We start from the raw sequence: 71,610 nt of genomic DNA, 5'->3' as shown, positions 1-71,610 counted from the left end.
ATTCCGGTAATATGTGGCTGGAAAATTGAACCGGAAGACCAAAAGTGATACTAGTGAAAAAGGCAATAGTCACGGACCTAAAATGCTTCAGCTATGATAGTCAAGGGACCAAAAGTGATATTCACTCTTAATTTACATGGGCGAAATTGTAATTTTGTATGAATTTAAAATTGTATTAATTTTTAATGCATATCTTTTGCTTGATTATAGGAGTTTTAATTATGGTAGAATTACAATGTGTTTAATAGGATTTTGACGTTGCACGAATGTACAAAAATGGCCATGTAAGTGCACAACACAAAGAACAATAACGAAACACATGTCCGAAAGATGATAAAATGCACAAATAAATGCATGTCATCCTAGGTAGAATACACACAAACGGCCATGTGAGTACGCACAACCGCAAACAGCATATATGTGTACAACACAAGTGCACAAATAGGTAATATTGTGCATTCATCTGAAGCATACCTAAGCGCACAGAATAGAGCATAAAAGTGCACATAGTGCACTATCGTCAACGCAATATAATGACATATGAAACAAATCAAAGTCAACCATTGAAATAATTACTGAGAAAAAATTGCCCAAAATAAATAAATAAATATATAATAGAAAGCATAATAATTGAAATAAGTGAATCTTAGATTTTCCAAATGTAGATACATTTTCCATACACACAAAGGATTAATTTACCCCTAAATGATAATCATTTCCTTTTCTGAATGATAATTACATGAGATTAATGATGATCATTAATCTTTTGCTTTATATGCCTTAGATCTGTTCTCATGTGGGACGGTGTTCTCATATGAGCATGTCCCTATATGGCTATATATAATCCGGCTCATATAAGAACCACTTCCTAGGTGAGAACCTGTGAACAAATCCAAACCACAAATCTACAAAATTTGATGTATATAAAATCAAGTAAAAAAGGAACATGATCATTTTCATAAATATTACGAAATTTTATAATTAGTAATATTTACAAAAACAACCTCATCATTTTTTTCATTATTTTCTTTATTTTCAACCGTCAAATTTATATATATATATATATATATATATATATATATATATATATATATATATATATATATATATAGAGAGAGAGAGAGAGGGGTGGGGGTGGGGGTGGGGGTGGGGGGAAGGGTTCATATGAGAACCAACCCCCCATGAGTGCATGAGAACCAATCTCATCCATTAAAAAATAGATCTATAATTGGGGATTAAAAACATGTGTGTGCATATTAAACATGTGCTGTGTGCAACATAGGGACATGTTTAATATGCACACAAGCATTTTTAATCCCCTAATTAATCAAATTAATAGATTTATTTTTTAATGGATGAGATTGGTTCTCATGGAGTCCCGGAGAGGTTGATTCTCATATGATCTCATATATATATATATATATATATATATATATATATATATATATATATATATATATATATATATATATATATATATATAGGGATGCACTCAGGTGCGAATAAGTGCTCAGGAGGGAAATGCGAACGAATCAGCGCGCGACACGTGTCCAGATCTAATAACTTAAAAAAAACGCGGTGGCATTTTCGTAAATAATTGAACATCGAAGTGCAAGTAAAATCACTTACAAGTGCACCTACTTTCACCTATAAGTGCATGTAATTTTGCCTTGTTAGCATTCACTTTCTGCAAACATTCATGCACCTGGGTGTGCTTATAACTATATGTGCAACTATTTATAACTATAGGTGCAACTACTTATAACTATAGGTGCACCTACTTTCACCTATAAGTGCATGTAATTTTGCCTTGTTAGCATTCACTTTCCGCAAACATTCATGCACCTGGGTGTGCTTATAACTATATGTGCAACTATTTATAACTGTAGGTGCAACTACTTATAACTATAGGTGCACCTACTTTCACCTATAAGTGCATGTAATTTTGCCTTGTTAACATTCATTGATCTGAGTTCAGCGGGTAGTAATACCCCTGAAAACCACTCGCAAACATTCATACACCAAGGTGCAACTACTTAGAACTATAGGTGCAACTACTTAGAACTATAGGTGCAACTAAGTATTGATGCTCAGTGTAAATTTTTACTTGCACCTATAATACATTTTACATGCACTTGTAATACATTTTACTTGCACTTCGATGTTCAATTATTTACGAAAATGCCACCGCGTTTTTTTAAAAAATCAGTGTTTCTCATCCATTAGATCTGGACACGTGGACGAACAGAATTCATTCCTATTTCGCGCCTGGGCGAAGCATTCGCACCTGAGTGCGATTCTATATATATATATATATATATATATATATATATATATATATATATATATATATATAATGTGTTGTGTGCAACATAGGACCATGCTTAATATGCATACACGCGTTTTTAATCTCTAATTAATCTCATTCATAGATCTATTTTTAATGGATGAGATTGATTCTCATTGACTCATGGGGGGTTGATTCTCATATGATCTCAAATATAAATATATATATATATATATATATATATATATATATATATATATATATATATATATATATATATTTGTGTGTGTGTGTGTGTATGTGTGTGAGGGTGATAATATTATTATTATAATTAATTAAACCAAGTCAAATAATGCTGATGGGTGTGTGGTGTGTCATGTATCTTAACGTCGATCACGAATGTTAATTAACGTGAAGAGTGGCCTAGATTATAGCAGTACATGGAGCATTAGTTTCCTAATTACTAGCTTTCCTTCAGTATAAATAGATTATGTTATCAAGCATTTTAATTGTCAAGTAAATGCAATAAACATTATCATTTCTTATTCCTCTCTTTCTCTCTCAACTATATATATATATATATATATATATATATATATATATATATATACACACACACACACAATATTGTTGAAAAAATAGCTTTAAATGACATAAAATGACATGTTAAGTGGCTATTTTGTGGTACAATTCTCAGTGGGGTCCACTATCGAATTGAGTCGGGTCAAAGTGGATTCGGGTTCTTCGTAGTGAGACGAAGAGATTGATATATTGTACGCTCAAAACGGATAATGGGTGAATGAGATATTGATTCTCAAAGTATACCCATTTGAGTTGGAAAATGAAGGGAAAAAGTGAGCTTTTGTCCCACATTGGTTTGGGAAGAGGATTTGCCCCACTATTTATACAAGAGCTCTTTTTAAACTTATTGAATTGTATAGTATAGAGGTTCTCTCTCACGCCTAAGGAGGCTCTTTAGCATAATTATGTTCATCCCGTTGCTCTAGTTTGCCGGATTCTTTGTTTGGGAACAACATAGAAAATAATATTGGCTTGGTAAGTAGATTTTAACATAGAAAGTAATATTTTTCCAGCCTCACAACTCTCTGCTTCTACTCTCTTATTAGCATAATTATGTTCATCCCGTTGCTCTAGTTCGCCGGATTCTTTGTTTGGGTGCTCAAACACTGAATCATAGCACGTTTTATCCTGGCAATAGGGATACGCGGGTCGAGGTCGGTGTACTCGACCTCGGCCGCCGAGCTCGGACTCGAGACCACAAGGTCATCCAGGGGATCCACGGGGTCCTCGGGGAGGACGGTGAGTTCGTTCGTAGGGGAAGGAAATTCGCCACCAGAGTTCAAATAAACCATATCACTCTCGTCGATAGAATCCAAGACACTAAGATCAAAGCTAATAGACATGTGAAGGAGACAAATGAGGAGGGGAGACCGTGGAAAGGGGCCCCTCGTCCGAAAAAAAAAAAAAAAACAACAACAACAAAAACAACAAACAAACAAAAATCATGCAACCCGGGCGCTAGAAAGAAGGAGAAGAAGGAGAAGAAGAAGAAACAACTAACCCGGACTCGGGATGTAACTTGGAGACTCGAAGGAAAGCTTGTGACTCTAGTAGGAGCTTGAGAGACTTTTGGTGGTGATTTGAGGGGGTGCGGCCGAAAATGAGGGAGATAGGGGGTTAAATAGAAGGGAGATGGGGAAAAAGAGGGGGAAGGGGAAGAGTTGACCAAATTCGAAATTTGAAAAGGAGTATGGGAAGAGGAAAAGGTGATGGTGATGGGAGAAAGATTTGATGGGAGTTGATGGGTGGAGTTTTCAAGGATTTATAGGGAAAGAATTGCATTTTAATAGGGATTCTACCATATCCGAAGAGGATTTCGCGAGGGGAGAATTTTATTCGCGATAAAATTCTACTTGGAGGAGGTCAGCTAATTACCAACTCGGGACAACCGCGTAGAGGTCGGCTCGAAATGTGTTTACTCTGTATCGTTGTCGACTCATCACAACGAAGAGAGTGGGGAACTCGTGATGGATATATTAGGTCCGGAACGAACCGACCCGGAGAGACGGACCCAAGGCACCGCGACCCGAGTCGCCTCGGCCCAAGCTCCTTGGGTCGTGGTCAAGTCGGCCCAAGTAGCTCGGCTATGGGCCGAGCTCAGCACCGTGGACCTCGGCTAGGCCAAGTGGGTCCATGGGGAACTCGACTAGGCCGAGCTCGGGACAAAACCAACTCGGCCGTGCCGAGTGGCTTTGCTTTGGACCCGGTCCCGGAGGGGACGCGGTCAAAGCGGCCCGATCCAACCACCCCCGGTTTTGGGGGTGCGGTTGGGGGTTTAGTTTGTATAAAAACCCCCCACCTTGTCCTGACAAGATCACTTCATTCCTTACACACTACTTTACAACTATTATCTCCTAACCAAGCCTTATAATAGCTTATTAGCGATATTTAATACGATATACAGTCCCCGCGGCTTACGGTCCCTGCGACCTTACGATATCCTTGCGTTACATTTATTTATTATTTATATTACGTTCTTATCCAGATTTAGTGATTCGGGTCCACCCCGTATTAATTAAATCCATCACTGGAGGAGCATGTTCTCATTTGATCCTGCCCTCTATATATAGGGTAGAGTTTAGGCTGGTGAGAACATGATCACGTGTAAAACGTGAAACTGGTTTGATCCATTAATCTACCTAGATTAGCAATTGAATGTTGCTGAAAAACAAGAGAAAAATGCAATGTTCATTTTGTAAATATTGAAATTTTGAAAGTTTTCAATTATCATAAAATCGAGCGGTGTTACATATTAGGAATGTTTATGGCAATTGTATTTCATATTCATTAAGAATATTACAAATACTCATCAAAAGTGTGAATGATATATCAATTATATGGTGGAACGTACATTATTCTGTACAGAGGGTGCAAAATACTTTCCGCAGTGGAAATTGGTTGTAGATCATATTTTAATGTTGTCTGACGTCATGGAGCAAATATAGAAAGTGAATTACTATAAAGTCGATTCCTTTTTTAATCTTATACTGATTCTATCATTTTACTCTTTACTTCTTAAAAAAAAAAAACAAAAACAAAAAAAAAAAAAACAAAAAACAAAAAAAAAAAAAAAAAAAAAAACCACTCTTTACTTCTTCTTCTCCCAAATGATTGAGGTCCGGTAAATTAATTAGTTAGTCTATAGACTAATTTTGACTTATTTAATCACTATTAGTTATTTGATTTGGTTTAAAAATCAATATAAGTGTTTGGTTAATTAACTTTTTGTACTCTAAAATGCTAAAATTTAAAACTCTACTCAAATTTACTTTTTCAATAGCTTTTTGAGAAAAGAAATTATACCAAACAGCTATCAGCTAACAGTTAATTTACCAAACACCTTTCTACAATCAGTTAATGTTATCAACTAGTTATACCCTCTAATTAACTCAATTAGCTAACCGCTAACAGCTATCACTAACAGACATGTACCAAACAGGGCCTGAATCTCCAACCCCAAGGGCCCCTACACCCCGGTTCGACAAAGCATTTGAGAGATATAAATCACGGTGACTCAATGACTCATCAGACAGGATCAAATGTCGGTGCGCACAAGCGATCTGATTTGTCCATTTTGGACATAATCCCACACTGCCATTTAATACTATATAATACTATCATTTTAATCTATACTATATAAGGGAAGGGTTCAGGTGCGGGAATAGCTTCCCGTGCGGTTGTGCGGTTGGACGCACCTTAAATATTAAAATGGCGCACATTAAGTATTAACTTCGTACATCTTAGTTTATAACACAGACGCACCTTAAGCATACGAATCACACACCTTAAGCACACAACACACACACCTTAAGGCTTAAGCGCAAAACTCACGCACATTAAGCACAAAACTCACACATAGGGCTGTTAACGAACCGAACATAAACGAACGGAGGTTGTTCGTGTTCGTTTGTTAAGGAATTTGGAGTGTTCGTGTTCGTGTTCGTTTGTTAAGGTTTTTGAAAATCCTGTTCGTGTTTGTTTGTTAAGTGTTCGTTAGTGTTTGTTAACGTTCGCGAACGTGTTCGTTAACGTTAACGAACATGTTCGCGAATGTGTTTGTTAACGTTCGTGAACACGTTTGCAAACATGTTCGTTAACGTTAACAAACACGTTCACAAACATGTTCATTAACAAACACGTTCACGAACATATTCATTTATGTTAATGAACACTTAATAAACAAACACCTATACATGTTCATGATCACAATTCGTTCGTGAACAATAAATAATCTACGTTCACGAACAATAATCAAACAAACAACACAACTACAAAACTAATATAATATAATATAATATAATATAATATAATATAATATAATATAATATATGTTTGTGAACATGTTCGCGAACATTATTAAACGAACACAAACGAACTTGTTCACGAACATTATTAAACGAACATAAACGAGCTTGTTCACGAACATTAGTAAACGAACACAAATGAGCTTGTTCACGATCTCTTAGCAAACGAGCTTACAACTGTTCAACAAGTAGCTTGTGAGTCACACACCTTAAATTTCACAGAACTATTCACATTAAGCACTAACCCCACGCACCTTAAGCATAAACCACACGCACTTTAGCACAAACCTCACGCACCTTAAGTTTCAACAACTACTCACATTAAGCACAAACCTCACGTACATGAAGCACAAACCACACGCACCTTAAGCACAAACCACATGCACATTAAGCACAAAACTCACGCACATTAAGCCCAAACTCAAGCACCTTAAATTTACCTAGGATGCAAAAATTACCAAATTGCCACCGCGTTTTTTTTTTTTAATTTTGGTAATCTTGGACGTTGATTTAAGGAAAATCAATGGCTCATATTTAATCACACAACCGCACCTAGGGCTGCCAACCGCAACAGAACCTAATTCTACTATTTTTTTTTTGAAGGTCAACCAAACGGTTGTATTTATAGATAAACTGAAATAGAGTCATGTGGGACATCATCCCAATACATAGCCGAAGTAAAATCAAAAGCTGTGGTAGCTAATGTATGTGCTAATAAATTCTGTAATCTAGGAATAAAAAGAACTGAGCAGGAAGTAAAAGCCAACATGTTCATTCTGCAATTATCAATAGCGTAGCCAATGTATGAACGAGACTGGATATCTGGGGCTGATAGGTAACTTTGTAGTGTCTGACAATCCGTGTAAATCTGTATAGATTGTTCTCTTCTTGCTCGTAGCCATGACAAGGCTTCCTTGCATGCAAATGCCTCGGCCATTAGAGGGGAGAAGCAACTCACGAGTGGCGCACTGAAGGCCGAAATAAAGTGCCCATCGGAATCTAGGAGAACAGCTCCAACCGTGACCGATTTTGTCCCATGGTGATATCTAGCTAATGTATGTGCTAATAAATTCTACTATATAATACTATCATTTTACTCTATACATTTTACTCTATACATTTTACTCTATACTTTTTAATATACTAAGAAGTAATCCTTTTTCTTTTCCTCTTTCATCGCGTTTTAGCTTGTAAACCCAAGAATGTTAGGATTAAACACTTACGTTTTTAAACTAAATATTAAGTTGAATGTATAACAAAACAAACAGTATTTTTTTTCCAGCTGCCTAAGGGTCTTATGGGAGGATTAGATGTTACTAGTGTTCTCTCAACTAGAATTTTGTAAGAGTAAGATTTATTTAATTTAAAAAAGAAACAAAACAAAAAAAACAAAAAAAAAAAAAAACAAAACAAAAACAAAACAAAAACAAAAAAAAAAACAAAAAAAAAAAAAAAAAAAAAAAAAAACAATCAAAACAAAAACAAAAACGAACTTACATATTTATTCATGTGTTAAGACTATTTATTTGAGTTCATTTTATTTTTGGTCCTAGATTTATCATTTATAAATGACAGTCCATTTTTAATCTTTTTTTATTAGTGCATCTTCATTTAATCTTAGTATTATTGTGGCATGCAATATATATGTCTTGATACCCTTGTGCCATATATAGTCTATTGTATGTTAAGATTCTAGGTGGATTGATGCTTTGTCTCCTTACCACATGATGTCTAGAACGGATGGGATCTACTTTGGTCCTATTTGGTAAAATAGTTAAGCTTATCAGTCAATTTTGGCTTATTTGATTATTTTTAATTTTGACTTGATTAATACTTAATATAAGTGTTTGGTTAATTAGCTTTTTGTAACTCCAAAATGCTAAATTCAAAAGGCTGCTCAAAGTAACTTTTTCAATTAGCTTTTTGAGAAAGAAATTTTACCAAACAACTATCAGCTAACAGCTAATTTACCAAACACCTTTATACAATCGGCTAATGTTATCAACTAGTTATACCCTCTAATTAACCCAATCAGCTAACATCTAAAAGCTATCAACTAATGTTATCAACTAGTTATACCCTCTAATTAACCAATCAGCTAACATCTAACAGCTATCAGCTAATGTTATCAACTAATTATACCCTCTAATTAACCAATCAGCTAACATCTAACAGTTATCAGCTAACTGCCATTTACCAAACATGACCTTTGTCTCTTTCAATTTTAGATTGAATTATTATGGCAATTTATATCAGGACCAGGGTCCACATAGTATTATAGACCTTGGATTGAAACGACAATGTACAAAATTCATACCCGTAACTCGTAATGCACCGGATTTTGTAACACAAAACACACACACACACACACCCACACAAAAATCACAATACAAGACACATAGCATTATGGACCCTCAATTAAAATGACGATGTACAGAATTCATACTCGTACGGTACAGATTTTCATAACGCAAGACACAAAAGTCATAACACAAAACACATACACATGAAGCGCGGAGCACAATGCAGTGTAAACCCTGGTCCATGATATAATGATCGAATTATTATGTATTAGGCTAATAAAATTGAACCCTAAGAAATTGCAGTGATTGAGCTATTGGCATGTGAAAAGATTGCTAGGCGCTCTTCGCGTGCCCGTGTATTTTCTATTTTTCAAAAATTTGTTTATAATTTTAAAATTTTTTAAGACTTGATAATTATAAATTATTTAGTACTTTAATAGTTAATACTAAAATATTAAAATTAACCTTAAAAACATCTAGAGTTTAAAAAAATTAGGGTTATTTCATTCAAACCGATGTTGTTGAGTGAAATAACTCATTTAAAAAAGAAGGGAACAATAGCTAATCGGCAGACTAAGCGACCTAATTGGTGCCTCACCGATTATGATGATACGCTAGGCGACCGGCCAGCCAGCACTAGGTGCTGATCGATTAATCGGTGTCTGGGCGGAAATTTTGCAACAATGGCTATTGGATCAAATCCAAGTATATATTATGATCCCAACAGGCCAATTAATAAAGAAGGCAGAAGTGAAATATATATTGTGAGTTGTGAGCATAAATAATGCAGTACAGTTTTTAGTGATAAAACTGGGACCAACAACGCAATTTATATCCTACACCACGGCGTACATTGCACTATGCGCCCAGATGCAAAACGACGTCGTTTTAATTTATTTTTTTTTTGAAATTTCCCGCCCCAGTGAATGGCAGTAGGCTTTTCTTAAAAAAAAAAACCCGCTGTTCAAGAATGTACATAATGTTATACTTGAATACACATAATGTTATACATGAATACACATAATGTTATAACAAAATATACATACTCTTTTTAAAAGATAATACACATAATCTAACATAATACATAATAAACATAAACTTTTAACATAATACACATCAACTCTTAACATAATACACACAAATTTTCTGATTCGGATGTACATAATAATTGTATAAAAACAATGTACATAATTGTATAAAAAATACACATAACTGTATGAACCAATACACATAACGTTGTGAACGAATACACATAACGTTGTGAACGAATACACATAATCTCAGCAACTTCCTACCGCGCCTCCCAACACGACCCCAAAACGACGTCGTTTTGGGAGGCGCGCGGCGCACAGTGCTATGTGCGCCGTGGTGTAGGATATAACGATTGACGCACAAGTACAGTGTAGCTTTTAGGTAGACTAGTGGGAAAAAAGTAATATGCCTTTTGAATGTAGCTAGAGACAGGAGAGAACAAGTGCGTTTTGTGCTTGTGCATGCATTATTTTGCTACAAATACCCCCAACACCATACCATTGCCTCTTGCATTCAACCAACACAAAATACACATCCGCCCATTATATTTTTCATTAATTATCTCTTATTCCATTCCTTGTCTAGTGTGAGGATATGTCATCATCAACATTATGTAGTTGCGAGTTGAAGCCGAATCCTCTTGAGAAGGGTGGCATAGTCTCCATTATTGTTGGATCAGATTGTGATGAGAGTGCTCACAGATCGTCCAACAATTGGCTTTCCATCCAAAATCCAAGCACAGAAGAAGATGATGATGATGAGTTGATGAAGAGGAGGAGGCCTGGACAGGATGAGGTCTGGAAAGCAATCCAAGCACAGAAGCAGCAGGGGGATGATCACAATAATAATAAGGCGCCACCAATACGATCAACTGTTTCCTGGAGTGCAATTATCTTATCTGATCAAAAAGTTGATGTTCAAGATTCAGTGCCTTATATCCACCCTCTCCTCAAAAAGTCATCTAGCTGTTGTTTGAGCAAACAGAGCCTTCAGATTTGCACGGAGAGTCTTGGCTCAGAGACCGGCTCCGATTGTCTCACCTCCCAAACCCGCGATTCTGATCACGTTCAAGATCAAGTTCAGGACAACAAACAAGCTCATGAAGAAGAAGAAGAAGATATTTTCAACGATGTAAAGATAAAAAATTATAGCAAGAAATCAGCATCATCTTTCCCTCCTCCACTCCCTTCTCTGGCCAACTCAAGCGTTCAGCTGCGCTCTCACCGCCAAGGCAAAGGCGAAGCCGAAGGCAGCAGGTTGATTCTCGAAGCAGTTTCCGTCCCTCAGCGCAACTACTTCCATGCTGAACGCTCCCACGGCAGGCTGCTCCTCACAGCCCTCAAAAGCCCCACCAGTTCAGATCAACAAGAAGCTGGGGATGATGAAACTGATGAAGATGAGGAAGAACTTGAGTCTTCTACCACGCCATCGTTCAACAGCAACAGTAACCACTTGTACTGGAACAGTAGTAGTATTGCAGAGTACAAACAACAGCAGCAGGAGAAGGAAGAGGGGTTGATTCCATTGTTGAGGAACTGCAAAGAAGCAAGGAGGAGGTCTCTACTAACGTGGGTGCCCCCTAATTACTGCATTGCCACCTCCTCCTAATCCTCCATCATAAACCAACCCATTCATTCCATTTCCGAATGCAATATTTAACAACTCTAATAAAACATGTCCCCATGTATGATACTAGTAGTCTGCACTCCCTCCTAAGATCATAGCTTTACTCTTTCGTTCAAAGAGTTTGTGTAGTGTTAGTGACCCTAAATAAACATGTTGAATAGGTAGAACACTATTTTTTCTACTTCCATATCATAAACAAAGATGATTTTGAATCATAAGTGTTAATTCAAGACTATACAAAGTTTTACATACAAAAGATCAATGATGATTCATTAACAACCACAACATATAAGAGATCAATGATCTTCACAAATACGTTTTCATTCTTTTATCTCACCATTTTTCTCAAGAGATAAAAACCTATACAAAAATGCACTACTTACCCATGTAAAATTGGAGAATCAAAATAAATAAATGTAGTAAAGAGAAAAAGATCACGTGTTTGTAGTTAACAAATTATAGACCAACCTATAAATAAATTGAAAGTACATACATAATTTATTCACTGCAAACACAAAATAGTTAATACATATATATTAAATGCAAACACATAATCTAAATATCGTTTTGGACCAAGGTACACAACCACCTTGGTCCATGGTATAACAATTGAATGGGAACAATGGTACAACATGCTTGCACAAAAATGCAAGTGGCATCAGAACTTGCCAACAAATAGTCTGTCGAATAAAAAACAAACGGTTATCCTTGATGTAATATCTTCTTTTTTTTTTTGGTTTGATAAAAGGATCCTTCACACAAATGTTACATTGTACAAGGCAGCAACACAGATTACACAAAGCAGCACCTCTCTCCTATGATACAAAGAAGCCCACCCTCACCAATCTTACACGACCATAAATTCTTTTATAGCAGAAACAAAAATAGTGCACCTAAACGATGTATAAAAAAAATTATATATTGAGACTAGCCAAAAAAAAAAAAAACTGGCACTACCCACCCATGGGAGACGACCAAGCCTGCCACTGGCTTGCGTTGCTTCGTTGTACAGCGGATAAACCTTCCAAAGCCTTAGTTGGTTTTATCTTTGATGACAGACGAATAGAGAATGGATCAGCATTCAGCAACCCTCGTATTCTTGTTGGAAGGAGTATCCATTCCATAACAACGCCCAAGTGCCTCGAATCCATTAGAATCTTGTACAGGGAACACATCTCTGCGGCATTCTCCAAATGGCATTATGCTATGTACAGATCACTGGAAATCCCTGGTGTTAGCATGAGCCTGGAAGAAGTATAGGAAAACAATCTGCAACTATATAATCTAAATCCAAGCAAGAGAACCTCGATCATTTGTGACTGGAGGGCGACCTCTAGTTGGTGTAGGCGGTCTGTTAGCATTAAGCTCCTATTCCAATAAATTTGAAAAAATAAAATAAAATTACAACAAAATTTATGATATTTACTTGAATAGAATATTATATATATATGTGTGTGTGTGTTTGGATTATAATTCCACCTGCATCCATGTATCTTCTATATGCCGCTCAGGTGAAGTTTCTGGTGATGAAATTGCTGGTGGCAAAGGATGTATAAGTTTTGGAACCACTACAAGATCTCTACCCAATACCAAGATTGCACCGGCATTGTTGGCAGTACCTGCAGTAAGCCGACTTTATTTAGAGAAGATTTTTCTACTGGGCAAATACCAAGTAAAAACAACTTAAATGAAGAAAGAGGACACACCACAATAATTGGTGGCTGAGAATAAAGTAATTAAATGCCCCTGAGCAAATCGTTCAAAGCCATCCATCACACATTCATGTGCTCGGACTATCAATTGAAGATCATTGTTGTTGCAGAATTCCATCACACGATCAGGCTGCAAACAATGAAGAACTTATATGAATCAGCTCTACCCAACCCCTCATCTCATCAAAAGAGATACCTTCCCTTTTCATTCCAAGCCTTGGCAACTCTCATGGAATACAAGTTACAGAAACAATTAATTTCCACTAGAGTAACCAATCGGGTGTGATGTTGGGAAAGAAGATAGAAGAAAAGTGCACTCACTCCAAAAGTAACTAATCCAGGCCCTCTGGCATTTGGGCGCAATCCCTCGACACTATCATTTTCTGTTGGGTCAGACCTGAAAGTATGGATTCCAATAACAATGTTGGGGAAAATAGTTAGAAGAATGGGAGTCAAAAAAATAAAAAGATGAATTAGAAGTTAGATATTAACCACAACAAATCCATGAGCACAATTGAGCCTGCTTCCATAGTAATTGGGCGCTGAATATTTTCAATTTGTTCGACGTGATTGATTGACCGCCCAATACCACCATGCATACAGATAATTTTCTTCTCAATCAATGCAGCAAGAGGAAGCCAGTTAAATAGTCTGTTAATCCTATGCCAAGCCCAGATTCCATCTCTCTCACCCTGCTCAATGGATCATAATCTCAGCAACTGTGTTAGACTAAATATGGGCCTAATATTTTGACTAAATATGATACATACCATGCGCTCAATACACTCAATTCGAAAGCCAAATAGTGCATTGATATCTGCAGCTTCATGATTCCCGCGTATTAGGTGTACATTGTGAGGATATTCGACCTATAAAATTATTTATTCTTATTTAAATCAACAGAAATGAGAAAGTTAAACCCTAGATATACACAAACAGATACAAGTATACCTTCAAAGCCAAGAGAAGAGTTATGGTCTCCAAACTGTGCTGGCCTCGATCCACATAGTCTCCTAGAAAGAGGTAATCAATGTACCTGAAAACATTTTATATAATATCAGCTTCATGCCTTCATAGGAAATTTATTCCATAGACCAGTTAAAAAACACAACTAAAAGTGTGAAAGGCAAAAGTAAAAGATAAAAACAACCGTCCTCAAAAAGCTTCCTTGTAATAATTACTGGGAAAAGAATTCTAACAAATTAACCATACACGGATATTTACTATCACTAATGTGAATATCAAGTACATATTTATATCAAAAGGCAATTAAAAAGAAAATCAATCCTTACAGTGATGTTAAAAATAAATAAATAAATAAATAAATAAATAAGAACGTTAAACGTTGACAAGCATTCATAAGCGCAATCAGTTAAGACTGGAAACTAACTATTGGTCCAAGGGCCAGCTCAAAGTCTCAGCTTATAAAGGAAAATTCATTAGAAGAAAATGTTTAATGAACTAGTGAAGGTACTTACGCTATATCCCCAGCAGTTGATGGGGACCCATACTCGTCAAAAAGCCGCATAAGATCCCCAAATTGCCCATGCAAGTCGCCAAAAATCTTAATAGGAGCTTTAAGCTGTAGAACACTAGGTTCACTAGAAAATATTCTTTCAGCGTTGTCACAGAGATCTGCTATCTCATTGCAATCCAAGAAAAATTGCCGTCGAACAGGAGGTTTCCAACCACGAGGTTTTAAGAGATGAGCAATGACCTGAGAAAGTGAACAGATGTGCCCAAACAGCATAACATTTTCAACTACATTAGAAAAGAGGAAAGGTATACAATGCACACGAGAAAATAAGTAATTAAATGAAACTCCAAATATTCAGAGAAATTCATATAAAAACAAAATTTGGAAATGAAACCAGACACCAAAAATTATACATGTTACATCTCTAAATGCAACATTCTTTCTTGCCGGCTGTGTCAGAAACACAACACAGTTCAAAGATGCCAGAGACAATATCGGATCATATCATATAACATATCAAGCATCTAAAGTACAAAAGTACAAGCAAGAAAGTTTTCCATCAACCCACCAACCTCTAATTCTATATTCCTCATCCAGCTATACAATAACAATCAAAATGGTTAGAAAACCCAAAAGCACAATTAATAGCTAAGTATAATACCTTTTTAGGCACACTGTTGATAGACATTTGTCGATCCAAAAGTTTTCTTGCTGCTGTTGCGTTTTCTGGAGTCCCATAACTAACCCGCCTGCCTTCATTTTCAAATTGATCAATGGAAAGCTGTCTAACCATACCACCAAGAGCCCCACCTGTCTCCGCAGCAATAACAACCTGTGAATAAATTTAGAAGTATACAAGTACTCGACGTTACATCTGTGCATTTAGTGATGATAACAGCAAATTCAACAACTAGAGTTGAAAAACTAGCCACTTACAGCACGGTGATGCAATCGAACTCCAGGGGGTGCAGAATTGTTTGCTACAGCAGAATCAGGTTTGATCAAGCTTGATGTTTGTTTTCCACTAGGTGTTGCCTCAGCACCTCGGTCCCTATCCGGCAATTCAACTTCTCCATTAACTTGCCGAGCTTTTGCAGCAGCCAGTGTAGCACTTATAGCCTCTGCTTCAGCTGCAGATGCCTCAACCAGATATTCAACACCTTTGCTCAATCTCCTGCATATAAACATTAAGTGTTAATTGGATTGAAGTCCAATATTCCACCCAAGCCCAACCCCTGTAAATGGGATTTGATTAAGCAATTTATATTAATGAGTGCAAAGAAACCCAATGATTAATATTTTGATTGAGTTCTAGCTAGAAATATGATGCTTATAGGCCCAGTGAGTCAGTGACTATTAAGAGGATAGTATACTCATTTCCCTCTTAAATCTATTTAGCATTTGTCTAAAAAAAGCATTTTCATTAAGCCGCCAGCATGGCTCCTCCAAATGGCCTACAATATCTTATTACTCAACTTTGGCTACTGTAGTAGCCTATATCAAGTGGAGAAAGAATCCACAAAGCAATAGGTATTGCAAATAACACTAGTGCATTTTTCTGGCTTTCTTTGAGAAGTCATATTTCTCAGTAATTAAAGCCTGAAGATCTATGCATTGCACATACTTGATTAGCCCAAGTAGAGAAGTCCCCCTGCATCATTTTTTCATTATGCATTTTAATGAATCCGTATTTCACATATACAACAAAGCACAAGAGGTAACAACACTACCCTATGCCTAGATTCTGGATGAAGGAAATTTTGATTACCCAATTTTTTTATGGGTTAAAACTCTCCACACACAACACATTAAAAAGTCTTTTAAAAGAATTATAAAATAAAAAGAAAAGAGAAGAAAAGTATTAACCTAATATTAGTTCTGGATTTTTATGCAAGAAAATGTATTGCATTTAATTGTTACAGATTTTAAGATGGGGTCTTTATAGCTTTCAAAGGAAAATCAATAATATACATAGAGCCATAGAGGAACAGCTCTGAAAATGGTATAATTTCTTACCTTTCATCATTAAAAAAACAATATCTAATTATCTATCATCAGCTACAAATCTATTTAATCTCTGGTTTATTTATAGCAATCATACAGTTGTAAAACTAAAATAGTAGGAAGCTCTATTGCAATTGGATTATAAATATTTATACAGTTTTACAGAACCATGCAACCCAATTCATTTCTAACCCCACCACCATGACCAAATCCAAAAGAAACCAATTAGGCAATGTTAAATAGTTAATAACCACAAAAAAACAGAGTAAAGGGAGGTGCAACACTACATGTTATTATAGATAAGCAATAGTGGCTCACCGAGTCCCTTGAAGCATGGCATTTTCAGTGCTTATATCAGTATACATATCACCATTTACAGGGGGAGCAACAGGATTTCCCAGAACAACTGAACCATCATTAACTGCTTCAGGAACTGTTTGTCTCGTCCTTTCATCAACATATCCATACCGGCCTTGTAGCCTCCCAGGTGGTACATTTGCAGCAGCAGCTGCTGCTGCATGTGATGCTGCACTTGTTGTTTCAGCAGCAGCCAAATCTTCAGCAACAAGTAAGTCATCTAGCAACACTCCTACAATAAAACCATCAAATATAATGCAAGTCATTCAGAATTTCATTTAGGATATTTGTTATGTTTTGCAAGTTAATTCATCTAGAAGTATAAAAGACACTTGATCTTATCATTCTAAATGCTAGTCCATCAAATGAGAAAACTAGCTCCATCTGCCTGCTCTCTCAAAATAGAAGTATGTACTTTTTAGAAAATAATAATATTGGCATTTAACAATTCAAAATTCTCATCTGTAAGAACAATTCATGTTTAACATAGACATTGTTTGTTCAACATGAACACGAGTTAAAATTATCACAAGCACCCACAATTCAGGATGGTCTTTTTGCGGGATCACAAAAAAGTGAATCACAACTTCCATAGTTTTTCTTCTGATTGGCTAATCTCAATAATAATCCATAGAAATTAATCATTACTATATCAATAATTAGAAAATTAGTTTTCTTTTGTTAGAAAAATTCTTATTACGTCACGGCAAATGGTGACACAGCTTTAGCAAAAGTTTCCTGTTTAATACTATGCTGCAGTAATAAAAGGAGCTGTATAGAATTATACTCCAAAGAATACTAAATCCCCTCTCAAAAGAGCCCTTTTCTTTTTCATTTTTCTTTTAACTCTCTTTTTTATTTCTTGACCGAAAGACTGGAAGTGAGAACCAAAACAAGAGTAAAATATCAAAAGTTCATTTGACATAGCAGATTTTATTCTTACCACCACGTAAGCCACCATAAATAAAGATCAAGTCACCAACAGCAGCAGCAGCATGTCTGCATCGCCTTGTCAATTCAACTGCAGCGTCCCCGCCAGCAGCATCTGCACTGTATCTGCCAGGCCTTGGGCTAGTAACAACAGATTTTGTATCACACCACACCCCAGCAGCAGTATCTAGAACTGCAAAAAAGAAAATTGAATATAGTTTCAGTAGATATTTACCCAACAATAATTTTAAAGATTTATTTATTTCAGAAAGCATTGATAAAATGAAAATGGACTTCACCTGCCACACTGGAGGAGTCCTCAACCATGCGCCCACCACCAAGTGCTCCTCCTGATACGTGGAGCCGTGCATTAACAAATACCTAAGTTCCAGCATAAAATTGATAACTATTATACACATAATTTGACAATGCTAATGAAGGGGAGAGGGCAAATAAAGTGAGAGAGAACACACAGACAAATAGAGAACTCACAGCAGCATGTTGATATCTAGGAGATGGCGATACACCTGGAGCAATAGCCCACTCCCAACGACCATCTCTATGCTTGGCAAGTCCATATGCACTTGCCAATGGCTGCAAAACCATTCATAGGACCATACAAAATAAGCAGGGGGAGAATTTAACCACAAACAAAGAATCTATTTGGTTTGGTGACGAAGAGATGTGGGTCATCAATAAAAATATAAAACAGGATAAGAGGACATAAATAGAAAGCATCACATACAAAAATTCAAAACTACTGAAAACCATAGAGAACATGAGCATCTGCTTATGAGCATATCAAAGATACTGATTGAAAGTTCACCCTTCTGCAGATATTTTAATGACATTTTCCCATTTATAATCAATCACATGTTTTAATAGCAAACTCCCGTCAAAATTAAAATTTCCCTTCACTATATGAAATTTCAATTTTGATTTAAAACGAATTCCAATATAGACATACAGCGAAGTTTATACTACTAAAGAAACGAGGTGTAATGGATAGAGTTGAAGGGAAGAGCAATGGGTAGGTTGACAACCAGCACAAAACTTTGTCAAACCTCACCATATGGAATCTATAGTTGAGTTATACAGAAAAGATTTCCACTGCCCTCTTTTATGGGAAGTGCAGATAGAAGAAAGAAGACGGACTACAAATTGACTGAGGGGTGTTTGGTTCACCGCTTTTGAGGGAGGAATTGAAATCAAAAGTGATTGAGGCGTTTGTTTTCTCATTTTCTATACCATGGAATAGCAATCATTATCTCACTTTTGTTGAAAGAAGGCTCCAATCCTACTTTTGAGACCTTCATTCAAATCCCCCTCATTTTTGTTCATTTCATCAACAATGCTTCTTATTTCAATTTAGTACCAAACAAAATAAGACTACTTTTATTAAGACCAATTCCAGTTACTAAGCATTCAAATCTTATTCTGATTCCTATTCCCATGTTTGAACCAATCACCCCAATGTATTAGCATGGACGAACATCTACAACCTTGAATCACTTCTATGCATGTGGCATAAAACATTTTGCTTAACTCACCACACTGTTCGCATCCCTCCCGCCACAAAGTAGAAGAAGACCATCAGAGCGTGCACTTGCCGTGGCATACCTGAGGGGAAAATACAGCTGGTTAGAACAGGATAACAATTTCAAGTCTGACTATCATTCTATCATACACCTGATTACATGTAAAGTGAAAGATCAATTCATTCAGAATAAACATTTCTGATTATGAAATCAGTTAAGCACACTTTAAAAGAGGAATAGGAAAGTGATAATCATCAGTATTCATCTAAAAATAGCTACATAGAATAGTAAATGTATTAAATTTATTATATTATAAAAGAATTACAAAATAAAAAGAATAAGAAGAAGCAATACTCCAATGCTCCATGTAAAACATACTAGCAAAGTGCCATGGTTTGCTCAAAAGAAAGTCAGAATTCCCTACCCTTTCCTTTACCCATCCCCTGCTACCCAAAATGGAAAATCAAACAAGTCAGCTGAAAGAATAGGAGCATTGTCTACTCTTCCTAAATTACTGGCATCAAATACTGAATTTATTAGAAAATGTTTTCTCCAAATACATTTGATCGAACAGTGGGACAAAGGTTAGACCTCTTAATAAATAAGCATTTATTGAAGCAAAGCTACTTGAAATTTTTGATCAAGATTCCTAATTCTTCATAGAGCAGCAAAATTGCAACTAAGCAAACTTTTTAAAACTGAAAAAGCGCACCAAAGAAATGAGGCATTGCTTTGCTTTAACGCGCAAAGTGAAGAGTCACGTTTCCACACAAAGCGATGCAAAGTGGCAACAATCCAAATTTATGTATCAGAACAACACAAAGTCACCAAATCAAATTTTATGATTTAAATAGTTGATAATGTAACTAAATATTTATAAAATTAAAATAAAATTTATTATTATTATTATTATTATTATTATTATTATTATTATTATTATTATTATTATTATTATTATTATGTACGTTGGTGCAATGCAAAGATGGTCGAACTCTCCCTCTCTCTTCACTGAATTTGTCGTGGTAGTGGATAGAGTACAACTCTCACTATCCACTAACTCTCTGTCCGGTGGAATAGTGGACAACGAGTATAACTCAGTCTCTCTCTCTATCCTCTAACTCTCTGATAGAGAGTTATAATGTTCTCTCCATTGACTCGCTCTGTCAACAGAGAGAGAGAGAGAGAGAGAGGAAAAAAAAAAAGCTGACAGACAAGGTGAGAGAGAGGAAGAGCAAAACCAGAGTTTAAAAAAAAAATTGATAAAGAAAAAGATGAAGAAGGTAGGCATGAACAATAGGCAAAGAAGAAGAAGAAGAAGAAGACGAAAATGATAAAGAAAATTGTACTTGGACTCCAAGGCACTGGTTGAAGATGATTTCCAGGTTAAATGGCTTCAAAAACTGATAAAGATGACTTCTAGGTTTGTCAATTTAAATCTAATTTTCCTAACTTGACCGTGTACTTTGCCTTCAGATACAAAATCACACTTTTCGCATTGCTCGCCTTGGACAAAAGCAAACTTTTTAAAGCAAAAAACGTGCACCAAAGCGACAAGGTCAGGCTTTGCTTTAAAGCGAAAGCGACCGTTTTCTAAAAATTAACAATTACTAAATTAGGGATGCAAACCGATATTTAAAATGTTCTAATGTAAATTCTAATGCAAATAATTATATATACTAAAAGTGCATTCTCTAGAATAGGTATCTCATATCACTGTTGCAAAAATCGCGCCTAGGCGCTAGGCGCCTGGCCTCCTAGGCGCCCGCCTAGGTGTTCTAGGCGCCCTAGGCGGGTCCCCAGGCGCCTAGCAATTTTTTCAACATTGTCTCATATACAAAATTACTGATTTACGCCTTTAAAAGGGTTTTTTTTAATTACAAAATTTACCCTTATAAAAATAAAAATTACAACCTTATTAATCTTTATAATTGTCGTGCAGCTTTATAAATGTTGAAAACAATTAAAGCTTTGTAATAATTTAAAATAAAAAGTCAAAAAAGAATCAGCGCAATCTCCATTCGCACCCAATTCAAAATAGAGCAAGAAGCGAAGAGGATATCTATCACATGCTTGACGCTAGAGACGAGGTGGCATCGTTGCGAGGGTAGTAAGATGGGTTCAACTAGCCGGTGACACCCATCATTTGGAAGTTGCAACTTGCATGCTACAAGCAATGGTCTGAATATGAAGTTTCTCGCAAGAGGACGACGCGACTTGCTATTTGCATCTTTGCAAACCCTAAAGTTTAGGTATTTTATGCTTTTTTTCCTGTTGACTGGTGTTGACTTCGCTTTGCGTGAGAAAGTGTCACCTCAACTCGCTTGGTCGCTCTGTCAAAGTGACAAGAAGCGAGTACTTTCTCACGAGACTGTGCCTTACCAAGGCTAAGCTATTCACGGTCACACGCCTCACTTCTGCACTTAAGCACAGAAGAAGCACTTTTAACAAGTCTAGACAAAAGTGATCGCTTTGGTATGTTTTCATGCATTTCAGTGCTTCGTTGAAGGGGAGAGACAGGATGTCTCTCACTAATTTCCTTTGACAAGTGTGATAGCAAGTATATATGACCTACCATGTACACCCTCCGTCGCACTTTAAATAGCCGTTTTGCTATTTTCTTCGTAAATCTGACATAACTTTGACATTAACTTTTGATGCTCCAAAGTATAAATTCGAAAATAACCACACATCGAGTACTACTTGTCTCAAAAATAACGACTAAAAAGTTCCAAGCAATTATGATTCAGAATGTTGGTCAAAATGAGATTGTGTTGAACTTTAAGAATAGATACTGAACAAGCTTTTGGGACAGAGAGTAATATAAGTAAAGTGTGATCCTAAGCATTTATTATAGCCTACATTTTTGTATTCTTTTACCTGATATTTCCAATAAAAGGAGGTCAAACTTTGCAGATCAGGAAAAGGTGGTGTTCTTTATCTGCTACTAATGCTTATTTTGCATCAGTTGACATATATATGGAAATATAAAGATTTGAAAGAAATACTGTCACCCACATGTTAGATGAGTCTACACTAAGCGACAAGGATAATGAGGGAAACAACATATAGTACACATCTAACAAGGAAAAATTGAAGATGTGAAGATGTTTACATGCAAGGAGGTGGACCTTCACCCTCTGGTTCCAGCTTGCGCCATTCATATGGCTTTGCTGCTGTATCCAAGGCCCAAACATCTGCTAAAGGTCGTTTGCCTGACACCATGCACAATATTATCAGTCTCCAAAGTTATCAGTAAATCTTTTTAAAAAATGGACAAAGCTTCATGGACTGACCATCATTTCCACCAATTGCCATGAGATATCTTTGTCCTACCAAAGCCATGACATGCCCATAGCGAGGCCCTGGCCCAGGGCCTTGTACCACAACCCTATATAAGACAAAATTGTTTCAGTCACAGCAAATATAACATATCAGCAGTTTTCGACTCTAGATACAAGCAAGTGAACATTCAAAGCAAACTGTTAATGTATTCAAGTCTATGTAGCTATAAATATGTTCCTAGAAGAAGCCAACCTATGCCACCGTGGCCGTTGTTGTGTAAGATCCAAAACATGAAGATCCTCTGCAGATAAACCAGCTGGTCCAATTCCACCCTGTGACAATGGGGATAAGCATCATTACTAATTAAATTACACACCCATCACAATGCAAACCCTTTACCACCAGTAAACACCAACCTGAAGAACAACCATAGTACCAACAGCAGTAGCCACATGGGCTGCCCTTGGCGTGGGAGGCTCTCCAATTGGAGTAATTCTGAGGAAATAAGTAACCGTTACAAGAATTAGAGTAGCAATCGTCAAACAGTCCGCCACAAAATTGAAGAGGCTTAAGAGTAATATCAAGTTACCTGGACCATTTATTAGTCAACACATCATAACAGTGCACATCAGCTGTAGCCCCTGCTAAACCTGCAATCAGATATTACCTTTGAGATCATTACAGGAGTACTTGAGCAAATTCAGTTAGAAAAAACAAACAACTACAAAATAAGTCTAGTTGCAAAAGGCACGCTTCTCTAGTAAAGTTAGGTAGATTCTTCTTTTGGATAATGACAAATTCAGCATATAGCAAATATTGTTTCTTTATTGATGTTAGATCAACAAAATGGATCTTTAGAACCTCCCTGGCATCCTTAGTTGCCACAGTACTTAATTGAATTTTAATTTTCAAGTGAAAATGCTGCCCCAATATACTTGTAGAAAAAGTCACAGAGTGTAAAAATCCACACATATGTAAGCACTTCCAAAGTTGCAGCAAGAAGTCAAGAACTAAGACCTTAATTCAATTTTGATAAAAGTTATAAGGTAACAGTAGGAAAGAATGGCTATGAATTTAAAAAGGTAACAAAAGAACCCAATGAAGAGGCATACGAATTCCAGCACTTCCAGCAGATGATGGAGTCCCTGATGCTGCAGAATTCCCCTCAAGCGCAGTGGCACCACCAAAGAGAATAAGCCTAGGACCAATATATCCCGGCATGCCCTCCTCTCCAACAGGTGGCACAGCCGTTAGCGTGTGACCACACCGTGGTCCCGGCCCATCCTCCGTCTTCTCAATAATAGGCTGCAGCACTGAGTAGGTGGGAGCACATCTCGGCCCAGCAACAGGACTAGTATTCTGCTGCTGAGGCTGAACCTGTAAAGGCGATGATGGCTGCTGTTGCTGAGCCGGAGAAGCCTGTGATTGAGATCCTAAAGCAGAGGACTCGTCCCCGAGCTGCTCGGAGCTCGGCCCGTTATTCTGAACAGCTGGATCGTGATCAGACCCCGTTGCCATCGTCGAATCCACGTCCATCTTTCTCAACTCGAAACCCTAATTTCAAAACTCCCCTCCAAGATCGGAGCTCCAATTCTCACCAATTGGCATTCCCGGCCAACATTTCCCGATCCAATTCAAACCCTAACCGCGCCAAATTCAGAATTCCCAAACCCTAGCTCAGATCCTTGTATTCAATTCAAAATTTATCCCGTCACCGTGTGTGTATATATGTTCAAAAATTATCCCGTGAATATAAACTTTTCCAATAAAATTCCACACTAAGTAGGGAGAGAAAAAAAGTAAATTCCCAGACTTATCTTTTTCCCTCTCTCTCTCTCTATCTCTCTTTCTCCCTTCCCCTGAGAAAAGCTTTCGCTCTTCTAAACGCGGTGTCGAGGAATACAGACGGGACGGCCAAAACACCACCCAGAAATCTCCTCTTTCTCTCTCTACCAATATCCCTACAATTTTCTCTCTCTAAAACATGAGTCCTCCACTCTCATCTCTAGGGCCCAATTTCCAACTCTTTCTCTCTCTACAAATGTATACACGTAATTTATCGCAAATTATATGCACATAACTACAGTATTTTAAAATTAAAATATATAAAGAAATGAGAACAAAAGAAAAACTGAAAAACTTTTATATAAATTGTGATAATGTCCACTTCAATAATATCGGAAATCAATAAAGGGGCTAATGGCGTTTTAGGCATTAAAGGATAATAATCGAAGATTTTGAGGCTAGACATTATTCGAATGGTTACAACAATTTGTAAAATAGAGTACCATAATCTGTTGTTGAAATTTCATTTAATCACGAACTGGGCTTGTGTGATTTATATTTACATCTCCGATTTGACGAACTGGGCTTGTGTATGGTCACTCGTATACCACTTTCGTTATCTGTGAAGTGTGAAGGGTCATCTATGGTGTTTGATTTTCATTGCTTCTCCAGTATCTTTGTTTCTTTGATTTCAATATCTACGTATCTACATCTACATCTATCTACATCTATCTACAATTCTAATAAGAGCCAATAATGTTAGGCCCTTAACTGGAACAAAAAAATGTCGATAGTATTGTTTCTTAAAATGAATTATTCATATTATTTTGATTTTAGTAATTTTTTAATGATTTTCCTTATTTACCATCTATTATATTATTTTCTTCCATTTTTTTTGAAAGCCAACCAAAAACGGTATATATTAGATGAATGCTGAAATAGAATTCGGAGGGACAGAGTCCCAGTACAAAGCAGTAGTCTGCCCAAAAGCGATAGAAGCTAAAGTATGAGCTAAATAATTGTCTGATCTAGAAATAAAATTGACTGAAACAAAATCAAAGAACAACATGCAATACTTGCAGGCATCGATAGCATATCCAATATATGATCGAATTGGGGCAAAAACGGAGGATAGATAACATTGTAGCGTCTGACAATCCGTGTACAGCTGTATAGACCGCTCCCCACGATTTTTTAGCCAAGACAAAGCCTCCTTGCACGCGAATGCCTCGGCCATGAGTGGAGAAAAACGACTCGGAAGCATAGCACTGAAGGCCGAAACATACTGACCATCCCCGTCGAGTAAAATTGCTCCAACAGTAGCTTCGTTCGTCGTTGGATGGTAGCCAGCGTCGATATGGCAAGTCCTCGGCAGCGGTTGGGCGGTGTGGTTCACAGTTGCTAGGGGCGGCTCGGGGGCGTCCATACTGATGGCGTGATTCACCGTCATCGTACGTGTGACACCCCGAAAATCCTATCCTTTAAATAGGATTAATTGAATAATTAATCCTAAGTCATCCTTGTGGACTTTCTTATCAATTTTCCAAATTGATAGTCGGAGGACTTAAATTGACCAACTCCTTGGTCAATTGATTTAAGTCAAAAAGGGGGACCTTTGGCTTTGATGGTTGTACCTAACTCTTTGGGGTCTTCCTAAGCTTTTCTGGGGAAAGTAAGGGCATGATAGTCTTTTCCCCTCTGTTTGGTCTTGAAGCCTTACCCTATCAAACCTAAATTTCATTTCCCCACTTTGGCAAGAAGACTTTTCTCTACCTTCTCTCTAAGAAAACTTGGCTTCTTCTCCAAGCTTAGAAGAATCTCTTCCATCCTTGCTATGAATCACTCCAAGATTCTACCTTTCCATCTCCCAAGCTTAAGGAAGGGTAAGATATAGGATTAGTTGGTGTTTTTAATTAGTTTTACCTAGTCTTTATCTAAGATTAGTGTTTTCTTTGTGGTTTTGGTTGTGTAAGAAGACTTGGTTGAAGATGAGCTTCAAGGAGAAGCTTAGGGGGGTAGAAAGAAAGAGTTTCTTGGTCTTCAAAGGTAACACATGCTATACAAAACCTATTTTCTACTTGCTATTGTGGATTCTTGACTTCTATTGATGATTCTTGGTGTTAATGTGAGATTTGATGCATGATCTTGTGATCATGCATGTTTAGAGCTTGTATCTAGGTTTATTAAATGCTATCTTTCGATATATTCTTGGGTTCAAGTCATTTCCTTGTTGTATGTGAAATTTGGGGTGTTTTGGACTTGAACTTGGCCTTGTTCATGAAATTCCCCGAAGGGAACTTTGGTGTACAGGTGATAAGAGTCTAAAAGTTTATAATTTCACCTTGCATTTAAGCTTATTTTCCTTGTTATTTGTTATAATTTTGCCCAAAGTGTCCTCATTTGATTCATTTGTGTGCTTATGAGTAATTCTTGATGATTTAGATGAATTGAGTGATTTTTGGGGCATTTTGTATGCATGTAGAGTCAATGGGAGCCAATGAGGAGCTATGAAGATGGGGGCAACACCTTTTAGAGAGGGAAATTATGGTGTGTTTATTGGTATTGGTCATTTGGACAAACAAAGGCAAAAGTGGAGCAAAAGAGCAAGAAGTTGAAATACCCGCACAAATCATCCACTGCTCGGTATTTTGGTCATATCTCAGCATAGGAGTGTCCAAATAAAATTATTCTTGTGCCACTGGAAAGCCAACTTGAAGGGCTACAACTTTGATTCAAGCACCAAAGGCTAATTCAAATGTTTCGAGGGTGAAAAAGTACTTAGAAGACAGACTCAATGCACAGGCAGTGCACACTGCCTTGTGGCCACGGGTGTGGCCACGCCCGTGGCCACTGGGCAGTGTAAACTGCATTTCTGGCCACAGGTGTGGCCACACCCGTGGCCAGCCCTCTGCAACTCATACCAGCGCGTTTTTGACCCTTTTAAGGGGATTTTCCACCCCAAAACACATCTTTCATTTTATCTTTCATTTCCTTTTCATTCCTTAGTTAGGTTTAGCTCTAGTATAGCTTAGATTAGTGTAGATTTCTTGTTCCTTTCTATTTCCAAGCTCAAGAACACATTGCAATCTTGGATTTCAAGGCTTCAATAGAGAAGTTTTCTATTTATCTCTTCTATTTACTTTTCATCTATGCTTTCAATTACAATTTTAATATTGTGTATCTATTGTCATATTATGAGTAACTAAGTGTTTTGGAACTAGGATTTGGTTTGATTTCTTGCTATTGATGTCTATTTGAGTTGTATTGCATAAGGGGGATTATTTGGGTGATCTAGGGTTGTTGTGTGAAATGGGTTTGTTGGGAAATTTGTGTATGATTGTTGGATCCCAATTATATGCTTGATTTGGAGTGTGTTTGTTTCTACGAGAGTAGAGCTTGTACACTAGCCACACATTCACACACTTAATACCCTATACGAGAGTATTTTGGGTGTTAAGGGGAATCTTTGCCTTGTGTTCTTGTTTGGGCATCCTTGTGTTGAATTGTCACGAGAGTGGAGTTCAATGTGAGGTTGTAAGTCCAAATAGCTACGAGAGTGGTATTTGGACACTTTTGTGCATCATATCAACCCAACTTCTTATCGTTAGATCTAGCTTCTAAGATGGTAGTTTTAGCTTGTGCTTAACTCCACTTTACATCAATTCCTAACATTACAAGAGTCATCTCCAGTAGAACGATATCTAAACTATATATTGTGATTTGATACTTGATGGATGTGTGAAAATCGTCCTTCATCAAATTTGGCGTCGTTGCCGTGGATGGCTTGGTTTTGATTGTTTTGTGGTAGTTAACATTAGTGAATGACTATTCTAGGAGACTAGACCATTTTTTTCTTTGTTTTTATTTTCTTTTTATTTTCCTTTTGTGCTCAAGTGCTAATTGCTAAATCTTGTTTGGGATTTTTGGATGAAGATACCTTGCTTAATGCATTTATTCTAAATCAAGGAGTAGTTTGGTACTTTGCCCGCCCAAAGAACTTTCAATATATATGGGTATGAGTTTCAAGGATCCTTACCACCATTCCAATTTCCTCCCCTTGGATACGAAATGAATTGGAATATGAGTCAAACATATGGAGGAATGGAACAACAAGAACCACATCCCAATCTTGCCTACATGAATCAAGAAGCTTTTCAAGGAGGCACACCATTATTTACTATGCCACAACCTTTATGGTGTACCATTTGTGGAGGAGCACATGTTGCCGAAAATTGCTATATATTGGCTCCAAACTACCAACATCTGTGCCAATTTCAAGAGCCCTCTTACTAAGAGCCTCAACAAGGATTTTCAATCCCTTGATCAAGAGCCCGAGATGATGTCCAAGTTGATGAGTTTGATAATGCAAACGTCTTCACGAGTGGATGAGTTACAAACTCAATAGGAAAATATGATGGCTCAAGTACAAAGTTGGGCAACTCAAGAGCCGATTCAAGATTCATTGTCCAACGAAGAGGTTCAACAAGAGTTTCCCTTATCTAATGAAGGGGATGAGGTTGATGGAGATGAGAATGTAAGAGAAAATCTTGAAAATGAAGTGCTTGAGGAGTGTCTTGAATCCAACCATTTGAATGATAAAGAAGACAAGATTGAGACTCAAATTGAGATTCAAGATGATGGTGGCAAGGAATATTTGCAAAGCACCCCATTTGAAGAAGAAGTTAATGAGAATGAAGTTGATAACATGCACGGTGAATTTGATGAATGCTCTCTAATGAATGATACTCTCATTAGTGAAGACTTTAGAAGAGTGTGGGAATCGGGAGGAGTTGATCGATATTCTTGAAAGTGGAGGCCCGCATTGGCCTATATTTGAATCAAAGGATTCCCACTTCTTATTGGTGCATGAGAAAGATCCAAGACTCTCCTTATTTGCAAGTGAAAAGGAAAGTCAAGAAGAGAAAAGAAGTGGAGACCAAGGAAATGATCAAGTTCTTGAGTATTATCAAGACCCATCTTTAGGAAGAAGACCTCATTTGATTTATGGATCAAAAATGGATTTGAGGAAGGGATATTCTTGGAGTTTGATTTGGATGAGCTTAATGTCTTAAACTTTCAAGCGGTGAAGATGAGTTTAAGGGAATTTATTGATGGCCACCACTTGAAGAAATACCTAGAAGAAAAGGTTGATAGAAAGATGGGAATTTTTCTCCTCCAATCAATTGATGGTTAAACACTTGAGAGGTTGAGTCGAGCTAGCGACGTTAAACTTAGCGCTTCATGGGAGGCACCCCATGTTATCTTTCACTTTATTGCATTTTATTTTATTTTCTTCTTTATATTTTGATTTTTGATATATCATGCTTTCACTTGTGATTTCATGTATATGCTCTCTTGACTCTAGGAACGACACTAAGGAGTATGCTCATTTCCAAGAAGGCTTCATGGTGATTCTTTGGCACAAGAGATTCATTAAGGGAGTCTCATCTACCTTCTCTACTTTCTTTAAGTTGTGTATAATGCTTTACTTTGTATAGATAGTAGAGATTGTGCTCCTTATGCTTATTGTGCTACCATTTCCCCCTTGTGCTTTATTTTCTTACACATCGAGGACGATGTATTTTCTAAGTGTGGGGGTTGACAAAATTTGAGGAAATTTTTGAAAATTTGCTTGGATGACTCATTGTGTTTTGTGTTGGATAAATTGCCTTTATATGTTTAAAGTTGTGAAAACTCCCCTTTGTTGGTTTGTGGTTTGCTTGGTGGAACTTGTTACAACGCATTGTGATTGATGAGTCAAAGTGTAACACATGATTGATCTATCCTCATGCCAATGGTCTTGTTAACCACTTAATAATTGAATAAATTCTTGATCTTGTGTGTTGTGCTTTGCTAGTGAAGGCTTATGTGAGATTCCGGTAATGGTTGCTTTGCTAGAACTTGCCTCATTACTCTCCAAGTGAAATCTAAGATTTGCATGTTTTGAAATGATTTAGGTCATTTTTGTTTAGCCCAAGCCTTTAAGCCTACCCTTGTACAATATGTTTACCCCTAGTTGTCCCCGTTGAGCCTTTTGTGTTTGTTCAATAAGTGCTAAGCACTTAATCTCCTTTGTGTTTGTTCTTCTTGGGTTAACCCTTGTCATTTAACCCTTAAACCTTAGCCAAAATGTTTCCTTCCACCATTGAGAGAATAGAACACTTGTTCTTTTTCATGGAAGAGATTCTTTTTCTTTTTGGAGCTTGTTTTGTTAGCAACACTCTCTATAATGTTATCCAAGTGTGGGGGTCTTGATGCTTTTGAAAAAGCTTGTTTGTTGTTTTGAAAAAAAAAAAGAGAAAAAAAAATGATGAGAAAAAAAAAGTCATGAAAATGTTGAAAAGAGATGAAGAAATGAAAACGAAGAAGTTCAATAAAAGTTGGATAGTTTGCTTTGAAAATTGTTCTCAATCTCCACTACTTCAGAGTGTTTCTTTGTGTTTAGTTGTTAGTTGCTCCTTAGTTCTTTGATGCCATATATCTTCCAATATCAATTGTGAATAAGTGTGAAGTTCTCTCTCTTTTGTTTGATTTCCTTATCCCTTCTTTGTCAACCATTCACCCTTAGCCCCATTACAAGCCTAATAAAAGTCCTACTTGATCTTAGCATGCAATCTTAGAGTTGAACTAGTGGGAGTATGAAGGGCAAGCCTATGGAATTTCATTCAAAGCCAAGTTTTGCATAATCTCAACTTAGTATTTGTGCACACTTGATCCTCACGTTCTATAATAATTTTGGTGCTTGGTTATTGGTTTGAGAATGAAACTTGTGTGGAATGCTAAGATGATTCTTGAAACAAGTTGTGTTGTATCGAGTTGGATTGTGGTTTGTTAAGTTGTGCAAAGTGGGAGTATGATCAACTTCAGTGCTATTTTGGTGGTTTAGTCCTTGTTTTTGCTTGAGGACAAGCAAAGGTTTAAGTGTGGGTGAGTTGATAAGAGTCTAAAATTTTATAATTTCACCTTGCATTTAAGCTTATTTTCCTTGTTATTTGTTATAATTTTGCCCAAAGTGTCCTCATTTGATTCATTTGTGTGCTTATGAGTAATTCTTGATGATTTAGATGAATTGAGTGATTTTTGGGGCATTTCGTATGCATGTAGAGTCAATGGGAGCCAATGAGAAGCTATGAAGATGGGGGCAACACCTTTTAGAGAGGGAAATTATGGTGTGTTTATTGATATTGGTCATTTGGACAAACAAAGGCAAAAGTGGAGCAAAAGAGCAAGAAGTTGAAATACCCGCACAAATCATCCACTGCTCGGTATTTTGGTCATATCTCAGCGTAGGAGTGTCCAAATGAAATGATTCTTGTGTCATTGGAAAGCCAACTTGAAGAGATACAACTTTGATTCAAGCACCAAAGGCTAATTCAAATTTTTCGAGGGTGAAAAATTACTTAGAAGACAGACTCAGTGCACAGACAGTGCACACTGCATTTCTGGCCACAGGTGTGGCCACACCCGTAGCCAGCCCCTGCAACTCATACCAGCGCTTAAGTTTAAGGCCGTACAAAGCTTTTTTAAGTTTGAAAACATACTCTAGATGGTTCAGATCTTTAAACCCTTTAAGCTGAGCTACATATATGTCCTCATTAAGATAGCCATTCAAGAAGGTCGTTTTTACATCCATTTGATACAGGTCGAATCTCAAAATACATGAAACCACCAGGAGAAGACGGATTGATTTAAGCCTAGCTACGAGAGCAAAGGTTTCCTCATAGTCTACCCCTTCAATATGAGAATATCCTTAAGCCACGAGTCTTGCTTTATTTCTTGCCACCTTACCTAGCTCGTCAATTTTATTTCAGAATATCCATTGCGTGCCAACTACATCTACATCAGGAGGACAAGGGACCAAGTCCCAGACTTCGTTTCGATCAAACTGAGCAAGATCATCATGCATTGCTCGAATCGAGTGTTCATTGATAATTGTTAAAGTGTGTCATTTTTATAGGGTATTTAGGAGTCATATTTTGCTTATTTAGAGTCCTTTATGTCTATTATGTACTTTGAATAGCTTAAATTGATTAAAGTTAGGCACAAGGACTAATTTTGGGTACATTTGTTGAAAATAGTAAAATATTGACAATTTTAGGACATTTCGCCGACAGTTCGGAAATTTATTCATATCTTGAACTAGGGATCTCCAAATGAGGTGATTCAAGTGGCATTGGATCGGCATTTTAAATATCTACAACTTTCATGAAGACCACAAAGGCTAATTCTGACATCTAGGCAGTCAAAATCGGCAAAACCCACGTCAGGATTCCCAGTCACGCCGACGTCACGGCATGACGACGGAGTAAATGGGAAATAATAGGTTTTTGGCGAGTTTTTAAGGCTAAAATTTCAGATCTAGATCAATCATTCTTCATTGTTCATCTTAAAATATTTCTCTCTCTAGATTTTTAGGTTAGACTATGTTAGAATTCTCTCCAACTTCTCTCTAGAAATTAGCTCTCAATACTCTTGATTTGTAAGAAGAAGAAGGAGATCCAAACATATCTTGTAGGATCTACATCTTCAATTTGGATTGCTTGGTAATCTAGACACTACAAAGTGGGTAATCTCTTTAGATCTAATCTTTTGTGCTTAAATTGTTGATGATGCCTATTTTTGTATTTGTCAGGATTATTGAACATGAAAATGAGTAGCTAGTTGTCTAGGGATTAAGATTGTGGTGTAGATTGCATTTGTGAGGATTGGTTTGATTTGATTTGTGATATTGTGATGATTGAATGTTGTTGGCTTGAATGTCTTGTTGGAAGATGAATGTTTATAATGACTCTTGTGTGTGAAGTGCAACACATGCTTGTAGGTTTAGGAAGGATTATGTTGTCAAGAGATGGAGACATAATGTAACACCCCCTTTTTCTTAACCATGATTAATAAACTAAACCTTTATAGATAAACTGAGCAGCGGAAATAAACTTAATCAACAACTTAAAGGAGTGTCACCGCCACAATCACCCTCCACGGTGATTGCACAGGTTAAGGGTAAAACTAAAACATTTAAGTCAAACTAACAACCGATAAACTAGGGGAATGAAACCCCGGCGTCCAGCACCAACAAAAGGGATAGTCTACTACAATCATAGGACAAAAGAGAGTTTAGACTATAAGCTATCTAGCTAAACTAGTCTAACTCGTGCTCTCGTTTCTACGAACTGGGCCCACCTGAAAGGGGTTAACAAACAACAAGTAGCAAACAAAACCCGTTAGCACGAAGCTAAGTATAACGCCACTCAACCCTGTAAAGTAATATAGTAGATGTGACACCCCGTAAATCCACACTCTAATCAAGGATTAATTAGAGAATTAATCCTAGCCTTTTTGTTAATCTATTCCTAAAAATCCTGAAATTCAATAGTCGAGGGACTAGATTTTGACTAGTCACTAAAGTCAAAGGGTTGTACCTTGTTCCCTTGTCTTTCCAACTTTAGTAAGGGTAGGGATGTCTTTCTACCTAAGGTTTGTGGTTCAAGCTAACCTAGCAACACTCATTCATTTCATTCACCCTACAATCTAAACACAAAAATCTCTAGCTTCTCTCTAAAAAGGTGTAGCTTCTTCTCCAAGCTAGAATTTGGCATCCCAAATCTTGCAAGTTGTTTTCCAAGATTCCTACTTTCTTCATCTTAAGCATAGGGGAGGGTAAGATCCTTGGTCTTTTGGTGTTTTTAACCTCCTTTTAGGTTTCTTTTTCTAAAGATAGAATCTTTGTTGCCTTTTGGTTTGTGTATGAAGTTGGTGTGGAAGAGGAGCTTTAGGAAGGGCTTTCTAAGGGTGAAAAAAAGAGAATTTATTAGGCTACAAAGGTAACCCATGCTTTACAAAACCTATTTTCTTACTTATATGATGATTCTTGGCTTCTACTTGTGATTCTTGTGTTGAAATGTGAGATTTGATGCATTGTCTTGTGGTGATGCATGTTTAGAGCTTGTTCTTAGGGTTCTTGAATGCCATTGCTTGGCTATTTCTTGGTTTCAAGTTATATTGTTGTTTTGTGTGAGATTTTGGGTGTTTTGGACTTAAATTTGGACTTTTTGTTGAAAATCCCCGAAGGGATTATTTTGGTGTACATGGCGTACCCGCAGGCGGAACGGCGGGCAGAGGCTTACCCGCCGCCCCACCCGCGGGGAACAATGGTTGGTTCCGGCGGGCGGAACCGCGGGTGGTTGTCCACCCGTGGCCCCACCCGCGGGGAACACTGTTGGATGATGGCGGGGATTTGTTCCCCGTGATTCTTTTGTCTCGATATTGATGTTTTGACTTCCCGATGTTGTTTTATTGGGCTATTTGTGAGTCTTCTTAATGTTTCTTATGTCTAGAACGGTATGTTAGGAATCCATGTAGGATTTGGTGTCTTGAATCGTGCTAAGGGTCCGGCTTTGTGATTCATTGGACTATTGTGAGTCTTGAATGTTCTATGGAACAACTTTTGGTTTACCCGTTTGATGAACATGCTAGTTTAATGTTGAAATGCTAGTATGTGCAGTTTGTTCTTTCTTATTGGGATTGGCAACTTGTGTTGACCATCGTTTGGTGTCGGATTGTGATCCTTCGTTGTTGAGTATGGTTTCATGTCTTTGTTGTGATCCATTGATTGATTCCTATGATATGAACGTATGTAATCGTTGTACCCTTTGATTGATACTTGATTAAGGTTATTGTGGAACCTTAGTCTTCTTGGTAATGATGATGACTTGTGTGACTATGATTGAATGTGGGTGGTTGTTACTTGAGCTTTGCTCACATGTAGGTGGTTGTGTGAAATGAATGGTACCCTCGTGTACTGATATGTTGGAGGGGGGACGACGGTCCCTAGCGGTACAAGGTTGGACTCAGAAGTACAGGGTGGCACTAGGAGGTAATGGTTGGAACTGAAATAAGGTCAGGGGTAGCCATAAGGTTGGAATAGGGCATAAGGTTGGAACTTGGAACTGATACTTGTGACATGTAGTTGTCACTGTGGCATGTAGTTGCCGTTGTGTGAATGTGTATTCTTTGCTTATGAGCATGTCTTGATGTATTCTACTTTGCGATCAGTAGAATGCATCTTGAGTTGTATCGCCTTTCATGTTTCTCGTCTTGTTGTTGTTGTAAGGATGGTGATTTCTTTTCCTTTTGAGAGTGTTTAATGAGTCCTTGAAGTTGACTTCTCTCTATGGCTTTTGAAATGATATATACTGTATTCCATTTCAAAATGGTTTTGATTTATACTTATCTATATATGCTATTTAACGCGTATTGATGGGTTACCAGCAATGTTTGCTGACCGGGTATTATCCCCATGTTTTTCCCTTGTTCTACAGGTTTTGAGTAGATGCCCGAGAGCGCTAGACTTGGAACGATAGATAGCTTAGTCACCTTGTCTAGACGTTATGTTTTGATGGCCTGTGAGCCTTTTGAGCGGCCTGTGTGCCTTGACTCTTTATGACTTGTTTAAACTGTTTAGTTTTCCCGCCTGTGCATCTTTAGTACTTTAAGATGTGGCATAATACCCCCGTTTAGACTTACTTCCACTTTTTGCTTAATGGATGATTAGATTGCTTATCTCTTGCCTTTTAAGGTTTTAAAAATATGGTAAAAATCGAGGGTGTTATAGTATATACTTTGGAAAACAAAAGTTCCTCATTCTTTGCTCAAACAAGACTATACACTTAAACATACTTTGGCAATAACTTCTAGATGCTTGCAACCTAATACTCATATAAGCATTACTTATCCATTAAACAACTCATCACATTCTCATCTTATGATTAGTTTAAAGTTTCTCAAATATTCAAGTATCTCATGCTTCCTCATATAACTCAAATAAGCATTCTTATGCTATCATATACTTATCATGCATTCACTTGCAAGACATATAACTCACAAACAAGCTCATACTATCAATCATGCAATCTAGTGCAAGGCGTATATCATAAGCAACTCATACTATCATATACTACTCATACAATCTTGTGCAATACATATCTCATCAACAAACCCATACTACTACTCATGCAATCTAGTGCAAGACATATCTCATAAGCAAACTCATGCTGTCATATATTACTCATGCAATCTCATGCAAGACATATCTCATCAACAAACTCATACTACTACTCATGCAATCTAGTGCAAGACATATATAAGCAATCTCGTGCTACTACTCATGCAATCTAGTGCAAGATATATATAAGCAATCTCGTGCTACTACTCATGCAATCTAGTGCAAGATGTATCTCATCAACAAACTCATACTACTACTCATGCAATCTAGTTCAAGATATATCTCATCAACAAACTCATACTACTACTCATGCAATCTAGTGCAAGACATATATATAAGCAATCTCGTGCTACTACTCATGCAGTTTAATATATATATATATATATATATATATATATATATATATATATATATATATATATATATATATATATATATATATATATATATATATATATATATATATATATATAAAAGCAATCTTGTGCTACTACTCATGCAATCTAGTGCAAGATATATAACTTATAAGATGGCTATAGAAGTATAGATATACATACACACTCTTTCAAAAGAATACTTTTTCTGTGGAGGTTTCTTGTTGGCATAAATGACTTGCTTTGCTTTCTTTTCTTTGAGTCTCAATGACTCGCTTTCTTTCTCTTGAGTCTCTTGACTCACTTTCGTAGAGTCTCAATGACTCGCTTTTTTTCTCTCGAATCTCTTGACTCACTTTCTCTTTACTCGTGGGCGAGGCCGAGCTTCACCATAATGTGGATGAATCCATTGGGCACGGCGTCTAGTCGGCCAATCTCTCATCCCGCCCACAGAACCAATCTAGTGGTTCTAATACTCATACTCTGTGGAATCAGGTATCGAACTATCAGTGTGCACACCCCCTGACCAGGATTCCAAGCCTGGCGGGCAGTTTCCAACCTCGTAACGTGGGAATATGCTGCATTACATGATATCAGATCGCAATGTTTGTTGCTTTCTCTTTTACTCCGAAAGGACATAGTCCAAACGGACCCTCCAAAATAAGGTTTTCCTCACAATAGATATATATAGATATCGCTCATGCAATTCAATCATGCAACACTCTTCTTATGCAAATATGCACATAACTTCTCAACTCATTCTCAATATGACATGATAAAGACTCTCCAAAATGGATATGAGTTTTTAGAAAATAATACTTAGGCTCACATTGGCCACTTGTGCACTTTTAAAACATGGAATGCTCAAAGATGCCATTTACTGTAATTCATGCTTTCAACTCCTATTCACTGTGAAACTCGATCAATTCAATAATTCATGCTTGAATTTATAACTTAACAAATCTTCTCAATAAACATTTAGCAAGTAGTTAACATGCTATTGGAACTCAAAATACTAAAATTATGTTCAAACACTATAAAATAGCATTCAAGGAGTTCATTTTCTGTAAACTTCATCATTTGGGGACTTGGCAATAATCTCAATAATCATAAAAGACACTTTAATCATGCTTCCCTAACTAAACTCATCAAATAATGTTCATGCTTCTCTATTTAACAATCAAAAGATAGCGAGCTCAACAATTAAATAAACCAAGTCTGATGCTTATCATTCTCATTCACTGGGCATACTTTTGCAACAATTTCTTTCACAAAAACCATCATAGAGGGCTCAAATCTTCTCCAAACTCAACGAAATCAAAGCCAAAACGTGCGTCAAGATGGTCCCGAGGTACCGAGCCACAAGGGCCCGCGACACCTTGTCCGAAACGACACGTAGCTGAGCTACAAGGGCCCGACCACTACACAGAGAACTCTCAACGGGGCTTGGGGCGGGGCTCAACTAGGCCCGCCCCTGAGACCGCGTAAAAGCCGGCTCTAGGCAACGGCCCTCTTCTAGGGTCGTTCCCTAGGCCCGGTTGGCCACGGTCCTAGCCAACGGTCCCCCCTAGTGGGCCGTTAGGCCTACTGGTGCACACTGTCTGTGCACCAGATGCCTTCTTCTCATCTGCAAAATAACTCAGGTATTTCTAACTCATCCCAAATCATCAACAACACATTATAGACAAATAATAGATAACTTATTAACTCAAATACTTCAAATATCTAGCATTTCTACTCAAAATAAAGACTTCACAGAGTCTTAAAAGCTTTGGGAGTCCATGGGTTATACCTTTGAAGCTTTCTTCATCTTCTAACTTGGATTCCACATTCTTCCTTAGCTAGCTACAACCTCCTTCACCTCAAAAACATCCCAAACAAACCATAAAACTAACTTAAACCTAGAACCTCAAAGAAGGGATGAAACTGAAAGGAAAAAAAATGGATGGAAAAGGAAGATGGAAGCTTACTGTGAAATCTCCCTTGATTTGCAGAGAACTCGGTTTGGCAGCCAAGGGTGGGAATCAAGAGAAAAATGAGGAGATACTATTGCTTTTATATGGGTTCAAAACCCTTGGAGGATTCCATATGATTGGTAGGTGGCAAAAATGTAAAAAGGGTTTGGCTAAAAGATGTATCAGACAACATTTGGAGTAGAGTGGTTCACCATGCTCCATGAACCAAGGCTAGAATTGCTATTTAAAATGGTTTGGGGTGGAAAATGGAATTTTTCCAAAATGATTTCTAGATGAACACTTGGTTTAAGCTTCTCAGAATTCTCCCGGTTTCACTCAGATAGATTTCTCATTTCAAAACTTGGCACGCAATGTACCCGAAATTTTAGGATGTTGGAATTAAATCAAGTCTTGGTGTTGAATTTAATTTAAATTGTCTCAGAATAATTTATTCAACATCGATTACATCGCAAAAATTTTTATGGAGTGAAAATTGGCTATTTCGGATTTTCTTAAAACTGGATTTATAAAATAAATTTTGCGTTGTCACATCCTATCCCCCCTTAAAAGAAGTTTCGTCCCGAAACTTAGGACAAACAAAAGGTTCTCTTGGTAAGGAAGCTTTTAGAAGGATACTAAGAGTATCAAGATTGGGTTTAAGGATTTCTTGTGGAACACTTGAAGGCTTAGGAATCTCTGAGTATAAAACAAGCACTCAAACAACTAAGACGTTAAGCTTAACCTAACTACTCGAACTTACTAAGTCAAAACTTCCTCGTCACTTCTCTTATTCTCATCGTTCTTATCACTTCTTCGGTCTCGATACTTTGAACTTCTACGTTTTCTTTCATGGAAACTGAAAGTGTTTCACAAACACTTTTCTTCTTACTCGATTGTATCTTGCTATTCTTTACTAGGGTCAGATACCCACAAATTCAATCTACTACAGATCACAACTTCTCTTGCTTGAAGTATTAAGTTCTTCTTTACAAGAACTCCATTTTGAGCGGACGTCATAGTGTATGCCTTTCGAAGCAGTTCCCATTTCTTGAACAGTTGAATGTAAGACTTCTCAAGATCATTGTAAGACACTTTCTCAACTTCTTCATGGTCCGAGTCACACACTGGTTCAGATGCTGGTTCAATGATAGTTTTCGTAAAGGCCACAAAGTTTCTAGAGAATTCTTCATCATGATCGCCTATGAGTTCTTGATCTTCATCATCACTGAGAGTGGTGACCTTCATGGATTTCTTCCTCTTGACAAACGTAGGACATTCTACACTGGATACCTTTGCTTTTTGACTTAGAATAAGTACATTGAGAACCGTTTTGATTTGACTAACCTTGTTATTTCGACACACTTTGGCTGGGAGATTTTGAGTTTTTCCTTGAATTCGATCTAGACGTGGAATTGTTCCTTGTTAATTGTGATTTTCCTTCACGATTTTTGTGATTGAACTGCTTCATAATCTTGGTGAAATTTCGTGAAAGCAGAGCCATAGATTCTTCATCGAAGTCTTCCGGATCAGAACTAATATCTCCATCGTCAGCCAAGAAGGCCACATTCTTGTTTCTTTTGGTATGATCTGATTGAACAAGAATTTCCATCTCATATGTCTGCAGATTGCTCATGAGCTCAACTACTGACTTTGATTCGCATCCGGCGTGTTTTTGGATTGCAGTCACCTTGATCCTGAATCGTAGGTAGTGACCTCAAGAGTTTTCGCACCAGTTTATCAGCATGAAAGGGTTCTCTGTGAAGAGCAGCCTCGTTTTTTAGTTCTTGAAAGCGAGCATTGCACTACAGAATGGTTTCATCTTCTTGCATCCTCAATTCTTCAAACTTGGTGTGAATCTGCTGCAACGTTCATACAGGTATACACTCTACGAGTACAACCGAGAATTAGTACTATCAAGTATAGATTGGACTATTAGAGTAGTGACGAAATAATATTGTTGTATAGGAATAAGAATTTTAATATTGTAGTATGAATAGGAATGTAGGAAATAACATATTCTATTAGGAATTGTATTACACTATTTTACTATATATTACGCAAACCTTAATAGTATAGGATTGTTTTGGCCGGGAAGTTAAAATGGAGGATTTTGTTTTTATATATAGTATAGATTAGTAATTTTTGGTAGAGTAAAAGACATTTTTGGTCCTAGACTTATAGTGGCACGGACAATTTTCGTCCTCCATAACAAAATAAAAAAAAATCAGACAATTTGTGGACACCCTTATTGTGACGAGGACAATTTTGGTCCTCCGTCACTTATCTCGTTAGTTGACTGTCTAAATGAGGGGCATTTTTGTCAATTCAACTTATTCTTTTGATCCCATGACATAAACGACGATGTTTTGCTGAAGTGACATAAACAATGAACAATTTGGCCTTCCTCCAGATTCACGCACGCTGAACCCTCCATATTCACCTACTACCATGGTAGTTTCTCAAATTCAATCTGCTACCAAATACAATGGTAATTTTTCAAATTCAATCTGCTACCAAAACCCTCCAGATTCACCTTCCTCACCCACAACTTCGATGGCGATTTGGTCGCTCCGTCGTCAATGGAGCCTCTGCATGCGCAATCGGAGTTCGTGGCTGGTGTTGAGGCAATCGAATTCAAGGAGTCTGCCAAGCTTTGCAATCTCTTGCCACACTCTTCAATCTTCTCCCGGAGTGCTGGAATCGTATGTAGTCCACAGACAACGAGAGAAAAAGCCGGTAGCGAGATGGAATTGCCGGCGGCTCACTTCCTCTCCAGCGGCCAGAAGAAGGTCAACGAGCTCCACGTCTCTGATGTCGTCAACGGAAATTTCGGAGAGAGCAGAGGCGTAAGGATAAAAGAACGCGGAAAATCCGTCGGCCTTTTGGGTGAAGAATTGGATGTACCTTTCTCTGGCGAGCCTCAAAGTTTCAGCCACCGACAGTTTACCACAGCCTCAAAATTGGATGTACCTTTAAACTACTAACCTCTTAGGCCTTATTTGGGTTATTAAGACAGTTGGATTGTCTCGTAACCTAATTAGTGTTCATGAATAAAAGAATACTACGTGGATCAAATTATTAACATTAACAAAGTTGAATTTAACAAATTAAATAGTCTAATAGATTACATTATAAATTCTATCTCTCTTTCTTTAAATTTTCAACGTGAAGCTCTTTCTTCATGTAATCCCAAGTGGCCTTCCGATCAAAGCGATCCCACATATGCATTTGTAGAGAATGTCCCATCCAAAAATTTCTCCCACGTGGCGATGACATGAGCTTCTCAGACTCACTTCCATTTAAAGAGAGTTGAGAATGTAACTACAATAATGTAAATTTACATATTTCTATGGCTATCAACAATCACGGAGATGGATCACCGTTTTGATGCCCCGGGGGAGTCCAACTCATGCAACTATAGTTACTCATCAAGAGGTGGCTCAAAAACTTAAAAATTAAACTAAACAAGGGATTTTCATAGCTCAAAACCATTTAATGTGCACACATATTTGCCTCTGGATAATCATAAATATGCGTGATGAAACACATAAATTTTATGCATACTTGTGCATGATTCAGTCAGTGTATTTTACTCCGTATAAAATAAGAAGAAAAACAATATTTTATTACGAGAAAATAAAATTCAAATCATTTATGCATTTGAAATAACATAATTTTGAAAATAGGGTTGAAAAAACATAGCTCAACTTTTAATTTTTCTCTCTAGAAATCTCTCTAGAGCTCCGGTTACTTCCTAGGGTTTAGCTAGGGTTTCTGGGGATTTTCCGACTTTCTTCACGGTCGACTTCACTGTTTCGACTGAAGGCTCGACGAGCGAACTGCTTGCGACAAAGAGGACGATGACGTCGAACAGACGGGTAGAGGAGGACGAGCTCCCGGCGCTCGAACGGGCAGATGAGGTGGTTAAACGGCTCACCCAGCGGTGGGCGGATATAGCTTTGGAGGAGGTGGGTTTTGAACCGGTGGGGGAGGATGTTGGTGTGGTCGCGGAGGAGGAGGAGAGGCGGTGGGTGTGCGTCGACCGTTTCTTGACAACCAAGGTAGTGAAACTGGAATATATGAGGCAGGTTATGGCCTCAGTTTGGCAACCGGTGTGGGGTATGCAGGCTACGGAGATTCAACCGGGATTGTTTATGTTTATTTTCTATGATGAGACCGATATGCAGAGAGTACTCGATGAAGAACCATGGTCCTTTGATAATAACACCCTCGTTTGTAGACAGGTGGAGGCGGGTGCCCAGCCGGCAACGGTTGAGTTGAATTCTGTGGATATGTGGGTGCAACTCTATGATTTATCGTTGGGTTATACTTCGGAGGCGGTTCTTGAACAAGCTGCCAATTTTATTGGTTCGTTTGTTAGGGTCGATGACCGCTACCCAGGGGCACCGTGGAAGACGTTTCACCGGGTCCAGGTCTCAATTTCGGTAGACAAGCCGCCAAAGCGAAGGATGAAGCTTATTAAACGGGATAAGACAAGCTGTTGGGTGAATTTCCGGTATGAACGATTACATAATTTTTGCTTTTATTGTGGTTTGTTGGGGCATGCCTATAAGTTTTGTAAGCTTGCGAGGAAATCCGGATTAACCGCGGACAAGTTCCTGTACACGGCGGACCTGAAGGCGGGGGGAGGTAGCCGGAGACCGAGACAGGTGGGGGAGCCATGGTTAATACCACTTGAGGGAAAGGGGAAGGGAGTGACGGGATGGGAGGAGAAGGGGATAGGAGGTGTGGGGGACGTACGGCTTGGGGAGGTGAGGGCGGGTGAGGGGGTGGTGGTTGCGGCTTCTAAAAGGAGGAGGGGGGATGGGGCGGATGGTGGTGATTTGAAAATGGATGCGGGGGATGTGATCATGGCAGAGCTGTCAAAAAACGGGTTTACGGCGGGTCCTGGTGGTCAGGCCCGCCCATCACAATCAATACGATAAGTTGGAACTGTCGTGGCTTGGGCAATCCACAGACAGTTCGAGAAGTGGTGGACATGGTGTCCCGTAAGAAGCCTGATTTCGTCTACTTGATGGAAACTAAAGTAGAACGAATACATGCAGAGAGATTACGTATTAAGATTGGATTTGATGGTCTGTTTTATATTGATAATGAAGGGAGAGGGGGTGGTTTGGCATTATTGTGGAGAAAGAATAATACTGCTAAGTTGTTGAGTTATTCTAAGAACCATGTGGATGTGGAGGTAGCTATAAGGGAGAATGTATGGCGTATGACGTGTTTTTAAGGGTTCCCGCAAAGACATAGGCGTAGGGAGGCCTGGCAGCTATTGAGTGGTTTGAAGGAGAAATCTACACTACCCTGGGTGGTAGTGGGGGATTTTAATGATTTGTTATATCAGCATGAAAAGAGAGGGGGGAACCCACATCCGGTTAGTCTTCTCAGGGGTTTTGGGGACACAGTACACAGATGTGGCCTCTTCCAATTGCCAATGAGAGGACACCAGTTTACATGGGAGAAGGGGAAGGGAACTGAGAGGTGTTTGGAGGTAGGGGTGTGCAAACCCGATATAACCGTCGGGTCAACCCGACCCAATCAGGTAAATGAGCCCTTTCAGACCGAACCCGCACCCGACTTCTTTAAACCGAACCAAGCAAGCCATTTTAACGGTTAAATGAAGTCGGTTTGGGTCTCGTGTTTGCCCACCCGACCCGTCCGACTACCTGATGAAGCCTAGGGTTAGAAGTGATGTATAGTAAACGGTGTCGTGTCCATAGTTTATATATATGAGCGTTTGTACGTTGCGCAGCCTTCACTCTCTCATAGACCTAATCTCATACTCTCATTCTCTGATTTCTCTCTCGACTCTTAACTCTCAACCTAGGGTTTCTCAGTTCTCCCGTTCTCTCAACTCTCAAGTCTCAATCTTTGAGAGTTGAGACTGAGAATCTCCGATTCTCCGGTGGAAGCCTTTTCTCTGATAGTCTGATTCTCTATTTCTTTCTTGAGTTCTACGAGTCTGTGTCTATGAGACTGTGACTTTGTCTCTAAGTTCTCTCAAGTCTCAATCTCTGAGATTCTGATAGTCCGATGGAAGTCCTTTCTCTGATTTTCTCTTCGATATTCTCTGGGTCTCACCGTCTCAGGCTCTCAGCTGTTCTGGTGTTCTCTTTGACTCTCTGTGAGTCTGTGGTGGAAGCGTTGTGGTGGAAGCTTTGTTCAGTTGTTAACTGACTCACTTGTGGACAGCTGGACCGCTGGACGTTGCTTGAAGGCCCTTGTTTTCCGGGTAATTTGTGTGAGAAAAGAAGTAAATCTCCAACCCTAGTTATTTTATTTTAGTGATTTATTCATTATAATGTGAATTATGTGATAATGTGATATAATATGAGATTCTGGGTTGTGATTCTTGTGAACTTGTGATAATGTGATATATTATGAATATCTGAAACTGTTATGATTTGTGAGTGGAAGCATTAAAAATATCATCTCTGAAAAATTAAAATATCATCTCTGTTGTCTTTCTTATTTATGGATTGAGGACCCTTAAATATTATGATATATATTGCCTCTAAAATATGGAAGCTATATATAGTGCCTAACTGCCTATGTGTTGTGACTGTTGTCCATACTCCATATGATGAGCATTCAGAGATGAGAGACCTTTTGTTGTCTTTGATAGTTCGAATGTTTGATGAATGCCTGATGGAAATATGGAATTGGAAATATGGAACAGTTAAGTGTTAAATGTTAATATGTTATATGTGTATTATGATTTCCAATCTCCTACTATGTGTACTGATTATGTTCCACACTTTATAGATGGACAATATTAGTATACCTAGTTCTGGCTGTGAACTTACTAATTCTTCTGCTCAAGGAGCAACAGCAGTGGAAGCCCAAACTGTTGACACAATTACTCAACAGACTGTGCTCCCTACTGCTGCAGTTCCTGCAAAGAAAAGGAAAGTGGTTGAATCCAGATCAAGAGTTTGGGATCATTTTCAAAAGATTACTGATAGTAATAATGTTACTATAGAAGCAAAGTGTATCTATTGTGCAAAGTTGTATCAATGTCAATCAAAAAAACTTGGTACTACATCTTTAAGGAACCACATGGTTAGCTGTATGAAAAACCCTCACTCTAAAGATACTAGGCAGTCCCTTCTGGCATTTCAAGCTGTTGCTACTAGTGATGCATCTGAACCAACTGTGGGAGAGTTGGGGACTTGGGTATTTAATCAGGAAACCATTAGGAGAGCCTTGGTAGAAATGATTATCATAGATGAACTTCCCTTTATATTTGTTGAGGGGCAAGGGTTTATGAGGTTCATTGCAGTGGCTTGTCCTAGGTTTAAAATTCCATCTAGGTGGACAATCAGTAGGGATATCAATGTCATTTATGAAGAAGAAAAATTGAACTTAAAGTGCTTGTTTAGGGGAAACACTTAAAGAGTCAGTATTACAATTGACTCTTGGACATCTATTCAGAGGATAAACTACATGGTTGTAACTGCACATTTTATAGATGAGGAGTGGAAACTACATAAAAAAATTATCTCTTTTGTCCCTGTTACATCACATAAGGGTGAGTATATTGCAAAAGCACTGAAAGTTGTTTGATAGAGTAGGGGCTTAGGAATGTGTTTACTGTGACAGTAGATAATGCTTCATCAAATGATGTTGCACTTGGTTTTTTAAAAAGGAAAGTGTTGTCTTGGGGATCATCTAGTGTGAAGAGTAAGTATCTTCACATGAGATGTATTGCTCATATTCTGAACTTGGTGGTACAAGATGGTCTAAAACAATGTGATATTGCTGTTAAGAGGGTTAGGGAGGTTGTTAGATATGTCAGAAATTCTCCTTCAAGGTTGAAGAAATTTAGGGATTTGGCAGAGTATAATGGAATTGAGCAAAAAACATCCTTGTGTCTTGATGTGCCAACAAGGTGGAATTCCACATATTTGATGTTACAGTCTGCTTTGATCTACCAGAAAGTATTTGATGACTATGAATACAGTGATAACTCTTTTAAATCTGATCTGGGTGATTCTATTCCTACTTCTCTGGATTGGGAGTCTGTGAACAACTTGGTTAAGCTGTTGAAATGTTTCTATGAGATGACTATCAGAATTTCAGGGTCCCTATATGTGACAGCTAACACCTTTTTCTCTGAAATATCTGATCTGTATTGTATCTTGAATGAAATGGTGGAAGCTGATGGGGCTGTGAAACTAATGGGGGCTAACATGAAAGCAAAATTTGAAAAATATTGGGGTGATATTGACAAAATGAATTATATGATTTTCTTTGCAAACATTTTAGACCCCAGGGACAAGTTAGAATATATTCCAACTCAATTACTTCATATGTATGGTGACAAAAAAGGAAAAGATTACCTTGAGAAATTGTTGGCTGCTTTGAATGAATTGTATGATGATTATGCTGTGAGTTATAGCCCTACTGTTGTCCCAACTACTGATTCTGGTTCTGTAGCATCTGTTACTCCTGTTGTTGAGTCTGTTTCTGCCCCTGTTGGGAGGCCACAACATCTATTGAAGGCCCAAATTAAGAAACAAAGAATGGAAACTGGTGGGAGGAAAAAAACTGAGTTGGAATATTATTTGAGTGAGGCAATAACTGAAGATGAAGGTTCATTTGATATACTGAGATGGTGGAAGGTCAATTCTGCAAGGTTTCCTATCCTTTCTAAGATTGCTAGGGATATCTTAGTTATTCCTATCTCAACTGTTGCCTCAGAATCTGCCTTTAGTACATCTGGGAGGGTTTTAGATCATTTTAGGAGTTCTTTAACTCCTAAAATTGTGGAAGCCTTGGTATGTACTCAGGATTGGCTTAGGCTGCCAAATACCCCCATTTCAATTGAAGAAAATCTAGAAGAATTAGAAAGATTTGAGAAAGGTAAAATAATGTATTATTTCAATCATTCAATTTAAGTTTTTTTCATTGAATTGAATTCTAACAAGCTTCTTCTTATTTGATATAATTGCAAATTTAGTGTTGATGGTGGAAGTGCATCTGGTGGGAGGACTTGTGGTTCTACACTTCCAAGTATTCCTGTAATGGTCTTCTCCAATCTCTATACTTTATATGATATATTAATATCTTAATCTTGTATTCAACTATTCAACTAACTTAATATTCTGATGTTAAGGCAATGAAACTTGGTGACTTTAAGTTGCTTCCTTGATGAGTTTTTGGCCCCTAACCACTGCTCTTAAATCCTCTAAAGGCTTGGTAGCTTACTAACTTGTAAGAGTAAGTAAAGTTGCTGCCTTTTGGAGTTTTGCATTACTGTAAATCTGTAATTCTGGTAATGTTATCTTCTGAGTTTTTGATATATTATGACAAATTGGCAATGATGAAAGCTTCCACCAATGATCTGAAATAAGGATTAAGCTGGTATGTTGCTCAATGTTCAATTGCTCATGGAATCATGGTGATATTGAAGATTTGAAGCAATTTGCCCTTAATCCATACATTGATATGGACAAATATGCTTACTGAGCCAATATTATAATCTCATTTTCTCATTTGCTAAGTAATTATTATTGACTTATTGTTTTTTACTTGTTTAGTTGTTTGTTTCCTTTACTAAATTGCACTAAGTTTTAACAGGAAGAAGAATAGCAGTCTAGAACACTAGGAGTATTACAGATTTACAGATTTAGAGTAGGATCAAGATTCAGGAATCAGGATAGCTTTTTGTGATCAGGAATCAACATGGCTTTTTGTGATCATGAATCTGCATGCTGGAAATGTGGAATGGTTTATTGAATCGTGCAAAATGCAAATCACTATGTGGATTTGTAAATCTATAATTCTGGTTTTTTGTGAAGTGTAAACTACTAAACTGTAAACTGTAAATCATTCATTTTTGGGGTTTTAAGGTTTTTTTGTATGGCATATTGGCATTAAGGCATTTTGTCTTGAATTTACTTGATTTAATTTTAAAGTTTTATTATTCTTATTTCAATTTTGGTTCACCCGAACACGAGTCGGATATCCGACCAACCCGACCGAAACCGAATGCTAAAGAAACCGAAAGATTTAATATATAAAATGTTAGGACCGGTTTTACATTCACCAAACCGAAATTCGAGCGGTTTAGCCAACCCCCACCCCGAACCGAACCGAACCGCCCGATGCACACCCCTAGTTGGAGGAGAGGTTGGATAAGGTGTTGGTGACAACACAATGGACTGATTTGCATGGTGAGGCATGGGTTGAAAATATTCTCACTCGGAAATCTGACCACTCGGCTCTCTTTCTAAACACCGACATTGCAGTGGTGCGCAGGCAGGGGGACCGAGACGGTTTCGCTTTGAGATGGCGTGGGTTCATGATGAGGGTTGTAGGAATGTGGTGGAGGCTGCCTGGCAGGATGGAAGGGATAGGGGGTTATTGATTTGTCAGCAACATTGTGGAGGGAGTCTCATGCGATGGGGTGGGAACACTGGCATAAATCTGGTGACCGCATAAAGCAGTTGAGGAGGGAGCAGGATGCGCTGCGTCATAGGCGGGATTCGGCTGCATTGGCTGAATTTCGCCATCTCGAGGAAAGGCTGGGCCAGTTGGAGGTGCAGGAGGATGTGTTTTGGAGGCAACGGGCTAAGCAGCACTGACTCCGTGGTGCGGATTGCAATACAAAATTTTATCATAGGTATGCTTCTGCCCGTAGAAGGAAAAACTATATTCCTAGATTGAAAAATGATGTGGGTATCTGGGTAGATGGGGAAAATATGAAGAAGGTTGTCTTGAATTATTATGCAGCTATTTTTACATCTTCAAATTATGAGTGTGAGGATCCCATGTTTGATGATTTTACTCCCCGTGTGACTAATGAACAAAATAGTGTTTTACTTCGCCCTTTTGAGATTGAGGAGGTCAAGTGTGCTTTGTTTGCAATGTTTCCTGACAAAGCGCCAGGACCGGATGGTATGAATCCTGGGATTTACCAAGAGTTTTGGGACATTATTGGTGGGGATGTGTCTGAATTTATTGTAAATTGCTTCCTAGCCGACATGAGATCAATAACACTGAGTAATGTGTTGTACAGGATTATGGCAAAGGTAATAGCCAATAGGATGAAACCACTTATGGGGGACCTCATCTCAGAGGCCCAGAGTGCTTTTATTCCTGGGAGGCTTATTACTGATAATATTCTTATAGCTGTGGAGGTGGGGCACTATTTGAATAGGAAGCAGTGTGGACAGAAAGGCTGGGCAGCTTTGAAATTAGATATGGCAAAGGCATATGATAGGATGGAATGACAATTTTTTAGAAGGATGTTGGAGGTAATGGGTTTTGATGATCGGTGGATTAATTTATTGATGCAGTGTGTCACTATTATTCAGTATAACATCCTGATTAACGGTGTTGCTAGTGGAGGAATAACGCCAACCAGGGGGCTGAGGCAGGGAGATCCTTTGTCTCCGTATTTGTTTATCATTTGTGCTGAGGGACTGTCTATGCTATTACAGAGAGCTCAGATGGCTGGCTCTATACATGGCTGCAGAGTGGCAAGGGGAGCCCCACAAATATCACACTTATTTTTTGCGGATGATAGCCTGTTGTTCTTTAAAGCAAATGATCAGGAGGAAGAAGTAATTAAGCAGTGTCTGGGACGATATGAGGAGTTGTCAGGGCAAAAGGTGAATTATCACAAGTCCAGTATCTGTTTTAGTAGGAATACCAGTGTGGAAGACAGAGAAGTGGTGGCCACATGTTTACAGGTAGACCAGGCACCCAATTTTGGGAAATATCTGGGTCTACCATCTTTTGTAGGAAGGAATAAAAGAGCAGTGTTCTCATATATTGAGGATAAAATAAAGCAGAGGATTGGCTCATGGAATAAGAAACTTCTGTCATAGGCAGGTAATGAAATTTTATTGAAAAGTGTGGCACAATCCATGCCTACCTTTTTAATGAGTGTTTTCTTGATCCTAGACACAGTGTGTTTTTCAATTCAAAGAACAATGAACAAGTATTGGTGGGGTACTGGTATGGATAGGAGAATACACTGGAAAGCTTGGGATAAGCTGAGTATCCCAAAGAAATTTGGGGGAATGGGGTTTAAGGATCTCAGGAGTTTCAATGTGGCTATGTTAGGAAAGCAAGCATGGCGGCTACTCACAAGTCCCGATTCCCTTGTTGCAAGGGTCTATAAGGCTCGGTACTATCCGAGTACCTCTTTTATTGATGCTAAAATAGGGGGATGCCCAAGCTATTCTTGGAGGAGTATTATGGCAGCCCATGGTATGGTAGTGGCACGAGTTCGAAGGAGAATTGGAGATGGTAAAACGACATTAATCTGGGGACACCCATGGTTATCTGATAATCCTAGCCCCCTTATACAAACAAACATGCCAGTAGAGCTCAGGCATGCCAAGGTAGCAGGATTGATAGATGAGCAGACTACTACCTGGGATCCACATATTCTAACAGATTTATTTAATGAGGAAGATGTGGATAGGATACTAAGGATTCCTGTAAGTCCGGGGTATGAGGACTCATGGTATTGGCCTGATGACCCTAATGGTGTTTATACAGTTAAGAATGCCTACAAGAACATTATGGGGATTTATAACCACTCGCCAGGGGAGCTTGAGAAATGGACTACGATGTGGGGATGAAGGTACCTCCAAAATGGAAGACTTTTCTGTGGAGAGCAATTTGTGATGTTCTTCCTACAACTAATAATTGATTATAAAGAGGGTAGAAGTGGATCCCACATGCCAAATGTGTGGGGTGGCTCATGAAGATGTGATGCATGCATTGGATACTTGTGATTATTCTAGATATGTTTGGAATATTTCAGGACTGCCTGTAACAAATATTGTTGTCAATTCTTTCCCCGAGTGGCTAACAGCTGTGCTTACAATGTTAACAAAGGATCAAAGTGGAGCCGTAGTGGCGCTGCTTTACCGTCTATGGAGATGCAGGAACTCGGCCGTATGGGATGCCGCACTCCCTCACCCTACGGCTGCATGGAGACAGGCCACAGCGGTGTTGCAGTCGTTCCGGCAGATCACACGCCGCTGCCCAGCTGCGACCTCAACTGCTATGGTGGAGGGCGAGGAAGACGCCATGCCGCGATGTTTTGTAGACGCTGGCTACCGAGAAGGCACAGGGGAGGCTACATACAGCATAGTGTTGTTGTCTCTCGAAGGGTCCTTTTTGGCTGCAAAAAAAGAAGACTCCCAAGTTGTTTGTCGCCGTTTATGGCGGAGGCTTTGGCATGTAAGGAGGCTCTATCCTGGCTACTGGAGAAAAATACAACAACGGTCACCCTTCTCACAGACTGTATACAACTGAGGAATGCTATACGACATGAATCAACCAATATAATGTCCTATGTTGGGGTCATAGTGGACCAATGTAGGAGTTTAATTTCTTCGTCTAATTATGTCTCGTTAAATTATATTTTTAGGCCGATTAATTCGCATGTGCATACTTTAGCTTCGTTAGCTTTTGTTCAGGATTAAGCTATGTACTGAGATTATATTCCCCGACTGTATTGCAACTTTGATTCATTAATATAATCATTCTTGATCCTGAACAAAAATGAAAAGACTGCAAATGAAATTGCAGGCTTTCAAAAAAAAAAAAACAGAGGAAAAAAAAAAGACTGCAAATGAAATTTTAGACCACAATTTTGAGAGAACCAAATGTCGTTTAGTGCCTCTTAACCAAACAGCCCATAACTGGTTAGTAACGGCCCAGCGCTAGGCAAAGACGAAGGTAGCTGGGAAACCAGAAAGCCAATCGGTTCAAGAAAGAGATAACTTCAAGTACTCGCGATTCTATTCCCAGATTTTTTTAAAATTTTATTTTATTGTAATTTTTAATGTTACTCATTCACCCAACGCTTCAAGATTAGCCAACCCGCCGGAATTGGATTGAGTTGTTGAATGGTGAAACAGTCGGTAATGTTATGGGAGCTCAGAAGAGCATTCACGCAGGCAAAGGTGCGTCCTTTTTCTCACTACCGTGCTAATCTATTAGTCTCCGTTTGAGTATTTCCACTAATGGGCAATTGATTTTTACCTTTCTGTTGCATTTTGAATTTGTGGGCACAGCCAAGATTGATGTGAATGTGGATTTCACACACAAACTATGCGCCGGTTTAATGTTCCAACCTTTGAGGTGCGTAGAGTTCGAATTCCATTTCTGGGTTTCGTTTGATCATTCGCTCTGAGCTTTCTTTGCTATGCTGTTCTTCATCTGTGCAACAGGAATTCTGGGAGTCCATTTGAACTAGTTATAGGAAGGTATCAATCAATGCTGTAAAGTTTTAGTTTTTTGGTTGAATTATCTTTTAGCTTTCAAATGGTTTGGTATAATCTGTTGTTTAACAAATTCTTTTTGTGCAGCCTTTGCATAAAACACCCAAATTTATTTGGCAAGAGTGAGAAGCTTGATGTTCTGTGGGATAAAGGTCTCTATGATTCAAATGTCTTGATAGCTTACAGAAAGCCTAGGCCAGAATGGCTTTCTCAACAGTCTCTTATAGTTCAGGTTTGCAGCTTGCTGCTATCTGCTTTCTGGAAAATAAAGACGGTAGAGATTATTTAGTTTTAATAATTGATATGGAATTGGAGCTCCCTTTTCATTCCCAGAAACATAGCAAATTCAGCCTTATCATTCATTCCCAATTCTCATCCAAAAATCCCTGAAATATCAAATTCAATAATGGGTCAGAACTCAGAAAGAGTAGACTGCACAAATTGATGTTTTTGAAACAATTGCATGAACAGTGTGCAGTACTGCAGTGGCAAGATTATGACAGTAATTCTACCTGTCTAATTGCTCTTTAGTGATATTGCCTCCGAGCTTTATATCTAAGAGAAAATTTAATGTCTGTTATTTCCTTTTTTTTTTTTTGTATTCTTTATCTTGCATCCCTTGAGTATCTTTAAGCACTTTGGCCAAGGTTTGAAGTGCTCTGTCTCCCATACATATTTCAATTAAATTAAAGTGGGGTTGAAGCGCAAGGCTGTTGTTGTATCTTATGGAATCTAATATGAATTTAATTGGTTGCCCAGCATTCAGTCTCTCCAGAGATTGGCATCCATGGAATTCCTGTTGACAACTTCTCTCGCTCAGAAAGCGGTGGAGTGAACTTATCTCGCTTCTCTGCTGGTTTAGATTTGAGTGAGCCTGCAAGTTCCAACTGGAGTAGCAAAACCAGTGTCAGGTTTGAGGTGAGTGTATCACTGTTGTCATTAATTAGAAACTATGACTACTTATGCATGGTTTAAGTTCATGCATGAATGACTCAAATGCTCATTACTCAATAAGAAAACTTAACGTATTACAGCATGTTCGTCCAGTAAGCGATGATGGTCGGCCAATAAGCAGAGACCTTCATGGGTTTCCAGTGACTTGCAGGTAGCTGAAGATTTAGGTGGTTCTCAGCCTCTTTGATTTAGCCTCCTGACTTTGGATGTTGTGTCTCAATCATTGTTTGCAGTGGTGGATATCATGATAGTATGGTAGTACTGAAACAAGAATCTCGATTTGCAAGGGCAAATGATCAAAGTTTAACTGAAGTAATCTGCTTTTATATTCGCTACGCTAAGATGAATCATCTCAATGTTGTTGAAAATTTTAGGTTTAGTAAATATATCATACTATATAAATTTTCTGAAGCACCCGCTTTTGTTTTTCCAGTTCACTCTGCAAATAGAGCAAGGGGTTCCTATTCTTTCTAAGTGGCTGATATTCAATCGTTTCAAGTTTGTCGCATCAAAGGGAGTAAAACTTGGGCCCGCATTTCTCTTGACAAGGTGGGTCGATAATTTTCATCACCCAATGACTAAGGGATTAACTACTGGTTGTGCACCAAAAGGAGTCCAAGCACAACTAGTACCACCATGTACTAACCATACCAGCATCTAGAGTTCTAAATATTCATTTGGCAATCTCACAGTTATATGCCATGAAAGAATATTATGTAACTATGATAGATTTCTAGTCTGTTGAGTTTGTAATTCAGTTCATAATTGGGAAGAATAATGTGAAAACTGCTATATATCTAATGTCAAACATGTGTCGAAGCATAACATAAGCAGAGCCTTGAACTAAGAATGGTTTGGTGATGTGTATGAGGAGAAGAGTAGCTTAAGCAGGTAATAGAAGCGTTTGAATTAATGGAGAAAAAATGCCATGGACTAAATTCAAAATAGTTTTGATGGCAACCTTGTTTCCTTTGAAATGCCAAAGCTAGAAAGTATGTGATTTGTTACCTTAGGATATCTTGAAGTTATTTGGTTGACTTTTCTTGGTTGGCAACAACTGTGCCAATGACCTTGTAGTCTAGTGGCATGAAGCGGCTTTCCATATGGGAGGTCATGGGTTCGAGCTTCAGTGGGGGCGGTATTGACTCTTTGTACTTCAGTAGGTTGAGAAAGTAGTTATGAACGGATACTGCATTGTAACAGTATATAATCTCTCTCAAAAGTTCATGACCAGGCAATTCTTGATTTCTTGAATATATTTTCTAATGCCTCTTTGCATTTCATGCCCACACTTGTCATCTGACAGACTTACAGGTGGCTCTATTGTGGGGGACATAGCTCCTTATCAAGCTTTTGCAATTGGAGGGCTTAATAGTGTGCGAGGGTATGGGGAAGGAGCAATTGCATCTGGTAGATCATGCCTGGTTGCTAAGAGTGAATTGACATTTCCTTTTGTACGTGTTCTTTCAGACTTTTTTCAAGATTACTTTGGCACATTAGAGCGGGCTGGGATTGCCTTCCTAATCCTGCATCTAGGAAACCTCAACCTAAACCATTTGGCGGTGAGGGTCATGGGGGATAATCTTTATATAACAACAGTATTTCTTATTTGCAGAACCCGATGATTGATGGTGTGGCGTTCTTGGATTTTGGATCTGATTTGGGCTCTGGTCGTCATGTGCCAGGTTAGTGCCATTACTTCATGTGAAATGTTAATAGTAGTTCTAGATTAAGTAAAAATCAATGCACTACAAAACGAACACAATTGGAAGAAATTATTGCCTAAGCATATACCAAGTTTTGTTTCAAATCCATAATTTATCAACATAAATATGCTGAGATGGAATTTCACGAAAGGAAAGGAAAGGGAAACAACTATGAGGAATCTGATCATTTTGAAAATAGTCTTCCCTTCTGTACCTGTAAACCACAAAAAGAGAAACTCACAACCGAGAATCTTTCTTGTATTCTCAAGAATCCAAGCTGATTTTCATTGTTATGTTTAGGGAATCCTACTCTCAGACATGGAAAACCGGGAACTGGAGTTAGTGTTGGGTATGGCTTTCGCTTCAAGTCTCGGTTAGGCCATTTTCACGTGGACTCTGCTGTCAACGCATTTGAACAGAGAACACTCTACTTCGGCTTCAGTAATGTGACCTCATGAGTTGATCACAGAGCTTGAAGCTCTTGTTTCATGAAAGGTAGATTCTGCTTTGGGTTAAAGGATGTTTCACAGGAAGAGCATTAATTTCTAGGGGGACAGGAAAATATATAGGGACACCATTGCTTTGTTTGAATCCTAATTGTTTAGATGAGAAGCTCATTGTCCATTTGTATAATGTACTTTCTAACAGTTACCATTATCTTGTCCTATATAAAATGAACAATTTATCTTCTTTTTTGAGTGACAAGGAAAATTTGCACAGTAAATCTCATTTTGTGATCCTAATCAGCAAAGGGAAAAGGGTCAAATAAACCCTTAAACTTTACATGGTATATTGAGGCAATGAAATGCAAAAACCAATAAATACTTTGCTATTAAAGGTCATTCGGGTTTCGAAATCAATTTTATCCATCTCTAGCGACAATTCGGTGGCTGGTGATAGTCGAACCGTCGGCGGTCGGCATTTACCAGAGAAGGCGACCACCTTCCCCAGTTGAGCGACCAATTAGTTGCCTTCCATGGAGAACATCAATTTTATCCATCTCTGGCGACAATTCAGTGGCTAGCGATAGTCGAACCGCCGGCGATCGACATCTACCAGAGAAGGCGACCACCTTCCCCAGTTGAGCGACCAATTAGTTGCCTTCCATGGAGAAGGCAAACATTTGGCCTTCTCCATGGAAGGCGACCGACTGGTCACTCTACTGGGAAAGGCACCCGTTGGTTGTCTTCCATTTGTGGTCGCCTAGACAGCGACCGATGACGGTTTACTGGTTTTGGATTTTCATTGCCTCAATATGTTAAAGGGTGTAATTGCACTTTTTAAACGTTTAAGAGACTAATTGACTCTTTAAGTGAAGTTAGGGGCTTATTTGACCATTTTCCCGTTAGCAAAGACTATAAGAAAATAAATCAACCTAAATTATTTATAGCTTACTGGTTCAAATCAGGAAAACCAATACGCTACTCTCGCCGGAAGTCGAAGACAACTTTTCTGCTTAATTTTACCAAAACAAAATGTTGCAGAAAAAAAATAAAACTATTAGCACAAGGTTTCTATCTTTCATGAAGATTTCAACAGAACATTGTGCTTCCAATGTATCTCACAGCTTAAATAAATGAATGAATACTCTCAACTGTGGGCTTCAAGAAGTTGTACAGGATGAAGCTTAAGCTTTTTTACAATGAGGAAATACAGGATACAACACAACACACTGAGCACATCTAATAATGTAATATATCTAATCAACAAATGATTGATACAAAGATTCACAACAAACACCAGACTGTATACTTACACACTGATCAAACTCTTCAGTCTTCAACAAAATTGAACTAGGGAATCACAACAAACACCTTCTTTTATTCCAGAAGTTTGCATGCCTCGTTTTAATCCTGCCATGGTGAGACTCCAACACAAATAGAACTAAGGCGTAGCCACAGAATATCCCAACAATTAGGTTCCCGTATTTACAAACTAAAGACCACCCAGTCATTAAAAATGATCGTAATACTAATCTTGGGAAACCAATTTTGTAGCCATTGGATCATTTCCATTCAATTTGGATTTGTCCTCCATGGGCTTCTGCGCAGTTCGACTGGATTGCCTTGTTATTTGAGCTCCAGAACTTTTTCCTGGTTAAATGAGGTCACACAATTGCTCAGTCAGATTGGAAATAGAGAATCAGCGAGTAATATGTGTGGAAGATATTTATATAGTTGCCTGGACTTAAAAAATCCTAAAATAGAATCCTGGGAAATAAAAGAATGAGGGGGCATGGAACTTTTTGGTGGTGCATGACATGTCTTAAATCCAACATCACAATAAATATTTTCATAGGGAAAATTGTAATTTATGTCCCTCCATAATATGCCAATTATCAATGTCACTCCTGAATAATTAGTGGTGTAAATGTTACCCCTCAATTTTCAAAACGGTGCATATATTGCCCCTCAATGGTACGGGAGGGGCAATATATGTACCGTTTTGAAAATCGAGGGGTAACATTTACACCACTAATAATTCAGGAGTAACATTGATAATTGGCATATTATGGAGGGGCATAAATTACAATTTTCCCTATGAAAATATTTGAAGGGAATGAAAAAACAAGAAGGGTGAAAAAGAGACTGACGGCTATTTGGCAGAGACAATCGCTTATTTCCTTGTATATCTGAAGGGATAGATCTCTCTTTAGGATTGCTCTTCGATCTTGAACCAAGGGTTGGTCTTGAGCCAGCTTCTTCAACCAAATGTTCCACATTCTGTTTAGACTTTGGCTTGTTAAACATGGTAAGCGCTTCAGGAGTGCTTGCTGACTTAATTGAGGAAGTTTTGCGGCCTTCAGACTTATTTGCAATTACTTTTTCACTCAATTTGTTAGTACTTGAATGGGACGGACCCATTTTTTCATTTGAAATGTTTGAAGAAATTGGTTTCATCCCAACAGATTTTAATTGGTTCTTGGTTCCATTCTTTGGATCTGCAGATCCATTATCACATGTCATTGCTCCATCTCTATGATTAATGTCTAAAATGCGATTTTCCCAGGGACGCACAGCCATCCATCTTTCCAACCAATTCCACCCCCAGTTACTTGTATCTGGTTCAAAGTCAGCTGAAGTGGCTTGCTGCCTAGATCCTGCCTGCCACTGCAGTATCAAAGTAGAGACTGCTTTCAAGCCAAATATAGTAAAAGCAATGGAGATAAATGGAAACAACAAAAAATACGAAAACTATAGCATACTCCCTCCATCCCATTTTTTGTGTTTGGTTCGGTTAACGAGACTTGACTGAAGTTATTTTTAATTCAATTTTTTTATAATGTTAAGTTGAGCATTAGTATATAAAATTTATATGTTTAGAAACTACATTAAAAATACTATTAAACACAAAAAATCAAATTTAAAAAAATACTAAAGAAAATAAGCAAAGAAGAAAGAGTTGGTTTGACCAATGAATAGTAAACATGACAGATAAAATGAGACAAAGGGAGTATTATTTTTCAAGACATTAATCAATATTAGAATCTGATGACAAACTATGGGCTCATTGGGGGCTTGAAAGAATTAGAGTATTACTTATCTGTATGCCCCTTTTTCTTTCATACACAAGGCAGAGAAGTCAATAAACAAAGGTTCTTGACCAGCTTATTGTTAATAATGTATGTTGCAAAATGAGGGGGTAAGGAAAGGGGGGTGGGGAGTGGAAACTTTTAATGGGCACTTGAGAGAGAGGAAAATACATGTACGCTATCTCATCACCCAAAGCTTCAATTATGGCAGGTATATGCAACTATGCAAGTAAAACTCTCCAAATTATGATTAGTTAATCATCCTTCAACTTTCTCATTTTTTTTATCTATAATCTATTACCCTTTTGACATTTTCTGCCAATTTAGTACCCTCTTCTTCTTCTTTATGGAAAGCCTTCTGTTTTTTTGCATTTGTTGAAGGTGTAATTATGTAATCAGTAATTATAATATCATATACCAATTGCTATGAAAGGTGAGAAATCAAAATAATGTAGGCAAAGCTAGCATATGCACCTACTCGTATGTTCTTTTCTCTTAACATTTTCAGACCTTGTACTTATAAATGGAAAAAAAAAGAAGCATTCTTTAGCATGTTGCAAAAATATAATCAGGAAAATAAATGCAGCATTACTGAGAACAAGGTGAAATGTGAACCTGATTAGCCAAAGCATATGCCATAGCCCTCTCTCGCTTAGCTGCTGCCTCTTGTCTCTTCAACAACTTGGCTTGGATTTCTTCCACAGACCCAATAGTGTCACACCAACCTTCCTGTGAATGGAGTTGAAGACAAGAGAAGGTGAAACAAATGCATGTTTAAACTATTCACCAAGCTAACACCAGGGGAAACTATCTTTTTTGCACGAGAAGTTTTATAATGAAACTCCTATAAGGATTGGCACCCTCATCAATGATATTTGGTCAAGATGTTGAATATTTGGAATGTGTAAAATGTGATAGCCTATAGGTTGGATGGTTACCATCCAACTTAGAGTACATCAACCTAGACTCCTAGAGTATATCAATCTAAATTCCAAAGTATAATCTAATTTTAAAGTATATATCAACTTAGAGTGTCTCAACTTAAGAATCTTTTTTTTTCCCCTCTATAATTACATATACACATACTCTTATGTGTAAACAAGATAATATTTACAACATTACTATATTCTCTCTTCACTTGTTTTATATATTAGCTTTCGCCTCCCCAGGCAGGTGGTGGCTAGTGGCTACTGGCCATCCGCCATATCTTCAAACCTTTATTCTTCAACATGGTAATAGAGGCCTAAACTCTAGATTTTTATTTTATATTTTTTTTCTACTTGCCCCTAAGAGTCACTGGAGTCACTATTCCAAATTTCTAGCTATCAGGGTTACTGTTCTGGTGACCATATCTTATGCTCCTTCCGTCTGGTTTGTAACCTTGGTGTAAGAAACCAGCCCTAAAGGCAAGCTGAGAAGATTGGTCCATTCTTCATTTTTTGCTCAGGTCTCCCTCTTTGTTGGTCCAATCACGATTCATGTGGCTGCTAACAACATTGGGATCCTTTCATCCAGGTGACACGATGCTTACTGCCAGTCTTTGCCACACTTGCCATCCTCCTCGAATAGTATCTTCATTTCCAGTAATGTTGTGTTTATTTACCAAGGGTGCTCAGTTTTGGCATTACTGTGTTTGTTTCCGCATTGATTACCGGTATGCCATGTTTATTTCCTGATGGTGTTCAATTCCTGCACTGGTATGTTTGTTTCCCCAGGCCGTTTGATTCTAACAATGCCACAATTGTTTCCCCAGATTTCAACCAAAGGGGCGGGGGGTGTGGAGAAGTGCTGAATTTTGGCTATAATTATGTTAACTATGCCAACATCTATGTGTTCCAGTTTATAGAAGATGTTGAAATTGAGGGACCGCCAGTTAGGCAGAAGCAAAATATGTGAGAAACCAAAGAAAAAAAGATTAGAAAGAATATATTATAATGAAAGATTACAATAGATTGTATCTCTGTGTAATCTATATTTCTTGAGTGACTCTCCAGTGAGACTGTCTCACAGATCCTTATTCGTGAGACGGATCGGGTCAAGATGGAAATGTAATACTTATACTGACAAATGCAATACTAATCAAGAATAAAGTGTTTGTTACTTATAAGGGGAAGTGTAATACTTTTAAATCAAAATGTAAAAGTATTACACTTTTCCTTATAAGTAACATTTTATTCCTGATTAGTATTACATTTTTCAGTATAAGTATTACATTTTCATCTTGACCCGACCCGTCTCACACAAGTTTTTGCCATATTTCTATGCATATTAAACTGTATAAAGATCCTATATTTATAGGAACATTAGGGCTAAACCAATCCTACTAGGAATAGGAAACTAAGCTCACTCCTAGGAATAGGACTAAGGTTTCCTAATACGAAGATCATACATGCTAGAAACTCTCAATATAAGGCTAATATGGAACTTCACTAATTCTGGAGACCATCTCAAATGTTATAGAACCAACTCATATTGGTCATATTGCTTCTATATGCCTATCTTTGAGAGAAAAAGATTTCTGATCATATTTATCAATGCCAGGGGACATCAACACCGTTGCATTGGCAACATCTAGATACAGAAATTCAATGTGGCAGGATTAGAAATTGCTTACTTCTATTTCCCGAACATGGGCCGCTTGTTCTGGCTGTTGCTGAAGCTTCTGTGGTGCAGCTTGACTTTCTAATGCCATACGAACACGCCGTGCTCGGACACGAGCCTGAACTCTAACTAGAGCTTGCATACATTGAAGGGTGATAGCAGCTTGTTTTCTTACGGCATGGCCCCTAACAAGTGCTTGCAGTCTCACCAACCCCTTTAAAGCCCGTAAAGCTCGCCTCGCCTGAAAATGACCATTTTTAAGAATGACCGAAGTTTCGAAAACAAAGCAATGAGTCAACATTCAAAGAAACTTTTATCTTTTAAATATATTCCCAATATAACATGAAGAAAAGATCAACCTTGGAAAAGATGGATTTTTGTAACTCCAAAATGCTAAAATTCAAAAAGCTGCTCAAAGTAACTTTTTCAATTAGCTTTTTGAGAAAATAAATTATACCAAAAAGCTATTAGCTAACAGCTAATTTACCAAACACTTTTCTACAATCAGCTAACGTTATCAACTAGTTATACCCTCTAATTAACCCAATCAGCTAACAGCTAACAGACATCTACCAAACAGGGCCAGTAAAGCTAGAGATATTTTAAACCAAAAATAGACAGAAAAATATACTAGCTGATAGCAAAATTGCGTACCAGGAATCCTCTAAAAGCTGTTTGGATGCGAATGGCTGCCCATTCTTCTCCAATATTGCGATGAATTTGAGGTGCATCGTGGTTTTGATGTGAGCTTGAAGGCGAGGACGCAGCAATTGGAACTGAAGCGGTGGTGGCATCTTCAAGTGATGTAGAAGCATTATCATTATGACTCAACTCGCTGCAAAGTAATTCACTATCTATCTGAACAGAATGCCTTCTCCTATGCCTAGACTTTCTAGTGCCCCCTGTTCTCTGTATTAATAATGCAATTTAGATACAGTACAAATCCTCGTACAATATTTAATAATTTCGGTTTGTTGAACACTAAAGCATCATCGAGAAAGTGCTACTCACATTTTCATCATTTTCAGAAGAATTTGACTTTTCAGGCCTTTTTAAACCAATCAGTGACCTAATCCATTTCCCCGAGACTCCCATGACAAAAGCTGATGCTTCGGCTCTACCAAATTCAGGCCTGCAAGGAAAACAAAAACGTCAAGAATTAGTACTTCGGCAAGCTGATACACCATCAGCCAGAAGAAAGGACACAGAAACAGCTAAAAGCAACAAACAAACTGTTTTAACAATCTACACTTTGCAATACTTTAACTGTCAGCTGAAAAGAAAAGTAAAAGGAGAACAGGAAAAAGAGGGCTAGCAAAGTTCCTCAACTCATAGGGTGCATTTAAACTAAACCTTAACTCAAAGCTTCAATTGAGAAACAGTTGGACCCAGTGAAGCAGTGATCCCCATAAACCTAAGATCTCCATAATATATACAGAAAAAAAAAAAAATCACAAATATTTTCCACTACATTTCTCAATTCTCTAAGAAACGCCTATCTGAAACCAGCTATTTCAAGGTAAAGTTTCTAACTTCACATTAAATTTAGAACTTTAGCCATTGCCCGACCTCACAATCCACATTCCACAAGCAACTCTTCTTGGGCAGTAAACCCCCATCTCAAGAATTCATCATAAACCTGATACTAAAAAACCCCAGATCATATTTAACAAATCTCCACCACACTATTTACCTTATCTAGAGTTAACGCAAATAGGATACTAAATTAGCCCACAAAAATTGGCAACTATGCTCAAAATAAGAATGCAGATCCACAGATCACCGCTTAACACGTGTCAGAGCTCATGCACCGATCAAATCAGTAACACCCCAATCATAATTAACAGGAAAAGTAACAAAAACAGAACAGTTTTGCTTGGAATTGTAGTGAGAGAGAGAGAGAGAATTGAGAAGAGGGAAGAAAGTGATTGGATCAATGTACCTACCAGGCTACCAAAGATTCAAGTAGTCAACACAAGGTGAAATCTTTTGGCAAGGGCAGCTTTCATTTTGGTCTCAACTCGAACAACGATTGGATTATGATAATTCTCAGGTGTTTTGGGAGGTTTAGGCAACTGGAGAAAGGGAACGGCGTCGTTTAAGGTGGTCTCTAGTCTCTATCGAGCACGAGACAAAAGAGTCAATCACGGGATTTCCTATCCACTCAGCAGTCAGCACTGCCAAATTAAAGCTTTGTCTCTTTAACACATGGAAGGGATTAGAAGTTTAATGATGATCTGCTCTGCGTTTGGGAAATAAGAGGCAGCTAATCATTAACATGTCCTCAAATATATTTGGAAAATTCTATTTGCATCACTTTATTTGCTATTTACACCATCTATTTAATAGATGTAATAGCTTTATAGGTGGTGTAAATAAAAAAAAGTGTTATTTACATCACCTCATTAAATATAATCAAACATTCATATTTATTATTTATTTTACTTTTCAATTTTTTTTTTGTTTTTGTTTTTTTCTTTTTTCTCCTCTTTTCCAATTTCTCTTTCTATGGTCCTTGAGCAAGTAAACTTTTGCAACACTGGATGAAGCAATGGAAGAACACTCTATACAACAAAATTAAACTTTATATAGTTTGATGGATCATTCTCATTTTTTTTTTTTTTTTGTATAAAAGATGTTATTTATAATATTTTTAAAGTAATTAGGTTCGACTCATTTTTTAAGTAATTAGGTTCAATTCATATTTAGTCATCAGTACATAATACGCATGTGAACAATACAAAATTAAATATCATTCTAATAAGTAATAAGGATGCCTATTTATATAATTAAAAAGAAGTTTTAATGGCTACATACTTTAATACTGTACATAATGACTCATATGTTTACCAAATAGAGTGAGAACTTGTAACAGTCATAACAGTTGTAATGGATATTAATTGACCACGCTTCTCCGACCTCATATGTTGACTTGAACCGTAACCCAACGCTCCTAGGCCGACCCCGAGGTCGGCATCCTTGCCATAGATTTGAGTTTCTTCGACATAAAACTATTCAATCGTGTCCAATAAATACATTCCTATTAAAAATATAGTTTTAGGACTCTCATGATGTTTGACAAAGTAATGCATTAGCTCAGCTAGATTAATAAGGGGCACTATTGTCTTTTCATCACATATCTGTTATCTTTCTGTTTATTTTCTTTCCCTTTACTGTTTCATTGTAACAGCATATATAAGGAAGTGCTCTTCCTTATCTGATTGACTCTCTTTTCTGTTCTTCACCATCAATGAAGTCTCCTTAGTTCATCCTTTACTTCAGCTTAGCAGGATCTAGAATGCACAGTTCCAATCATGGTATCAGAGCAACGCCATAGCTACGCCGCAGCAGTCACCGGAAATAATGTAGCAGCCGGCGGAGAAGCTTCAGCCGGACAGACATCGAATCCGGTCAACCAAATTCCAATTCCGGTCAGTCAGGGGTCAATTCAGCGGAATGATGAATTCGACGATCCGCTATACCTACACATCACCGAGAATCCGAATCTGATTCTCGTTTCACCTCCTTTATCTGAACACAATTATGCTTCGTGGAGTAGGTCTATGAAAATAGCTCTGGAGGTCAAGAATAAATTTGGCTTTGCTAGTGGATCAATTCCAAATCCAGGTGAAATTGATCCGAGATACGCAGTGTGGAGAAGATGCAACACCATTGTGTGTTCGTGGATTTTGAAATCGCTCAGCTCAGGCATCGCGGAAACAGTGATGTATTATGAGATAGCTGCGGATATCTGGAAGGCTCTTAAGAGGAGATACTCACAGGCAGATCCTCATAGGATTGCAGAATTGCAAAACCAGATCTACAGAAACACACAAGGTAACTTAACTGTTAATGAGTATTTTACAAAGTGCAGTTCGTTATGGGAAAAACTGAATGCTATGAGACCTCTATTGGTTTGTGAATGTCCTCCTAGATGTACCTGTAATCTTTTGAGCAAAATGAAGAAAGAGAGAAGTGATGACCAGGTCATTAGGTTTCTAGATGGTCTCAGTGATGACTATGAAACTATAAAGTCAGGTGTGCTTGTCATGGACCCCATTCCAGATATGGAAAAGGTCCTTAATATGGCCCTAAAGCTTGAAAGGAAACTTAATGGGGCTATTGTTCAAAGGAACAATGATTTGGTTCAATCCAATGCTGTCCAGAACAGTCCAAGTCAATTTCTAGATGAGCAGAGTCTTGTGGCAGTCTCAGATTCCAATAGTAAGAAGAAATTCAGTAATAATGGAGGGAAAAATGTGCCTAAGTGTACCTATTGTGGTATGAATGGACACACCGTTGAAAAGTGTTACAAAAAACATGGATATCCCCCTGGATGGATACCAGGTTACAAAGCCAAAATTAGACAAAATCAAAGTGCACATCAGTATGCAAACTCATCTATGAGTCAAGCTGCTGATATAGGGTTATCAGCTGATCAGTTTCAAAGACTGATGACCTTCATGCAAAGCCAAGGCAGTCAGGGTCAAGGGAACCAAGTTTCAACCAGTGTTGCTTCAACCAGTGCTGCTATGAGGGTGAACAATTCAGGAATGAAGCCCACTTTCAAAAACATTCCTGATGATCACAATGAAGGTAGTCTTTCTTCTAACCTATTTGTTAACTCTGCTATCATACCTAGCATTTGGATTGTTGACTCAGGGGCAACAGATCATATTGTTTGTTCCCTAGAGTTCTTTGAGAAATGTGTGACAGTGCATGGAGTGTTGGTAAAATTGCCTAATGGAGATACTGTAAATGTTAGTCACATAGGTGAAGTCAGACTGCATCAGAATATACTACTGAAAAATGTCCTATACATCCCTTCATTCACCTTCAATATAATCTCTGCCAGTAAACTAACCAAGCAGATATCATGTAAGCTCATTATGGATGCTAATTCATGTAACATTCAGGATCTCCATGGGACAACAGTGTGTGGTTTTGCTAGGGAGATGGATGGATTGTATTTGTTGGTTGATCCTCCAATCAGAAGAAAAGTTCACTGTGCAGTTGAGAGTGCTGAAGCTCAGTGTAATGGACTGTCTTTACAGCTATGGCATAATAGGTTAGGTCACTATCCTATAAATAAACTACATCTTATAGATGGAATAAGGCATGGACAGATTCCTAAACCATGTGATTTTGCCTGTGATGTTTGTCACTTTGCTAAGCATAAGAGGTCAGTTTTTCCTATAAGTAGTTCTAGAGCTGATAAGTGCTTTGATTTAGTTCACATGGATGTATGGGGTCCTTTTGCTATTGCCTCTTTGAAGGGGGAACACTACTTCTTGACAATTGTTGATGATTGTAGTAGATTTACTTGGCTGCATTTAATGAGAAATAAATTAGAGGTTGGAATGTTGTTTCAAAATTTTTACCATTATGTTCATACACAATTCTCTGCAAATATTAAATCTGTGAGGACTGACAATGGAAGAGAGTTCTTCATGGACACTTTTTGTAATGAAAAAGGAATTGTTCATCAAAAATCCTGTGCTTACACACCTCAACAAAATGGTGTTGTTGAGAGGAAGCATCAACATATTTTGAATGTGGCTAGAGCCATCAAATTTCAGTCTGGTATTCCCATAAGATTTTGGGGGCATTGTGTCCTTCATGCATGCTATCTCATCAATAGACTGCCAACTCCCATAATTGATGGAAAAACTCCTTTTGAGATACTGTTTGGAAGAGGTGTGAGGTATGATCATCTAAAAGTTTTTGGTTGTTTGTGCTATGGAGCCACAGTTTCTCAGGGAAGAAATAAAATGGAACCAAGGGCCAAAAAATGTGTTTTGTTGGGCATTCCTGCCAATGTTAAGGGGTACTTGCTATATGATATTGCTAACCAAAATGTGTTTGTGTCTAGAGATGTGCAGTTCTATGAACAGATATACCCTTTCCAAGAGGAGAAAGAAGGAAGAGAAGATCCAGAGACAAACATAGGGCAGTCTGAGACTGAGGAGGTTGATCCTTCACTGATTTCTTCAAGGATTACCACTCCTGAAATCATAGAAGAGTCTGGTGTAACCAACAATGATGAAGACAGCAATGTTATCTCTGAAGGGATTGTTACTGAAGAAAACAACACCACTGATGTAACCACCAATGACACAGCCTTAGAACAAAACACATCTAATGTGGGAGATAGTCAACATCAATACAGAAGGTCAGCAAGAGTAAGGAATATTCCTACCAAGCTACATGATTATTACTGCCATTCTATGTCAAGGAATGAGGCACACACTAGAACTTCTCCTTATCCCATAGACAATTTTATCTCATATGAAGCTTTAAGCATGAATCACAAGATATGTGCAGCTTCTGTTTTCTCTACTCTTGAACCTCAGTCATATAATGAAGCAGTGAAATATGAAACTTGGAGGAAAGCAATGCAGTCAGAAATAGATGCATTGGTTGAGAATAAGACATGGTTGTTGACAGAATTACCTCCAGGGAAGTCCCCAATTGGATGTAGATAGGTGTATAAGGTTAAGCATAAAGCAGATGGGTCAATTGAAAGGTATAAAGCAAGATTAGTTGCTAAAGGATATACTCAACAATTGGGAGTGGATTACATTGAGACTTTCTCTCCAGTGGCCAGGATGACTACTATTAGGACTTTTCTAGTTGTGGCCATTGCAATGGGATGGGATATTCAACAATTGGATATCAATAATGCTTTCTTACATGAAGATTTGGAAGAAGAAGTTTATATGACTTTGCCTCCTGGTTTTCAAAATGACAATCCAAAGATGGTATGCAGATTGGTTAGATCATTGTATGGCCTCAAACAGGCCAGCAGGCAATGGAATGCAAAATTGACAAAGGCTTTGCTAGAAAATGGCTTCCAACAATCTATAGCAGATCCCTCACTATTTACAAAAGGCTCAGGCACTTCTTTTATTGCCTTACTAGTCTATGTAGATGACATTTTGGTCACAGGAGCAGACTCAAAGTTGATTGATGAATTGAAGCATCTCTTGGACAGAACTTTCAAAATCAAAGACCTTGGACATCTCAACTATTTCCTGGGGATAGAAGCATACAGAACTCCAAAGGGCTTGAATCTTTGCCAAAGAAAATATACTTTAGAAATCTTGAAGGAAAATGGTTTCCTAGATGCTAAACCTGCTCAAACTCCCATTACTGTAGGACAGAAGTTAACAAATCTGGATGGAAAATTGCTTGAAAATCCAGAGTTGTACAGGAGATTGGTGGGGAAACTTCTCTATTTAACAAGCACAAGACCTGACTTTGCCTATGCTACACAACAACTAAGTCAGTTTGTGGACAAGCCTAGGGATACACACCTCATTGCAGCTCATAGAGTGTTGAGATATCTTAAGGGATCTCCTGGAAAAGGACTGTTTTACTCCACAAATTCCCAACTTAAACTACAGGGATTTTCTGACTCAGACTGGGCTACTTGTGCAGAAACAAGGAAGTCCATCACTGGATACTGTGTTTATTTAGGAGAATCATTGATCTCTTGGAGGACAAAGAAACAAGCTACTGTTTCTAGATCATCATCTGAGGCTGAGTACAGGGCTTTGGCCTATTCTGTTTGTGAAATTCAGTGGTTACTTTACTTGTTGACAGATTTGAAGGTAAAGCATGATAGTCCAAGTGTCTTGTATTGTGACAATCTATCTGCCATTGCCATTGGAGAGAACCATGTGTTCCATGAGCGCACCAAGCATATAGAGATTGATTGTCATGTAGTCAAACAAAAGGTTTGTGAAGGAGTGATTAAACTGCTTCCTATTTCATCTCATAGACATGTTGCAGATGGATTCACCAAAGCATTGCCAAAGCTGAGTTTTACTACTTTCCATGATAAGCTGGGCCTTCATGATGTTCATGCTCCAGCTTACGGGGGGGGGGGGGGGGGGGGGTGACAAAGTAATGCATTAGCTCAGCTAGATTAATAAGGGGCACTATTGTCTTTTCATCACATATCTGTTATCTTTCTGTTTATTTTCTTTCCCTTTACTGTTTCATTGTAACATCATATATAAGGAAGTGCTCTTCCTTATCTGATTGACTCTCTTTTCTGTTCTTCACCATCAATGAAATCTCCTTAGTTCATCCTTTACTTCAGCTTAGCAGGATCTAGAATGCACAGTTCCAATCAATGTTGTTAGCTAGTGTGTCTTTTCAATATATTTGCCCCCTTGCGATGCACGGCACAAAATTTAACTTATTGTTGATAATGTTTTTAAAGAATGATAAAATCAAACTAACATGAATCATGAAAATTCATCCTAAAATATATTTTTCTTTTATAATATTAAATTGATTGTTATATTAAATAGATTTCAAAATTTATTTATACATGAAATAATAACTTCTAAAGGTTGCATCTAATTTTTGAATTTAATGAATATATAAATTTACATATTTATTATGTCATTTTTAAAATAAATTAAATTTAAAAAAAGCACAAAAATATATTTTTACGTTAATTAATACGAAGTAACTTTTAATAGTTTCATATAATTTGTTGAATTAATAAATTCAGAAAAATATCAACATTTCTGTGGACTCTTGTTTACAGTTTAGAGTAGCACAAAAATATATTTATACATTAATTAATTTTTTTAATGTTTTAATTAATTAAATTTTGAATTAAAAAATTATTAATTACACCTCATAAATGAGGTTTGACCAGGCGGTGCAAATAGCAAAATGAACCTCCATTTGACTATTTATATAACTTATATAATTATTGAAAGTATCACATTTTTACAATTTCAAGAATACTTTATACACTTTTGACCAAAAGATGGTGCAAATAGCAATACCCATATATTTCGATATAAAACTTTTGTTAATTAATGGCTTTAAGTCTCTAACTCCACTTTCATATCCTACTCTTTTTTTTTAGAATATTGTTTACTACTAATGGATATATTAGACTCGATTTAAAATTTTAAGTCCAATTGAAGACTGATTTTGGGGTTGACTCTATTGTGAGGTCGAGTCAACTACACATGAACTTGAAAGATGTGCTCGGGAATTGAGGTCAACCAAATGCTATTTAGAGGGAGGTCGCATCGGTTCTTGGTCCTAGGGTCAGCCACTACATAAGAAGCAGAAGTTGAATGGATGTTTGTGTCCCGGGGTCATTATGGGACCCCAGGTAGGCTTCTACGGTCAGCTTTCGCAGGTGACCGACATGATAGTTGGGCGAAGACCAAGTCGTGTGTATGCGCCTTATTCGTTTGGAAGTTGATAGAAAGATTAGTTTAAATAATTAATCCATTTTCTAGTTTATGACACACTTTGTGATGTGGCCCAACATAATGATGACCCATAAAGACTACTAATTAGGCCAACCACAATGCCCAAATCCAAACAATTAAGACAACTCTTCATTGTTGATGTTCAAAGATGGTGGAAATCCAAGTCAAGCCCATTTGCAAAAGATGAAGAAGAACTCAAGGCTTTTTATAATTATTTAAGTGCTGATTTTAGAGATTAAATTATGCTC

General features: G+C 37.9%; 5 protein-coding genes across 11 annotated transcripts; 3 read left to right on the top strand and 2 right to left on the bottom strand.

Annotated features, from left to right (window-relative positions):
• Positions 1-10,556: 10,556 nt before the first annotated feature.
• LOC109160102 (protein FAF-like, chloroplastic) lies at positions 10,557-11,851 on the top strand. The gene is made up of 2 exons (XM_019308259.1): positions 10,557-10,641; positions 10,675-11,851. The coding sequence occupies exons 1-2, from the start codon at positions 10,602-10,604 to the stop codon at positions 11,613-11,615; spliced, it is 981 nt and encodes a 326-aa protein (XP_019163804.1). The 5' UTR covers positions 10,557-10,601; the 3' UTR covers positions 11,616-11,851.
• A 425-nt stretch (positions 11,852-12,276) lies between these two features.
• LOC109160101 (serine/threonine-protein phosphatase BSL3) lies at positions 12,277-24,983 on the bottom strand. 2 transcript variants are annotated; one of them, XM_019308258.1, is made up of 22 exons: positions 24,046-24,983; positions 23,523-23,583; positions 23,350-23,428; positions 23,186-23,265; positions 22,945-23,039; positions 22,764-22,863; positions 19,664-19,733; positions 18,606-18,707; positions 18,413-18,494; positions 18,127-18,306; positions 17,145-17,415; positions 15,759-15,996; positions 15,484-15,654; positions 14,824-15,062; positions 14,297-14,381; positions 14,116-14,214; positions 13,838-14,037; positions 13,667-13,742; positions 13,340-13,475; positions 13,113-13,252; positions 12,938-13,001; positions 12,277-12,851 (listed from the first exon to the last, which is right to left on the bottom strand). In XM_019308258.1, the coding sequence occupies exons 1-22, from the start codon at positions 24,467-24,469 to the stop codon at positions 12,838-12,840; spliced, it is 3,006 nt and encodes a 1,001-aa protein (XP_019163803.1). In that variant the 5' UTR covers positions 24,470-24,983; the 3' UTR covers positions 12,277-12,837. The 2 variants fall into 2 exon arrangements, with proteins under 2 accessions (XP_019163803.1, XP_019163802.1); XM_019308257.1 differs by having other exon boundaries at positions 12,277-13,001.
• A 26,788-nt stretch (positions 24,984-51,771) lies between these two features.
• LOC109159937 lies at positions 51,772-52,347 on the top strand. Its single transcript, XM_019308051.1, has one exon. The coding sequence runs from the start codon at positions 51,772-51,774 to the stop codon at positions 52,345-52,347; it is 576 nt and encodes a 191-aa protein (XP_019163596.1).
• Positions 52,348-52,695: 348 nt separating this feature from the next.
• Positions 52,696-56,670, top strand: LOC109160255 (outer envelope protein 80, chloroplastic). 4 transcript variants are annotated; one of them, XM_019308529.1, is made up of 12 exons: positions 52,696-52,823; positions 52,913-53,000; positions 53,112-53,178; positions 53,268-53,303; positions 53,406-53,550; positions 54,078-54,236; positions 54,353-54,423; positions 54,506-54,584; positions 54,706-54,821; positions 55,579-55,726; positions 55,888-55,957; positions 56,279-56,670. In XM_019308529.1, the coding sequence occupies exons 2-12, from the start codon at positions 52,967-52,969 to the stop codon at positions 56,434-56,436; spliced, it is 1,083 nt and encodes a 360-aa protein (XP_019164074.1). In that variant the 5' UTR covers positions 52,696-52,823; positions 52,913-52,966; the 3' UTR covers positions 56,437-56,670. The 4 variants fall into 4 exon arrangements, with proteins under 4 accessions (XP_019164074.1, XP_019164073.1, XP_019164075.1 ...); XM_019308528.1 differs by having other exon boundaries at positions 52,721-52,823; positions 52,908-53,000; XM_019308530.1 differs by lacking the exon at positions 56,279-56,670 and adding an exon at positions 56,174-56,255 and having other exon boundaries at positions 52,749-53,000; positions 55,888-55,987.
• Positions 56,671-57,535: 865 nt separating this feature from the next.
• On the bottom strand, positions 57,536-64,186 carry LOC109160254 (protein IQ-DOMAIN 1-like). Of its 3 annotated transcripts, none has more exons than XM_019308525.1 (7): positions 63,681-63,747; positions 63,123-63,243; positions 62,766-63,020; positions 62,125-62,352; positions 60,126-60,239; positions 58,572-59,088; positions 57,536-58,071 (listed from the first exon to the last, which is right to left on the bottom strand). In XM_019308525.1, exons 1-7 carry the CDS (start codon positions 63,728-63,730, stop codon positions 57,950-57,952), a joined length of 1,407 nt encoding a protein of 468 aa, XP_019164070.1. In that variant the 5' UTR covers positions 63,731-63,747; the 3' UTR covers positions 57,536-57,949. The 3 variants fall into 3 exon arrangements, with proteins under 3 accessions (XP_019164070.1, XP_019164068.1, XP_019164069.1); XM_019308523.1 differs by lacking the exons at positions 57,536-58,071; positions 63,681-63,747 and adding exons at positions 58,078-58,268; positions 64,066-64,186 and having other exon boundaries at positions 58,521-59,088; XM_019308524.1 differs by lacking the exons at positions 57,536-58,071; positions 63,681-63,747 and adding exons at positions 58,078-58,268; positions 63,805-64,030 and having other exon boundaries at positions 58,521-59,088.
• Between the last annotated feature and the right edge of the window lie 7,424 nt (positions 64,187-71,610).

Source organism: Ipomoea nil, unplaced genomic scaffold (genome assembly GCF_001879475.1).
Source record: "Ipomoea nil cultivar Tokyo-kokei standard unplaced genomic scaffold, Asagao_1.1 scaffold2845, whole genome shotgun sequence".
In the NCBI taxonomy this organism is placed as follows: Eukaryota; Viridiplantae; Streptophyta; class Magnoliopsida; order Solanales; family Convolvulaceae; genus Ipomoea; species Ipomoea nil.
The sequence above is the reverse complement of the archived record's forward strand: the minus strand, read 5'-3'. Positions and strand labels throughout refer to the sequence as shown.

Bases quoted from the DNA above. Each gene is read 5' to 3' on its own strand.
- LOC109159937 (XM_019308051.1), top strand. From the start codon at position 51,772: ATGTGTGGGGTGGCTCATGAAGATGTGATGCATGCATTGGATACTTGT.
- LOC109160102 (XM_019308259.1), top strand. From the start codon at position 10,602: ATGTCATCATCAACATTATGTAGTTGCGAGTTGAAGCCGA. The intron at 10,642-10,674 runs ATCCTCTTGAGA...TAGTCTCCATTA, and splicing joins TAGTTGCGAGTTGAAGCCGA to TTGTTGGATCAGATTGTGAT.
- LOC109160254 (XM_019308523.1), bottom strand. From the start codon at position 63,206: ATGGGAGTCTCGGGGAAATGGATTAGGTCACTGATTGGTTTAAAAAGG. The intron at 63,021-63,122 runs GTGAGTAGCACT...TTATTAATACAG, and splicing joins CTTCTGAAAATGATGAAAAT to AGAACAGGGGGCACTAGAAA. The intron at 62,353-62,765 runs GTACGCAATTTT...GGTCATTTTCAG, and splicing joins CAGCTTTTAGAGGATTCCTG to GCGAGGCGAGCTTTACGGGC.
- LOC109160101 (XM_019308257.1), bottom strand. From the start codon at position 24,469: ATGGACGTGGATTCGACGATGGCAACGGGGTCTGATCACGATCCAGCT. The intron at 22,864-22,944 runs GTCAGTCCATGA...GCATGGTGTCAG, and splicing joins GGCAATTGGTGGAAATGATG to GCAAACGACCTTTAGCAGAT. The intron at 14,382-14,823 runs GTAAGTACCTTC...AAATGTTTTCAG, and splicing joins TCAACTGCTGGGGATATAGC to GTACATTGATTACCTCTTTC.
- LOC109160255 (XM_019308529.1), top strand. From the start codon at position 52,967: ATGGGAGCTCAGAAGAGCATTCACGCAGGCAAAG. The intron at 54,822-55,578 runs GTGGGTCGATAA...GTCATCTGACAG, and splicing joins CCCGCATTTCTCTTGACAAG to ACTTACAGGTGGCTCTATTG. The intron at 55,958-56,278 runs GTTAGTGCCATT...TGTTATGTTTAG, and splicing joins CTCTGGTCGTCATGTGCCAG to GGAATCCTACTCTCAGACAT.